The 58,221-nt window shown below is 38.2% G+C and overlaps 9 protein-coding genes and 1 long non-coding RNA gene across 12 annotated transcripts; 6 read left to right on the top strand and 4 right to left on the bottom strand.

Annotated features, from left to right (window-relative positions):
• Window positions 1-2,357: 2,357 nt before the first annotated feature.
• LOC116192994 (protein yippee-like At5g53940) lies at window positions 2,358-4,850 on the top strand. Its single transcript, XM_031521712.1, has 5 exons — window positions 2,358-2,635; window positions 3,359-3,402; window positions 3,943-4,051; window positions 4,348-4,403; window positions 4,506-4,850. Exons 1-5 carry the CDS (start codon window positions 2,540-2,542, stop codon window positions 4,588-4,590), a joined length of 390 nt encoding a protein of 129 aa, XP_031377572.1. The 5' UTR covers window positions 2,358-2,539; the 3' UTR covers window positions 4,591-4,850.
• Window positions 4,851-15,643: 10,793 nt separating this feature from the next.
• Window positions 15,644-18,664, top strand: LOC116192956 (protein RICE SALT SENSITIVE 3-like). 2 transcript variants are annotated; one of them, XM_031521669.1, is made up of 7 exons: window positions 15,644-16,055; window positions 16,404-16,454; window positions 16,721-16,852; window positions 17,025-17,130; window positions 17,410-17,451; window positions 17,538-17,594; window positions 17,720-18,664. In XM_031521669.1, exons 1-7 carry the CDS (start codon window positions 15,925-15,927, stop codon window positions 18,428-18,430), a joined length of 1,230 nt encoding a protein of 409 aa, XP_031377529.1. In that variant the 5' UTR covers window positions 15,644-15,924; the 3' UTR covers window positions 18,431-18,664. The 2 variants fall into 2 exon arrangements, with proteins under 2 accessions (XP_031377529.1, XP_031377530.1); XM_031521670.1 differs by having other exon boundaries at window positions 15,911-16,193.
• A 1,106-nt stretch (window positions 18,665-19,770) lies between these two features.
• LOC116192764 lies at window positions 19,771-20,740 on the bottom strand. The gene has a single exon (XM_031521399.1). The coding sequence runs from the start codon at window positions 20,688-20,690 to the stop codon at window positions 19,908-19,910; it is 783 nt and encodes a 260-aa protein (XP_031377259.1). The 5' UTR covers window positions 20,691-20,740; the 3' UTR covers window positions 19,771-19,907.
• Window positions 20,741-27,131: 6,391 nt separating this feature from the next.
• LOC116189475 (probable protein phosphatase 2C 39) lies at window positions 27,132-29,928 on the top strand. The gene is made up of 5 exons (XM_031519154.1): window positions 27,132-27,346; window positions 28,281-28,529; window positions 28,945-29,221; window positions 29,327-29,481; window positions 29,580-29,928. Exons 1-5 carry the CDS (start codon window positions 27,314-27,316, stop codon window positions 29,715-29,717), a joined length of 852 nt encoding a protein of 283 aa, XP_031375014.1. The 5' UTR covers window positions 27,132-27,313; the 3' UTR covers window positions 29,718-29,928.
• A 55-nt stretch (window positions 29,929-29,983) lies between these two features.
• Window positions 29,984-31,066, bottom strand: LOC116189483 (squamosa promoter-binding protein 1). The gene is made up of 2 exons (XM_031519167.1): window positions 30,665-31,066; window positions 29,984-30,504 (listed from the first exon to the last, which is right to left on the bottom strand). The coding sequence occupies exons 1-2, from the start codon at window positions 31,009-31,011 to the stop codon at window positions 30,261-30,263; spliced, it is 591 nt and encodes a 196-aa protein (XP_031375027.1). The 5' UTR covers window positions 31,012-31,066; the 3' UTR covers window positions 29,984-30,260.
• A 151-nt stretch (window positions 31,067-31,217) lies between these two features.
• On the top strand, window positions 31,218-32,930 carry LOC116189492. The gene is made up of 2 exons (XR_004152407.1): window positions 31,218-31,531; window positions 31,690-32,930. It is a non-coding gene; the product is annotated as an uncharacterized LOC116189492 (long non-coding RNA).
• Window positions 32,931-34,268: 1,338 nt separating this feature from the next.
• Window positions 34,269-36,654, top strand: LOC116189466 (3-hydroxybutyryl-CoA dehydrogenase). The gene is made up of 4 exons (XM_031519142.1): window positions 34,269-34,580; window positions 35,019-35,240; window positions 35,737-35,849; window positions 36,023-36,654. Exons 1-4 carry the CDS (start codon window positions 34,392-34,394, stop codon window positions 36,390-36,392), a joined length of 894 nt encoding a protein of 297 aa, XP_031375002.1. The 5' UTR covers window positions 34,269-34,391; the 3' UTR covers window positions 36,393-36,654.
• Window positions 36,655-36,817: 163 nt separating this feature from the next.
• Window positions 36,818-40,842, top strand: LOC116189452 (early nodulin-like protein 2). Of its 2 annotated transcripts, XM_031519132.1 has the most exons (3): window positions 36,818-37,643; window positions 37,741-39,796; window positions 39,910-40,842. In XM_031519132.1, exons 2-3 carry the CDS (start codon window positions 39,619-39,621, stop codon window positions 40,722-40,724), a joined length of 993 nt encoding a protein of 330 aa, XP_031374992.1. In that variant the 5' UTR covers window positions 36,818-37,643; window positions 37,741-39,618; the 3' UTR covers window positions 40,725-40,842. The 2 variants fall into 2 exon arrangements, with proteins under 2 accessions (XP_031374992.1, XP_031374983.1); XM_031519123.1 differs by having other exon boundaries at window positions 36,818-39,796.
• Window positions 40,843-41,663: 821 nt separating this feature from the next.
• LOC116189498 (dynamin-related protein 5A) lies at window positions 41,664-45,268 on the bottom strand. The gene is made up of 7 exons (XM_031519187.1): window positions 44,664-45,268; window positions 44,364-44,570; window positions 43,737-44,165; window positions 43,412-43,639; window positions 43,137-43,332; window positions 42,281-42,971; window positions 41,664-42,137 (listed from the first exon to the last, which is right to left on the bottom strand). The coding sequence occupies exons 1-7, from the start codon at window positions 45,192-45,194 to the stop codon at window positions 41,951-41,953; spliced, it is 2,469 nt and encodes an 822-aa protein (XP_031375047.1). The 5' UTR covers window positions 45,195-45,268; the 3' UTR covers window positions 41,664-41,950.
• A 5,301-nt stretch (window positions 45,269-50,569) lies between these two features.
• Window positions 50,570-55,063, bottom strand: LOC116189508 (proton pump-interactor 2-like). Its single transcript, XM_031519196.1, has 8 exons — window positions 54,789-55,063; window positions 53,880-54,261; window positions 53,025-53,165; window positions 52,750-52,914; window positions 52,396-52,590; window positions 52,114-52,212; window positions 51,159-52,022; window positions 50,570-51,059 (listed from the first exon to the last, which is right to left on the bottom strand). Exons 2-8 carry the CDS (start codon window positions 54,231-54,233, stop codon window positions 50,769-50,771), a joined length of 2,109 nt encoding a protein of 702 aa, XP_031375056.1. The 5' UTR covers window positions 54,234-54,261; window positions 54,789-55,063; the 3' UTR covers window positions 50,570-50,768.
• Between the last annotated feature and the right edge of the window lie 3,158 nt (window positions 55,064-58,221).

Raw genomic sequence — 58,221 nt, forward strand, 5'->3', positions numbered from 1 at the left:
AAATAAAAATATGGGTTAATAATATAAAAAAGTATGACATTTACTCTCTTTTTTTTCTAATATAGCATGACTTTTAGATAATAACACAAATAGATACGACTTTTGCATTTTTTCTAAGTATAATATTTTTTTCAGGATAATATATAAATGCACAACCTTTGAGCTTTTTTCCTAAATAAATCATGATATTTAAAAAAATATAAAATGCAATACCTTTAGGTTGAGCTACGATTTTAGCACGACATTAATTATTCCATTAAATGTAAAGATAATAGCTGGCGGGAGTTAGCGATGTAATGTGACACAACATGATTAAACTAGTGGCACTTGGCACCGTTATCTCTATGTTAGTCGTTATCGTTCAATCATGTGTGGTCTATTTGTCTAATCTTATTTTTTCATATGGCAACGTTAGCTCTATGTTAGCTGTTACCATTACAATATGACTGAATAATTTACATTATATTAAATGCGCAACTAAACTTAAATATTGTATTATATTTAGGAAAAAGTGTAAAAGGTCGTGCATTTATATGATACTCTCAAAAGATCATGCTACATTGAGGAAAAAAAATATAAAAGTCAGGCCTTCGCTATTTTTTAAAATTATATTATATTTAAGAAAAAAATAAAAATAGTACATTTTTAGGTAATTAAGTAAAACAATTTAGAAAACAATGTTTCTTGCGGGACAGCGGCAGGAGATGGTCCACGTGTGAACACCTCCACGAAACGGGTGGAGGCGCGGCGGCCGCTTTTCTCTAGCCGGGCCCACACAGAGACTTCAACTATCCGCCGTGGACCCCACACGCTCGATATCGTCCGCTCTTGCTTTTTCAAATGCCCCCTCGCGGTTAATTGACTGTCACCCACTGAGGAGGCGACACGTATGGTGATGTCACGTGGAATCACCTACGGCACCTCAGTCGCTGCGACGTGTGGGGTAGGGTTTGGGGTGGGGCTCGTGACGTTGTTTGAAGAGGACAGGCAGCGGCCGGCGCCCCGCTACGGTGGTCGTGGGTTTGGATAAGGTGACACGCGGGTTTCCGGAGGGGCAAGACCTTCTGGTGCCTTGCCACGTGGGGCTTTTGGATAACATTATTGCTGTTTCTTTTTCTGCTCGAGGCACCGCATGGGACTTTAACAAAATACATAGATCTTCCGCGGATTTGCATTTCATATTTTAATCTTTCAACAAGCATATTGTGGGCTGCAGACATTTAAATAATCACATCAGACGAAGTATCATTATGTCCGAAGATTCTAAAGATAAGGGCGTCGTTTATTCATGTCATGCAGCTTCCAAATCAAGAGATTTGGATTCAATTTCTCGCCAATTTCATTTTCGAATTGTCTTCGCTCTTTACTAAATTTATTAACTTTCTTGAAATCCTCTTTTTTTTTTTTTTTTTTTTTTTGCCCAGAAGATTGACTTTCTTGAAATAACATGAAAAGAGAATCCCCTCTTGAATTTCTTAATTTCGATCTGCATGGTCTATAACTCGACACTACGACATTTTTATGTGTCAAAGATATTTCTTCTAAATAATCATATCCATCCTCCTAGACCACATGTGTGAGTACTTAATATGACTTCGTATTACGAAGGAGTTATTACACCATATATTTAAGGTTTTGTCATTTTTTCAAATCTATCACATGTTTTAAAAATTATCAAAAGACCCCATGATTTACATATTGTTTCAAATATATATCGCCGTCAATTTATCCGTTAATAAAACGTAAGTAGGTTCCAAACTTATCCCATGATTTTAATTTTTTCTCAAATCTATCATCGGTAAAGGGCCGCATTGGCAAGAATGCGCTCACTTGCATTCCACGTCAACAACATCGTTAAATATTGACGGATAAATTAACGTCCGGATAGATTTGGAACTTATGTCAACCATTTGCCTTTTTCGGTAATTCTTAAATTAAGGGATATATTTGATAAACGAATGATATCATGAGATATCTGGTGTATTAACCTCCATGAGGAAGTCTTTGATTAGAATATTCGGTCAAATATCATTCTAAAGACATCTTCTCACGAATTGAATGCAGAAAACTGTTGCTTAATAGTGTCAATTGCATCATATGAGAACGCATAAGTACTTTTCGATTCAACATTAATCGGAATGGAAGGTGCATTTGTTTTTTCCGTCATGTTTTATCGACATAGCTTCCTATTATTGTCCCCGTCGGTCCGGGGTCATTACTTTGCTGGCCCAGTGAGCACAAAGTAGTTTGGGCCTAGATGCCCAGACTGAAGCAGATAATGGCTTTTTCGGCCCAATGATCAATTTACCTTTTTTTTAAAAAAAATTTAATTGTCCACGTGCCACTCCCGTCCATGAAGCTGATGGGCTGAGAGCTGCAGCTCGCTGTCGCACTCCGAGCTCTTATCTTCTCTGTCGTGGCTACCGTGCGAAGGTCGGTGGGGGAAATTCTCTGCTTGACCTTTTTGCAGCTCCGTTTCTGCCATTAGAGAGCGCTCTGAGCTTCCGGTGAAGCTCGTGGGGAGGGAAGTGAAGTGGAGATGGGAAGGATATTCGTGGTGGAGCTGGAGGGCCGATCTTACCGGTGCAAGTTCTGCAAAACCCACTTAGCCCTCGCCGACGACGTCGTCTCGCGTGTAATTTTCTGCCTTTTCTCCGTACCTCGTCATTTTCACTCGCTATGTTCGGTTTCTCGGACCGTTAATTCGTCAGCTTTGGTCGTAATTCAGCGGATGTAACGAAATTGTCCTTGCCCTGTAGGTTTTTATCATGAATTTGATTGCTGGAAATGTTCTTGGTTAAGCCCTATGTAATCTGATCTGTGCAAAGAGCAGGTCTTGTAATGTGAACAGCTCTTTGGCGAAGCCGAAGGCGCAGTCTTCACCCATAACCCATATCTTTACATTGATGTGCTTGAAAAGTATTTCAATATTTCAATACTACTACTTGTAGTGGTCGGTGTGTGTTCGTCTATGAGCTTGCTGTACCAATGGATTTGTTATCCACAACCATAGTTGTCGGTGTTGATGGCCATTTTTGGAGGAAATTGCCCCCGACTGCACAGTTAAGGTCTGGGGAGGAATTTTTTTGTGTGTATATAATATATATAGGTATATATATATATATATATATATATATATATATGTCCATGAAGCTTAACACAAACAGGTTCGGTAGGTATCAGTGAGTGGAGATGTCCTAATTGCGGCCCTCGCCCTTGGACACCAAGGACTGTGACCGCCTTAATGGAATACATTTCGTGTCGTCTTGATAAGCTTGGTGAAACTATGAGATATGGTCTTCGCAGGGAATCATGTGTATGCTTCTGATGCAATTTGTCTTCTTCGTGATCTGGCCAGGCATTTCACTGTCGCCGAGGGAAAGCATACCTCTTCAATAAGGCGTAAGTGTACTAACTGTTTACTATTTTTGTAAGTTTGGTTGATGATTCGGTGATTTGCTACTCAAGCCACTAGATATAATGTAGCTCGTTGAAGGACGATTGTCATACTATGATCAGCTTCAAAGGGTTTTGCTATTAGAGAGCTGCATTCAACCCAGAAAATAGACTCCTTGTAGTTAAAACTAATCTGAAGGACGTAATGTGTATGCATCCATTAATCAGAGAAGGTGTTAATATTTTGCATTTAATCTTCTTTATACAGTTTTCAGTTTGCAAGAGTTTAATTGAGTGAACCAAAGCTCTTGTTATATCCAGAGTTCTGAGCGCATGATCACACACTGAATATTCCGTCGGAGCATTTGGCCTATTTCGCGTGTGATCAGGAAAAGAGAAAAGGAGAGGGGGAGAGAGAATCACTTTCAATGAAATATTCAAGTTCTGCTTGAGAAGCGCATCATACCTGGTCCTTAATAACGGCCTGAAGTTTGTTTAAATTAGCAGAACTGATTTATGTTTAATAAGATTTGAAATCTGCTGTAGGGTGAATATTACATTAGGAACTTTGGAAGAGAGGGTGATGCTATCCGGGCTTCATACTGTTGGGGATGTCTTCTGTTGCTGTTGCGGACAAATCCTGGGCTGGAAATATGTAATCTCTCCATCTCTCCCTTGCATATATTCGAGATTTGAGTTTGAAACTATACATACAAAATATTTCTCCCATGTTCTAATACTTCATTGAAAATTTATTTCTCTATGATGTTGCTGATGGGGTGATAGATGTTTGACCCAAGTACCTGGCCATATGAACATAGTTAGGAGACCTGTTTTCGCTAGTTTGAACAGTTTATTTAAATTAAATGGAGACCAAGTTGTGAGAGATTTGCAGCAATTTATCTTGCTCTTCTTACAAAGGTGTATGCGACTGCCTGTTGTTGTTTTCAGGAGGCAGCGCATGAAAAGAACCAGAAGTACAAGGAAGGGAAGTTTGTTCTAGAAAGGTATTCATTTTTTTCTTGTTCTCCGCCAATTCTGATCCGTGTTGGGTTCTGTTTGTTTTTCTTTGACAAAGGACAAAGCCCTGTTTTGTTCGTTAAAAGCAGGGGCCGAATTGTCGACGAAGCTGACTTCTACACAGAGTTCTATATCGATACTCACCCGAGCATCAGCGATGCAGAAGATGCGTAGATTCAATTAAACCTGTATGAGGAAAATGAGGTAATTATCAAGAAGGCGGGAGGAATAAGAAACGGGAAAGAACGTATGTTCATGGATTTGCCATGTTGTTTGAAATGTAGGATGATTCCCAGACTTTACTATTGTGTAGTATGAATGTAAATATGGGAGAGATATCCTATTTCAACGTCTGAAAGTAATCCGTAACCTGGAAATGGAAGAAATGCCCGGCTCGATTCTTCTCGAAGTGCAATTTAAGACTCTTCTGTGAATAGTAGGTTTGTAACTTAATTGTTGTTTCAAAACCTTATGTGCGTGTCAAAAGTATTGTTACTACTAGCTGGTACTTGAACCGATAAGAACACACATGCGGTTTATCTTAATCGAAATTAAGCCGAGAAAGTACACAACTCATGTTTTAGGATAGGTTCAAGGCTCTTCCTTTTTCACTTTTTCAATTCGAATTTCAGAATCCCGAGCGTCACTATGAAATTTAGGCTTAGGATTCTTCATCGAGCATTCTGCTCTGCTGAAATTTACAATTCCACGAATTTGGAGGTGTTCAATCATCTTGAGATTGGCCTCTGTGTTTCGTAAAGTTTGAGATCGATTTCGATGTTGGAAGATGTGATGTATCTAATTAATCAAATCAGTATATGCGATGTCCGTGAAAATCACGATAGACATTTTATATACGATATATATATATATATATATAGATATATATTACATAAGTCGAGACGAAACTTAGGAATGTATCACATTGTAGGATTAAAAAGACCTCTTATTGAATTTTGTTGCTTATCCCAAAAAAAAAAAAGGACCTCTTATTACATTTTTATTCGAGTCCTTACGAATAAAAATGTAATAAATGTTTCCTCATTATATTGACATCTTGCTTATAGAAATTGGAAATACATACTTTAACTGAAGAGTGTAAGACAGATATGTATAATGTTCACTAATGGATGAAATAGAAGCTACGACCTTTGAACTTCTAGAGAAGTATTTCACTTGGAAAACGACCTATTTTCGATAGCTACCCTAAAAACTTTTAAAAAAGGATCGAAAATTATTTTTAAAAAAAATTGACTACGACGAGAGAGAGAAGCAATGGAAAATTGTGAAGTTTCGTTATATAAACCCGGCCTTTCATCTGATCCACCAAAGACAATGCATCTTAGACTTTCTTAGAGAACGAGGAAGTCAAGACAGACGAGTGAGAGGTAGAAGACCTCAGGAACTTGGAGAAACAGTGAAATTCTCACTGTTGGGCTAAATTTTGTTGCACTTTGAAATTCATATTGTTTTCGATTGGGTTTGTTTGAATCGTTGAATAGTTAAAATTAGGTTGATTGGTCTCACGCACATTGCTTTCCTCCTGTTAGGGACCGGGTTTTCGACCCGACAGTTGATGGCCATGAGGACCTCTAGAGCCCACTAAAGGGCAAAGCTTCACCGGGCTCAGTGGAGCCCGGCGAGGACCCGCCGAAGCACACGGCTTGCCTGGATCAGTGTGGAGCCCGAGTATCTTTCCTAATTTAAGAAGATACAGTATCCGTGCGATATATCGAGAATCCTATTGAATAAGGTAACGAATATTTTTATGATAATGTATAAATATCAACGTACGTCCATTGTCTATGAAGGACGTATTATTGCTCTCGTGAGTACCCCGGTTCACTAAAATTCGAATTCGATATCTTATTTTTAAGGAGAACAAATGTCGAATCATTGAATCGATTGAGATGGGTTGCTTTCCTCCAAATTATTAGGTAAATAAAAGTGGAACTCTCTCTCTCTCTCTCTCTCTCTCTCTCAATGTTAGTCATTTTAATACAGTAAAGTCTAATCGTGAATATCTTGTGCATAACAACAATCGACTGTTGTCCATGAAAACTTGCCATCAACAACTGCTGTGCGTATTTCAGATTTGCTCGAGCTGTACTGCATTTCAAACTACAGAAGGGTCGAATCATGTAGGTCATTTCCATACCCACCTCGCCGGATATGTTGTTTGGAAATATTTCCATTCCCACGCTACGCGTGGTCTAACATAAGATACGTTCAGTTTAGAATATATATTTTATACGTGATCAGGACATAATCTATGAACACAAATGCAAAATCTTTGTGAGACCCATCAATTTTCCCATGCAAAGATTTCTCTCTATGTTTTCCATCATGACCAACCACTTATTGAAAACGCATTTAATGCGAAACAGTAACATGCCATTGACGAAGCAACTTCTACAGATTGACTTAATTAAAATTTGATCGGTCCATAGAAATGGATGTTTCTCCAACTTCAATTCAAATAACATAACGACGGATGTAGGAGAAAAAGCCAAAATATTGCCTCATCGAAAATACTTGATCGAGGTAAAAGTGTACTGGCCAAATCGAACTCGGAGAGTGCAAAAGGTCGCGTTGTTGTTGAAGAGAAGTTTCGTTTTATGATAAGGCTTTGACGTACGATCTCATATACACGAAAATTCTCAACGGATTGGTGCATATAACAAGGAAATTTCTTGTATAGATTCGGCAAGTGAATGTTAATCGATCGACTCATAACTCTTGAGCCTCGTGGCACGTAGCGTGTAGGTTGTACGTCAACTTCAACATGTCAAGGAAACATCTCGGAGAGTGAGGAGCTTTTGTTTAAAATGAGTTCCTTGGTCAGCTCCGAAACCCCATAATTGTGAAACAAATTCAAAGGTTCTGCTTCTTGGAAGGGGAGAAGAAAGAAATTTAACTTAGTGATTGATGAGACAAAGAACGGAAAAAAGAAGAAAGAAGAAAAATAAAGTGACTTTTGGAGGTGGAGAAAATTATTGAATTTCTATTGGGTTTATGTAAATTTGGATTTATATTCAGTTAAAAGTTTAAATTTATAAGTGTTGATATCCAAATTTCATATAAATTCATGGTTATTTTTTTATTTTTTTTATGTGAGATTATAATTCCTAACAAAGGTGAAATTGTTCTTCCACGTTTGGGTACATATTAGATTCCAGCACTAAATTGAGAATATTTCCTCGTGTTGCAGAAAAAAAAATTAAGATATAAATAATTCAACAGAAAAAAGAAGAAAAAATCATCGATCAAATAATTTATTGGTTTACTCTTCACATTTGATGATTAATATTAATATAATTTAGTCCACTGAATAATCTACTGGCTAATAATCTAAGGTAACTGTGCTTACAAGTAAAAGAATTCGATATTCTGTCGAAATTTGAAAAAATACAATCAATGAGAAAAATGAAAGTGATTAATAGCCTCCTTAATTATCCATCTGTTATTAGTACTTATCCAGAATATTCATCTGGTTTTCTTCATTAAAAAAAATGCTTGTCCATTGAAGTTTTTTTTTCTTGGCCATCCTTATCCACTGAAGTTTGAAGGTATAAATTTTATTAATTAAACATTTGTATAAATATAAATATATTAATAATTAAAATAATTATGGAGTTATTTAATCAGAGGCTGTGCATACCATATTTAAATACTATCGAAGAAATTAATTAAATGGAGGAGTTAATGATGTATAGAATGCGGAAATCAAAACGTCATCCTTTCCAATGCGACACAAATTAATTAGTCCCACGCTTGCAACATTTAATCCACAGAAAATTTGATAATTTTTATTCTTAAAAAAAGAAATTGGAATAATCAGGTAATTAACTAACACATACAAACAAAATAATCTTCCACGCCAACTCTTGTGATGTTTACGTATTAGTTATTTTGTTATCCAAAATACATAATAATGCAACTTGCTATATATTTTTTGTAGAATAAGAATAACAAATAAGAGTGTTTTTCCCTCTCGAAAAATAACGAGGATTATGTATAAGATACTCGACATAAATAATAGAAAGAAGCATTCAAGGGATCCTTCGGAGCATATCACGTCGTAAATAAACGACCGTCATTTCCACTAATAATCAAAGGAAAATTAGTTCTCTTAATTATCAGCTGCATTTAACATGTCAGATCCTCTAGAACTAGATACGTACGTTATATATATGACATCTCATATTATTATATGATCGCATTTTTTGCTCGAATTATTATTATATGATCACATCACGATGTTGTAAGTTTTGAGATGATATTACGTATTTATCTCTTTAGGGGAGCTGCGTCTCGGGGTAGATTAAAGAAAATCAAGGGGCTGCAATTTTCTAGGCTTTTCTTCCATTTTTTTTTCCCAATGCATTTTATAGTGGTTTCATTGGAAAATGAAGTTTGAAATTGCTATTGTTAATATTGTATGTGGCATTAATTAATCTTATTTCGCAATAGGACAGACCGTCTCGCAATAGGCTCATTTAAAAAGGGTTGGGACTATCGATCTCATAATTCAAAAAAAATAAAAAAATAAAAAAATAAAAGTAAAGAAAGAAAGAGTTAGGAGTCAAGATCTGATCACAAAATTTTAATTGATAAGAGCATGACTATGAGCGTCCAAACATACAACGCACATTTATCATGTTACCAGGTGTATATTTTAATTTTAATGATATGTATACAAGCGATTTAAGCTTTCTTTTAACTCTATTGTATAATCATGTGATTTAATAAATCTTATGATCATATATCACTCGTTTGATGGGGACTGTGGAAAACGTTTCTGGCGGAAAGTGTGAAAAGACTGCTCACAGCGAGCTGAAAGAGAAAATCAAATTTCATTTCAAAATCCATGCACAGAACCAACGGAAATCTTCGTTGAAAAATAATGTTATTCTTTTGTCCCATTTATAGAAATGGACAAGCCAAATAGATTCATTCCCCCTACATGACCAAAGAAAAAATAGACCCTATTAGCGAAATAATATTATGTAATAGTATAATAAATACTAATGTGTCAATTGATTGATGATATATTTCTGCCGGACCAACTAAAAAGCGGCAAATATTTCTGCTAGGGAGGCATCCGCGTAAGGAATGAAGAACTTCGTAAAAACTAGTTTAGTTTTTGGAGGTAAATTCATTCTAATATCATATTCCTCGGCAAAGTATTGGAATTGGTAGTGTATGCGAGTTTCGAGGGCCTTATTCTTCTTCGACCTGTCACCTCCGCTCTCACGTGTTGCGTCTCATACGTACGAGGACGCACTGACTGCCGATTACTATAGGACAATCATTTTCTCATAGAATGTATATTAATCTAAGATGAGAGAAGTTATCTCGAGAATGACTCATGTCTAAATCCTTAGTGTGATGATCGGAGAATACTCGAGGTTATCATCGACTTAATAAGTAAAGGCGATGGGTTAGCACGAGCGAGTTGATGCCGAGAAAAGTTTCGTAATGCGGTGAGAGTGTCTCTGATTGTCCAACCGAGTCAGGAGAGTTAGGAGGCGGGTAGGAGGAGGGGCGATGACTGTTCTTAAGTAAGAGTGTGAGGGGAAGGGAGGTGTGGATTTGGGAGTGGGTCCCACAAAAGATACGGTCGTGGAGTTGGAGCGAGGCCTGGGGCGGTCAATGCGGAGGGAAGCCCAGGTAAGTCTAATTTAGATTAGATGCTTCCCCACATTTCTGCTCCCATCTCCACCACCCTCGCCCTCTCCCGTGTGCCTCACGCGCCAATTGGTGCTCGCGGCTCTTGCCGCGGGGCCCGCCACTGTCCCTCTTCGCCAGAGATGCGCGTGGGTGAAACGGCGAGACGTCGAATGTAGGGGGAGACATAGCGCCCCGCAATTCGTGCGCTTCGGCATTTTTATGATGAGGAACGATGCACCGACTCACTGCCATGTCACGTGCGCACGTGACACCATAATCTCCTTCCTCCCTTAGTTTTAATTTTTAAACCTGTTTTTATTTATTTATTTATTTGCCTGAAGGATTAATCGGTTAATTAACTTATTTTTTTTTGTTATTTTTTTTCTGGCTGCTTTTAGTGGGTGTTATGTTAAAAAGACAACTGTGGACATGTCGGTAAATAGGATGACTTCAGCTTGGGAAATTTTTTCGTGTGCCACCTTCTGTTGTTTGCTGTATATATATATATATATATATATATTTTTTTTTAAAAAAAACGCATTGTTTAAAACAAATTTCCATTACAGTCTTAGATGAAATTTAATTCCCTCAAGGAACGAGAACATATTATTGTACAGAATAAGAATTACTGATTCCATCGTGATCTAAGACATGTTTGGGTGATCCCTCGTGAATGATTAAAAGTAAACGGTTTGCAATTTGGTACTAAACCAGTTGTGTATCATCGCAGACGCAAATTGAGCTACATAGTTCTCAAAATTGGATCATGACAGCTGTTTATCGGAGTGTGCATGGATACCGGAAAATACCCGGAATCGGTAACCTACTTGTTATGGTAGAGTTTGGAAAACTCCAATTGAAAATAGGGTAGGGTCCCGGTAATAATTTAAGGAACCGGTGAAAATAGGTGTCCAGATTTGATTCCAACATACAATGTACCCACTAAACCAGTACTCGGGACCTATATTTTTTCAAAAAAAATAATTTATATTTACATAATTTTCTATGTGCGATGTAGTAGTTACAAAATTTTAAGGATAGCTTATTTGATTTGTCTACTAAGAAGAGTTCGGAAAACTCCAATTGAAAATATGGTAGGATCCCGGTAATAATTTAAGGAACCGGTGAAAATATGTTTCAGTTTCTATTTCAACATACAATGCACCCACTGAACCGGTACTCGAGACCTATATTTTTTCAAAAAAAATATTTTACATTTACATAATTCTCTATGTACGATGTAGTAGCTACAAAATTTTAAGGAGAGTTTATTTGTCTACTAAGAAGAGCTACATCATCATTTTTTTACTAAATAGTTACATAACTTTTTAGTTTGCATATTTTCTTTGTTTATTATATAATCCTAATGAGAGTTACATAATCATTTAGTTTTGTGTGGATGGATGCGATCTAATTAATTTATCATTTATTTGTTTTGCGCAATTGTAAATGAGATCTTTTCGGTTTTAGTTATTTATTTCATTTATTGCGCTTAAAGAGAAAAAAAAATTACAGGTCCAACAAGGTACCCGAAACCTGTAGTATAATTCAAGTTCCCGAGAAGTTCTGGTTTCAGATTTCAACATGGTACGATCCGGTTCCAATATTTTGGAACCTATCTCCTACAAAATAGGGTCTGAATATCGTGAGAAAAAAAAAATACACCCGGACTCACACACCCCTAGTTGCTTGAACTTAAGTTTGAATTATTTACGAGTGCACTCAAGTAAAAGATAAGATCTACCTCTCAAGCTACTCCGTTTGGCAAATTAGTAATTTTTTTAACTCGACTCCGTTTTAACTTCATTTATCTTTAATTCAACAACACAATTATTATTTTTTCTTTTTTCTTACCATTCAATTCAATTTTTAATACTAAATTATCAATTATTAATTTTTTTCACAATTCAACAACACAATCATTATTTTTTCTTAATTATTCATTATTTTTTTTTCATAATTCAACAACACAATCATTATAATTTCCACTTATTATCACAACCCAATTAAAAATATATATATGTAGTTGGAATGGACCAAACAAGGTTTAAGCTTCTGCTCAGAAGCAATTGTTTTAATCAAGGTCCCAATAGAGCGAAACAATTTTGTTTTATCTAAGTTTATTGTCTTAAAATTATTTCGTAAAATTCAATAAATCTCTTAATATGTACTTTCAAGTGGTGGTTTTATTGCAATTAGAAATCCCAATGAATCCACCAAATGTTTGATCTAAACTCCTAACCCGTCAAATTCGATGTCAACCAAAGCTACGAGAACTATTCTTCGGACCATTCAAATTGGAGGGACAAATTAGATGAAGAGTGAAGATGTTGGGCCATGAGAAGAAAGAGTATTTCTTGATTCGACCATGTTAAAGGGCAATCTCGACATTTTATTATGCCACATAGGCCATACAATACATAATCAAAAGCATAAAAATTTGATTGCACCTAATTATTCCTGATGGTGTCCTCTTTATTGTCATTTTTATTTTTAACACATTGGACCCGCACAATGTAAAGGGGACAATAAAATAAAATTTACCATATTAACTACTCAAAGCTTGTCCTTACAACTGACACGAGAACATTATCATATGGCTTTAAAATATTTACTCAAATCTAATCCTCAGAGTCCCCTTATCACTTTTGACCAGTAAAGATTCTTTTTGCCAACCCAATTCTCTCAGTTATTCCCATCGATTTGTGTTTATATAATGCTCGATATGGTCACCCCGAATGCAGACTGAGAAGTCGGACAACTCTGATTAGTTGTTTAATAGTATTGATATATTTATATTGAAAGTTATTTATATTGTTAAGTGTTTACGATAGATAGTCTGACATTACCGTATATAAATATCACGAGAAAACTTGTCTAGTTTTCGGTGAAGGAGAGGGGATATCGAAGTTCCTTACGCTTCGTTTGGTTTCGGAGTCGCGATTTAAAATTTTAACTTTAACTTTAACTCAATACACTACACAACAAAACATATTTTTCTAAAGTCAAATTGGTGGGTCCCATATATTATTCAATGTACAATCTCATACACTACCCAATATACTACACAACAAAATTAGTGGGGTCCACAGTCCCTACATTTTTTTGTCTTTTTCCACAATCAAAATCAAAATTACAAATTCAAAACTTTAACTCTGAAATCAAACGCAATGTTATAGTTTAAGGTTTCCTTCATTCAAAAATCAAACTTCCTAGTTACATCTCCAATGTTCATGTTTTCTTTCTTCTTCTTTTTTTTTTTATAACATTTTTTCTTCTCGCTATATTAAATTTTTACAAGAATTCGTGCGTAAAATGAGATAGCAAAATCATAATCAAAGATGAACTTGACAATACAATTTTTGCTTGATCTAGCACAATAATTTTCTAACATTCTCCTGTTCAACGTGCTCACCTTCTTGATCTAAATTCTGAATTCATCCATGTACACGTAATATGTTTAGAGTAAATTGCACTGGTGGTCCAAAAATTTTACAAATATTTCAATATGGTACAAAATTTTTTTTTGCTACTTGATGGTACAAAATGTTTCAAAATTGTTTTAGTATAGTACAAACTGTCATCTCGCCATTGAAGCCGTCAATCTGACGCTGATAGTGCAAAATCGATTTTTGTGGGACGTTACATGATGATGCAAAATGTTTTGAAGTTGTAACTTAATAATACAAAATGTTTTACGTAAGTTACATGATGGTGCAAAATTTACAGTATTGTAACGGACGGCTTGACGACGTTAATGGCGAGATTACGGTTTGTACTATACTAAAATAATTTTGAAACATTTTGTATAATTAAATAGCAAAAAAAACTTTTTGTATCATATTAAAATATTTATAAAACTTTTTGGACCACCGATGTAATTTATCAAATATGTTTATGCTAGTATGGAAATTGTGGTGGTAAATGTATAATTAAAAGATCCCTTTTTTTTGAGAAATAAAGAATTACATTTCATTTTGGTGAGGGACCACGGGACTATTAGACAAGGAATGCCAAATAAGCCTTTCATTTTTTACCGTACAAAAGTTTCCATAATTTTCTCTATACTCCTATCCTTTTTTAAAGGGAAAGGAAGTGGTTGATGACTCTTTGTTACATTCAATAAGTAGTTTCCCCTTTTAATATCGATAAAAATGTAACAATCAATCGAAAAAAATCCACGCGGTAAAATATTTACTTTATGAGATTGATCCGATTCAAATTGAATTAGTCGGATTCATTAGACTTTTAAATACGGTACATGCAAAAAAATGTAATATTAATTTCATTATTTCAAAGCTAGCAAGTAATTGTGATTAAAAAAATTAAGAAAAAAATCTAGCGAGAGATAAAAATTAATCCTTTTTTTCGGTGACAATTGCTTTCGCCCACCATGTAAGAGGTGATTATCTAGAACCACCGAATATTTTGAAAATCTAAGATCTAATATGCCCTTTGCATATTTTTATCGTGGTCTCAAATCCAATAATTTGTCGTCTCGAATCCAATAATTTGTCATGCTGTTATAGAGGTTGGAGGTCGGACCCACGGCAGCGGACCTCACCTTGTCATGGGGCATGAGTTGAATTACCTTAGATCAACATGTCGTATGTTGTTTCAAAACAGTGATTATACGTTCTGTACACTATTCACAATTAAGTCAATAATTCACGTGCAAACAATCACTTCTTGGGGCCAATCACAAACTGGCACATACCTAATAAAATGCAATTAACCCTGAACCTAGACAATCCAAAAATAATTAATAATATAGAATAAACTTTTTCGATTGCAAAGAAAACTCGTGATACGGTACAAGGAAATATAAATCGTAATAATAAATAAATGGACACATATATCAACAAAAAAATAAAAGAAAAAGACCACGAATAGTTTCACTGAATATTAAATATATAATTTTTTGATTATATGGCGATAACGTGTGTCAGTGCATTACATTTTTTTTATAATAATAATATGGAATAATTGAAATTACAATGTTTCTTGTGATCTTGGGTATGACTTTATATTTGTGGGCTATATCTTCCTCTTTTTTTGGCTTTTCTGCCTCACAGTTCACTGTTGTAATTTTTTTGGAAAATAGCAAAAGGTAAAAGGAAAAAAATAAAAAAAAGAAAAGCTGTCCCCACTGGTTTTTCTGGTAAAATATACTCTTGCGAAAAAAAAGAAAATCCCCTCTCTATCCCCGCCCTTTCCTCTGCTCAGCTCTCTCCTCCGGCTCCTTTCTCTCTCTCAAATCCGAGTGGGTCGCGGATTCAAATCAAGTAAATAGATAAAATATTTAATTAGAAAAGAGTATTTATTTGGCATCGAATTAATTTGACACAAACTGAATTAGTCGGGTAAGTTGAGCTTCCGGACGCTAACATATATGGAAAAAAATGAATCACTTTTTTTTTTTCCTTTTTCCTTTTGAGCTCTCAAAAATATTACTTACGGTTACGGCAGGTGCTACTACTACCAGCGGATGCGCCCTGATTACTTGCGACAATTGACAAACCAAAAAGAAACAACAAACAGTAATCGGAAGAGAAAGGACAAAACAAAAAGGGAGGGAGGGAGGAGGAGCTTGCTAGCTTGCGTTTAGATTAGTGAAGCCCCCAGAGGGTCTAAACCCATCTAACCTCATCCTCCGGCGCTCATTTAAGACCCCCATTTGTCGAAGAGAGCAGCAGCGGTGGTGGACCGGTGGTAGAAGGGACGGCGGAAGGGCAGTGAAACAGAGCAAGAAAGGGGGGAGAAAAGGGAAAAGGGTGGGAGCTTAGTTAGAGAGAGAAGGGAAGGGAAGGGAAGGGAAGGGAAGAGAGAGAGAGGATGGTGGGCTCAGGAGGAACAGATAGGAGCAAAGAAGCAGTTGGGATGATGGCCCTTCATGAGGCCCTCAGAAGCGTCTGTCTCAACTCTGACTGGACTTACTCTGTTTTCTGGACCATCCGTCCTCGCCCGTATCATTCCTTCCTTCCTTCCTTCCTTCCTTCATTCTTCTTGTTCTGTCTCCCTCCCCCTCTGTCTCATTCCTTCAGTTGATTTCCTGCTACAGTTCATACTTTTCTTGCCCCACTGTATGATTTTTCAACGTTCATGTATGTATAGCTGAGCTGTTTTATTAGCGGTGTCGCTCACACTGCGACTCCCTTTTTCGTGATTTATACCTTGCTCTTTTCTTTGCATTGTAAAAACCAAGATGCGGTTCTGCTGTAAATTTGTGATGTTCTGCTCCGAGGTCCGTCTTGTTTCTTTTCGTTTCTTCGGGGGGATGTTTCCTCAAATGGGTGATGGTCCATTTATTGCAGGAGGGTTAGAGGCGGCAATGGCTGCAAGGTCGGGGACGACAACGGAAGCTTGTGAGTATTTATTACGCACACAAACTGAATATACAGCTGAACACGAAATTAATAATTGCGGCTCGCTGCATTTGCTTCCCAGTAAATTACTGCCAAAAAAAAAAAGAGGGTTTTTGCACCCGATGAATACAAAAAAAGTTTAGGCCTTTATCTCTGCAAGTAATTTAGGATTGAGGGTTTTAATCATTTCAATCCGGGTTGTTGATTTTCTTTTTTGTGGGTAATTGATTGATATGTCTTCCATTTTTCATGATTTCTGTGGGAAGGATGTTGATGTGGGAAGATGGGTTTTGCCGAGGAAGAGTTGCAGACTGTTTGGAGGAGATTGATGGGGGAGAGGATCCCGTCAGGAAAGCCTTCAGCAAGATGTCCATTCAGTTGTATAATTATGGAGAAGGGTGGGTACTGGGTAGGTGTTTTTCGTTGGGTCGGTCTTTTGGTTTCTTCTCTATCCCTGTGGAAAATTTCTCTACAATGCGTCGGAAAACTTATTGATAGGAGTTTGGAATGGAGGAAACTTTCGATTCTATTTTTGTCAACTTGACATGATCTTTTGATCTCCTGGGACAGGTTGATGGGGAAGGTGGCCTCGGATAAGTGCCACAAGTGGGTCTTCAAGGAACCTTCTGAGTGTGAGCCGAACATCTCCAACTACTGGCAGAGTTCTTTCGATGCTGTACGTATTGTCTGAGCTGATCTCATATTATCTTCGATGAGATCTTTTGTGACGATTTTCCCGGTTCATTTTGTGAAAGTGAAATGAACATGATAGGCTAATTTAGTTTTAGGAAAGAGGTAGGTTGTGGCATTACATTCTACTTCTGCGGTTCTGCCCTTCTTGCTCATCTAACTGTCAATTTTATTTGGGACATTTTCTGGTCAAAAAATATGATTTGATTCCTGAGGACTCCCGCTATACTTATGAGGCTATTTTGCATTGTCTAATCGATTGCAGCTTCCTCCTGAATGGACTGATCAGTTTGAGTCAGGAATTCAGGTTAGAACATTCTACAGCCGACTTTCTTGCTCTGGTATTAAGTTTTTACCCTTTCTGGTATGAACATCGTTGTCTCTTTCGACCAGACTATTGCCGTAATTCAAGCTGGGCATGGACTTCTCCAGTTAGGCTCCTGCAAGATTGTGAGTTATCCTTTCCGATTATTTGATCTTTCTTCGTCATTTATGACTACATTGTCAACTCATCTAAAAACATCTGAAAATCTGAAGCTGCTTTATTTGCTTCATCACCAATTCTTTGTAACCAGATCCCGGAGGACCTCCATTTCGTGCTTAGGATGAGGCACACCTTTGAGTCTCTCGGTTACCAGTCGGGATTCTACCTCTCTCAGCTCTTCTCCTCTAACAGAAATACTTCATCCTCTTCAATTCCCATGAAAACCCCCACCATCCCGAGCCGCCCGCCTCCTGCAGCCCTGTTCAATTGGGCGCAGAGGCCACTCCCTGGACCCCCAGCTTCCATGCTCTCGAACCCCAACTTTCAGAATCGTCTCGCATACTCTCAATCAAAGGACGAACCCCACATGTTCATTCTACCCCACCACTCGAACGAAGCCCGGATGGAAGAAATGATGGGAGAGCAGCACGAGAACGACATCAAGTGGCCCAACGGTCTTTCCTTCTTCAATGCCTTGACAGGCCGAGCCGACGAGGCCAAGCTCCTATTCAACCCCGAGGGTCTAGGGAACAAGCCCGAGCATCATCCAAACCACCCACACCCTCTCTTCCTCGATGGGAAGAGCCCAAATGACGTGGGCCCTGCTAACCCGAACGAGTTCCTGAGCCTGGACAGCCACTCAGAGAGTGCCAGGAAGATGGAGAACAAGTTCAAGAGGAGCTTCACATTACCTGCAAGGATGACCAATTCGTCTTCCTCGGCCTCAGTGGATCAGCAGCCGGTGGAATACCGAGGCTCAGAGCCCGGGGTTTACTCCGATATGGAGCCTTTCTTGGAGTGAGAACTCTCCATGCAATCGAAACGAACAACTAGAGAAGCTTGTTAGATGCTTTAGGAACCGTAAAAGGTGATAGTTTGTATGTAGGGAAAAAAAAAATGTCGCTACTGTCGTTTTTTCTTTCTTCTGTGTCTGTTTTTCTCGTTGTTTTCGTTATCCTTCTCTTCTGTACCATCAACTCATCGAACTTAAGGATTGATCATCTAATTAGTTTCTTCCCGTGTTATTTTCTCAGAATTTCCAAGCCAAGAAAATACTAAGTAGTTGGTTAATCCTGTTCTTTTAGACTACAAGATGTTAACAGCTTATTATCCGAAATTAATTCCAGTTCGTGCCTCAGTTTAGTTTCAATCAGATGTTTTCTGTAGGTTTAGTTGATTGATTGTGCTTTAGAGAAAAAGAAAAAGGAGGTAAAATGCATGCAAATTGATTGCTTTTCAATGGATCTAAATCAGGTCATTAGGTCATAATTGTGTTCATAATTATTGTGATTAACATTAACTTTACCTCTGTAAGTCACTCAAAATTTATTGAACTTTTTGTCATCATAATGGGTAATCTTAAATAGAGTTAAAGTAACTTTGATTTTGATTGTGAAAAAGGACAAATGAGTTGGGATTAAAAATTTGACTTGGGAAACGTGTATTTTTGTTGTGTAGTGTGTTGAAATAAAGTTAAAGTTAAAATTTTTGACTTGAGAAATGTATATTTTTATTGTGTAGTGTGTTGAGTTAAAGTTAACTTTCAAACCAAAATAGGCCCTTAGATTGCGGCCTAAATTATTGTTTAACTGCAGCTTATATATGGGTATCATTAGCTTATTTTTAAGAAGTATATATATTTCATTGGTAATAATGAACTTTATTTGTTCTTACGTACTAAATTTATTACTGTTTTTGGCTGCATGACTAAATTTATTACTTTTCAATCCTAGTAATTCAAGATTTTACTTGAGATTCTCAGAAGTTCATGTTTGTAAAAACTTAAAACAGTATACGTTTCTTCCCAAAATTCTTTTTAAATTATTGCTACCAACTAATAAATCTCTACGCACGTCATGGTCATGAGTCTGATTTTCGGCACCCATCTTGTCGTTGCACTTGGTCCCGGAAGGATGAGTGGACTCAAGGACACATTTCCGGGAAGGTCTAAGTAGCGATTGCACCATATATACAAGTAAGTTACCCGCAGTAAATTAACTTAATATTAAGTAAGTTATATGTTATTAAGAGTAAGCGACACATATTTTTAGATTTTTTTTTCGGTGTATCATGTTTTTAGAAATATATTGAGGTAAAAAACTTAAAATTTTAGTAGATAAAAAGATAAAAAAAAAAAAAAAAGAAAAATTCACGATCTTGCAAGTTACAAAACCGGATATATCCAAATGAAAACAAAAGACAAAATGGGAAAATTTATGATGATGATTAATTAGCTAAAGAGTCATGATGAATTAATTAATCATGTATATATCATTCTTTCATGTGCCCTCATAAGCCATCGTCGTCTCATCTTTCACTTGAGCTTCCATGGCATGGCACCGCCTGCACGTCGACAAGAACGACTCGAAAAATTTCCTGCAAAACCTTCGATGCGGAGCTCTGCTCTTCTCCTTCTTCGGTTTACTCGACTCTTCTTTTATGATCATTTCCTCAGACTTCTTTCTTCTCGTGGAAGTCTCGCGACTTAGAACCGGCATTGGGGCCATGAACTGCCACCTCTGTGACCCGTAAAGCTGGGCCACGGTATCCTTATTGCAGCAACCCTTACTACGCCTCTCTCTCGTGCTTTGAGTCCTCGTCGAGGCTAGCTTGTTCTGGAACGACAGCTTCCTCTCGGAACTGTCGCTCGAGTAGCTGGTCCTCGCACTGCTGCAGTTGCTGCTCCGACTACTATTCCCGCTGTTGCTTCGGGAAGACATAAGTGACGATGAATAAGAGTCCTTGCTGCTAACACTGCTTGTTCGACTCGGCATTGGTCGGGAACTTCCGATCATCAGCAATGTGTTTGGTGTTTGGCAAGGGAAGTAATGAGGCAAGAGCCTCCCGTTATAGAACAGATGATCAGCCGGGGAGTTCTTGCTCATGTCGCTTAAGGGAGAATCGGGTGTGAGAGAGCCAAACTCGAACTCGGCCTCGGAGTCGCGTTCCTTTACCGGGGTGCTTGGGAATGAGAACCCATAACTGGAACTGTACTTCCTCCGGAGGATTTCCATTTGGAAGTAACTCCTCTGGCTTCTTTGAGGTTGCTTTGCATGGGGCATATATGAAGCTTAAATTTGTACTCTGAAGTTGTTCAAGTAATGATGGGGTCAAAGGGGAAGCAGGGACCGATATGAATTGGTATAGATAATTCGTGCCTCCCCTTCGGAAATAAGGTTTCACATTCAAATTTCGTTAAGAAAGAATTGTGATTGGTCCTTTTTAAATTTGAATTAAGTGGGACATATAAAATGCGTTTGGTTTCAAAGTTAAAAATAACTTTAATTTTGATTGTGGAAAAGGACAAATGATTATGTAATGTGTTGAATTAAATTTAAAATTAAATTTTTTGTGATTTTATCGGGGAAGAATAAAATTTTTAATTAAGTGATAGTTATTGGATTTTAAAATATTAGGGTTAAGAAAATAGAAAAAGTTGAGCATGTTTGTTTAGTAGGGTGACACGTGGAATGATCTGGAGGGATTGTCGGGTGATCTTTGATGACTTTCGTGGTTTGAATGATGAGGTTTCCTACTTAGTTCATCAAACATTTGGCGGAGTTCGGAATACTATTATTCCTAGCTAGCTAGTTGAGGATCTTACAAGAAAGTGTGTGTCCAATGATGTTTCTTATAAGCTTTGGATCAATCCCAAATTTATGTAAGCATCCTAGTTTTAAGCTAAAAGCTTCCCTTGGCCTCAACAAACAAATATCCTATGCGAAACGAAGTCCCTAATGGATATGGTTGTATTCGATCCCGAGAATTCAAGTACCATAATGTACATATATGCATAAAACAGCTTGTGAGTATGTTTTCAATCGAGTATTCCAGATTTACGTAAAGAAAGTAATACCATCAAACACTTCGCACAGTTAAATATGACAATGCATGATAAATGATTTTTTTTCTTCACATATACGTAGTTTTAACTTTCACCTTTTGAATATTATCGACTTTTAAATTCATAAATGCCAGGTGATTATTATTGCATATCAGTTCTTATTGAATGTTTGCGTCATATGATGCATTTGCCGAACCTAAGGTTTAACTTTAACCTAGCTGAGTGGGGTTAGCCCACAAATTAGATTCCTCAAGTGTCAAGTGAGCGGATATATATATATAAATACGAAAACCTTATTTATGTTTCTAAAGGTTTCTCAATTCTACCATGGCGTTGCGTTCAGCAATTAATATCTTAAAATGCTTATATAATTACAGGCTCTTTTTTTCCTTATGAGTATTCGTTTATAACTAGGCTACGTGCCCGCACTTTGCCGTGGGTATAAAAGTTCCCTAAAATAATTGTTAGGCATATGTAATATTAAGAAATTAATATTTATTATACTTGCATTTTCTTATATGATTATGATACCTCAAACCAATAGATAATGTTTATGGGTTTTTTCATATGGATAAAGGAAAAAAATATTGCTTATAATTTAAAAAGTATTATACTTCCTTATGAACGATACAATATAGAAGAAGAAGTTTGTATTTATGAATGAAAATTTGTAAAAAAAGAAAAGAAAGTATAGGGTATAAGTATAACTCCTTAGAAAAATGTAAAATAGATAGAGAAAAATAAAATAAAATGCATAGTGTAAAATGATATAATGATGAAGGAAAAATATAGAAAAGCTTGTGGCCATCATATTTATTTGTGAACATGATGTGATATTAGAACGTTAAATGTTCGCTTCCATCTGTGAATTATTTTTATATATAGTACTCGTAACAAAAAATGGAAGAACTTGCATGTAATAAGGATAATTATATCTAGATAAAAAAGACAAAAATTAATTTTTTAGAAATAATTGTTCTTATCATGATGATCAAATCTTTTGACTTGATGGGTTAATCGGGCTACATTGCTACATTGTTGGGCCAAATTTAAAAATTCTAGATAAAAAAGGAAATTAAAGCAAAAGGCAAAGACGTCTAGGAGATGGAAATAATTTTTCACTCATGATCTAAAATTTGAAAAAAAAAACCATATGTCCTAATTTGTATATCTAGTATGGAATTTTTTTGAATTTTCTAAACAAAAGTTTAGGATTTTTTTTTCTTGGAAATAATTGGTCCGACTATACGATATGATTATTTGGTATAAAGGGTCTATCGAATTACCTAATACCTTATTTGCATTGGAAAAAAAATATGAGAAAAGCTTGTATAACATATGGGTGAAAAATATGACGTTATATTTACTTATGAATGCTAGAGGTTTGCGTCCATAAGTTTGCTTCTAATCATAGTGATCAAATCATTTGACGTAACCGGTCAACCATATTACACCATCACCATTTAAGACACATGACAAAAGAAGAAAATTAAAACAAGAAAAGGACACATGGGAGAAGGAGAATGTTCCATACTTTCTACCTACAATTTGCAAAAAATATTGCGAGTATATATAGTAATTTTAATATGATTTTTTTCAAAATAAAAATGGGGGAAAAATATATTTTTGAAAATAGGTGCTCTTATTATAACAATCATTTTGTTTAACAAGTCGACCATATTGCCTGATATCTTACTCGGGTCGCATTTGAAAAAAAAAATGAAGAAATTTTAGAAAGACTCAGAAGTTTAAAATATATATTTTTTTAAAAAACATATATTTTTCTATAGATATAAGTGATGGAACTATAATGATTGAATCATATGTCCTAACAAATCCATCGGATTATGTGATATCGCATTTGGGTCGGATTTAAGAACATAGATAGGAAATTTAAAAAGGTAAAAATTCTAAAAAACATATATTTTTTCTATAGAAATAAGCGATCCAACTATAAATGATTGAATCATATGTCATAACAAATCAATTGGTAAGTATCGGTCTAATTTAAAAATATAAACATAAAAAAAAGATTCGACGTAACGCTTGAATCATATGTCAGAACAAATCAACCGGATTACGAATATTCGGATAGGCTATGAAAACTTTTAAAAAAAGAGAGAAAAATTGAAAAAGAAAGTGAAAAATAATTTTTTTTAAATGGAGGGAGGCGAGCGGGTAAAAATCCCCCACACGCTACAAGTCCTGTAATGGGACCTGGAATAATTTCTCTACTAGCGCTCGAAGTTTGCGCGCTGCTTCCGATCGAGAAAATTTTTCATCATTTTTTGTCTATCATAGTAGTATGTGTAATAATAATTTATATATTGATTATTATTAAAGTTATTGTAAAAAACTATCTATGTTTGAAAATTATACACTTTTGATGACAGTAAAGCATCACAATTTTCAATAAATATTTCATAAGGTGCAAAATCTAACATTACTTCCCACTAATGGTAATTTAAATCATCAATAGTTCTAATTAGAAAATGATGACCAAAATATAAAAAGTCTTACATGGTTCATTACTTTTGATTAGACAAATTTATTCATTGAAAGCATTTCGTTGTCACAATTATTGTCAATAGTCATGTGAGAATTTGTCTCAATTAACAACATGGTATGATCATGCGTTCATTGAAAAAATAAGAACATTTTAACCAACGTGAGTTGATTTTATGCATTATGATGCTTTTTCTCTAGACATGATCTCAAGTGCAAATTTTGTAATTAGCGAAAATTTACTATTGAAATATCTTCATCCTTTGGTGAGTTAACCTCATTTGAACTTAAATAAGCCTAGCCAATTGAATTTGTTAGATAGTAGATGACATACATAAAAAAAAAAGTAAATCAAAATAAAAAGGTGTTTATATTAAATTAGATAATAGATTTGGGAAATATCATAAAAGAAAAAATATTTAAGGTTAGATTAATAAGGCCCATTGAACTTCAAGATAGTAAGCGATGTACACCGAGAAAAAGTTTTGTATATGCAATTAAAACTATATCTAAATTAAATTAAGAATTTTTAAATTTAAAAGTTAATTATTAAAAAAAGGTATAGATACTTCATTATATTATGGAAGAGAATACTCTTTGGTAGGCTACATGCACGATATGTACGTGGCCAAACTTATCTTTATTGTATCTTGCAATATGGTCACTGGGCCATTGGAATAGTGGGACAAAACTCTTATAACATGATTATTTTAAAAGACGTGTAAAAACCTAAAATTAAAAAAAATTTAGAAAAAGGGATGTGAGAGTATAAAAGGTGTGCTACTCTACTTACTATGCATATGGACTCATTTTAATTTTTATACAATTAAAAATATATCTAAATTAAATTAAAAAGAATTTTAATTATTAAATATATATATATATATATAATATTTCATTATATTATGGAAGAGAATACTCTTTGTAGGGCTACATGCACGATATGTACATGATCAAACTTATCTTTCTCGTGTATTGTAGGGTGGTCACCAGGGCAATTGGAATAGTCGGGTTAAACTCTTATACCATTATTATTTTAAAAGATGTGTAAAAAACTAAAAATTTAAAAATTTTAAAAGAAGCATGTGAGAGTATAAAAAAGCATGTTACTCCCTCTACTATGCATATGGATTTGTTCTAATTTTTTACTATAATAATATAATATAATACGATACAATATATAGTTAATCACTTAAAAAAACACGACCTTTAAACTTTTTCCTAAATATAGCACGACTTTTAGAAAATAGCATAAAAATGCATGACTTTGCATTTTTCCTAAATATAGTACGAATTTTGAAAAATAGCACAAAAATGCACGACTTTTGCATTTTTTCCTAAATATAACACAGCCTTTAAAAAATAGTACAGAAAAACACGACTTTCTAGTTTAATTGCGATTCTAGCGTGTTAAAAAAAAGGATCGTGCTAGAAGGCTGTGTCTTTTGTGCTATTTTTTAAAGGTCGTGTTATATTTAAAAAAAAATACAAATATCGTACTTTTCTGTGCTACTCCGTAAAGGTCGTGTTATATTTTAAAATAATACAAAGATTGTAACTTTCTGTCTTATTTTTTAAAAGTCATGTTATATTTAGAGAAAAGTAAAAATGTCGTGATTTTTTAGGTGATTAATCTAATAATATAATATAATTTGTGCCCACTTGCTTTTGCTCCCTTTAAAACACAGTCTCCCAAATGTACTCTTCTGCATAAAGCAAACGGGAGCCTTGGACAGATAAAAAAAAATTAAATCTGCAAAGGAGTTTGTATAAATATAGGCTCTCATAATCTTTATAATTAATAATGATTGTGATCAAAGTTCAAGTGGGACTTCTCTCTTGACATAGAGCTCTCCATTTCAGAAATTATTCATATTTAAATGATCTTTCTAATTAGATTATGCATATGCCGATCGGACATTCAACTTTAGCCATAGACATGTAAATGAATTACTTTTTAGTCAGAACGAGATTTATTCAAAGCAGGGATATGTATCCGTAATTAATTAACATAGCAAAAGCTTCTTTGTGTAGGATTAAACAAAGTAGAAGTTATTATATTTCATTGATCCAACACTTTTTAAATTAAAAGGAAAAAAAAAGATGGTTGGAGGATCCTTAAATTGGGTACAAAGGGAGCTCTTCAAAAGCTTCTTGTCTCCCATTTGGGCTTTTCTTTCTTAGGACTCGTGGGCCCATTAGAGATCATGATGCTTTTGGGACCACCAAAAACCAGCACACCTCCTTTAATTACCATTACCATGGCCATTCATTTTCCTAATCTTCCTTTTGTTGATGCCTTAATCATGCCGTCTACATGGGTCCGCAATGATAAGTGCAACATCGACTAAGGGGGACTCAACAGAGGATTAAACTTTCCGTCTACTCGGAGACCGTACCGAATCATTAGCCGCTTAATTCCAGGCAGGCATGATAATCTCGAAAATGATAAAAGTAGGATTCTAGAAGGGCCTCCCTTAACCCTATGAAGGGCATAGATTGATATTGATGGGCCGAATATATCTATTGCATAATGGGCTTAAAGCGAGGTATCATGGGCAGGGTCACGGCCACGACTTAAACATGGTCGGACAGTCGACTGATTTTCTCGACTTACGTCTCACATGATGCAGCAAGCTTTCGATGATCTAACATTAATAAATAATTTTCCAAAGCAAGTTGAGTCCATAGAAATGTTAGAGCGGTGATGCGACTTTGTTTGTTATTGAAATAATAATTTTACTTAATTTTATTGTTTCACAAATTCAACAATATAATTATTACTATTTTATCTTTTCTGTCATTTAATAATAATTTCTCACTCGTATTTTTTCATAATCATTTTTTATAATCAAATTTTTAATAATAAATTATCTATCCACTTTTATATACACCCATTTATATATATATATATATATATTTTCACACATCAACATATTTATCAACATTTATAAACATTTTAGAATTTGAGCACTTATCCAACTGGAAATCCAACTTAATATCTCTTCGTGGTACTAGACCGAATCTTGTTAGGAGATCGCGGGGAAAATGGTTCACCATTGGGTTTTCTTGAGGCCAGACATGTCCATGGGCTATGGTCAAAGCAAACTTGGAGTAAGGACAGGGGACGGACGCGTCACGGGCGGAACGCAAATAACGCGGCAAGAGGTGTCGTTTCAATGGTTATTTTGCTCATCCTCGTCACCGTAGCTGATCTTCCTCTACCCTCACACTTGTCCGCCCCTAACGCGCTCTCGGTGTCCACCTCCTCTGTGCTGACCCCCAAATCTGATCACCCCGTTTATATACAGGCTCTTCCCCGCCGTTGCAGAAGCCATGACCGGCAGAGAAATCTTCCACAAGATGAAGGTACAGTGCACTGACTGACCCCATTTTACATTCTCCTCCGCTGTTGCCTTCTATCTGTAGTATTGTGATGCTTGTGTGTTGACAAAAATGTTGGATCTTGGGTTTTGATTATCGGGTGTTCTGTTCTTATGAGCTGTGATACCGTAGCTTACGACCCAAGAAGCAATATGAATGAGATGGCTTTCTGAGAACATGTAGATTTCATAGTGGGTTCCTAGTTGGGCAACTCTTGATGCATTTCTTGGGCATTTTTTCATGTCAATGCAAGTGGAAGAAGCTTCGTTTTTTAGCAATAGAGTTGCCTGATGCCTTACCGTCTCCTGCTTTGGATATAATGTGAACCAAACACCTCGCTACTGACAAGGTGGTCTCTTGAGGGGAAACTTGTATATGTCTGATCAGATCGTCTCGTATTAGGATGATACGTTGGCTTCTGTCCATAATATGAATTGTGTATTAGTTGATCAGTTCATATCACAAACTTGTGTGAAACTCTTGAATGATGCAAAGTACCTGTTTACACATGTGGTGTCTGAATCTGTGCCATTTCATTTGAGAATGGGAAAATCTTGGGCCCAGCTCCCTGGATTTCCTTAACTATGTGTTCATGCTGGTTTCCCTCCATCCTAATCTTTCTTCTAACTCATCAGTCATCACTGTATTCAGCCATTTGCTTCTTTAGCTCTTATGCTTAGAAATGTTAATGTAGTACTTCTACGTTGAGATACTCACTTAGGATCCCCAGTAAGATTCTTTGTCTCATTGTATAGCGAATTTTATGAAGACATAAGCTAAGGAAAATATACCACAAGTAAAGGCAAAGGCTTGTTCGAGATTAGGAGTTGGGGCTGCTGCTTCCATAAAGCTTTTGCTGCTTATATACTATAGGAAAGAACAACGCATGGTGGTGACTGGTTTAAGATAATTGTTGCAGGAAAAATTTGGGTTAGGTTCAGCTGCATCTGACTCTGGAAAAGGGAAGAGTAAGATGTCCAAGCACATAACGCATGGATTTTACTTGGTTAAGGGGAAAGCATTTCATGCTATGGAAGATTATGTGGTTGCACAGTTCAAGCAAGTCGACGACAATGAACTCGGTTTATTTGCTATATTTGATGGCCATCTAAGTCACGAGGTTCCCAATTATCTCTGCTCGCATCTGTTTGACAATATTATAAAAGAGGTTAGATTCCATGCACACTATACACCTACCCATCTGATGATAGACAATTGATTTATATGTATAAACTTTTCTGCAACAAGAAAGTTTTTCTATCTTTTTCCTTCATAGATAATCTGGTAAAACATGGACTAGTTTGCAGTTTGCATCTTTTGAAGATTTCTTTGGTGGAAGTACGAAAGCTTGTTTTGAATTCCTTTGAGATTTGGAAGTAGTGGATGCACTGGAGCATCTCTTGTATATGAAAATAGAAAATTGGGCGTTTTCGCCATGACAAAATAGCATGCAATTTCTATGTTTTCATTGTCATCTATCAAAGTTACGAGAATTTGCATTTTGAGATCTTATTCTGGAAGTTTAAATTCATTTACTTTCATGATGGAAGTCCATTTTTTGTGGGTTTTCTTTTTGCAAGCAGCCAGGCTTTTGGTTGGAACCCGAGAAGGCAATTCATAGAGCATATCGTATAACTGACACTAACATCCTCGAGAAGGCAGCTGATTTGGGTAAAGGAGGTTCAACTGCAGTAACAGCAATACTAATTAATTGCCATAAGTTAATAGTAGCAAATGTTGGAGATTCCCGTGCTGTTATTAGCAAAAGGGGGGCTGCGAAACAGTTATCAATAGATCACGACCCCAATGTGGAGAGGCAGAGTATTGAGAACAGAGGCGGTTTTGTATCAAACTTCCCTGGTATTAAGAGACGCACAAAAAAACTTATTGGGTCATTTCTACTCAAGTTCTTAACACGCACATATTTCAAATTTTAAGATGGACTGTTATTCTAAATAATGTCAGGAGACGTTCCACGTGTTGATGGGCAGCTGGCAGTGGCAAGGGCATTTGGTGACAAGAGTTTGAAGGAGCACTTGAGCTCGGAACCTGATGTGGCAGTGGAAGAGATAGATGATGATACAGAGCTCATCATATTAGCAAGTGATGGATTATGGAAGGTGAGAAAATCCGTGTTTTAGTCAATTCTTCGGTTTCTATCACTGAATAAAACCTGCAGAGGGGGATCGGAACTAATTCTTTGTAGAAATATTGACAGGTCATGTCAAATCAGGAAGCCATCGACTTGGTCAAGAACATAAAGGATGCTAAGTCAGCCGCAAAGCACTTAGCAGAAGAGGCACTTAGTAGGGAGAGCAAAGATGATATATCCTGCATAGTCGTGAGATTTCACTAACTCTTTGAAATCTTGCTCAGCCTCTGTATGATAGAAATGTGATTATGCGATGCTTTAAGTTTGTTGCACTATAGCTCAGTTCTCTTCCTTGTGCAGTATTAGAACCTGATTTTACTTGTCCACGAGCAAACCTGCTTGTTTGTGTTGATCTCCTCAAGAAGAAGCAGTGGTGTGATTATATGATACTACATTTCCTTATGATCGATATATACTTTAATAGTCTAGTCAGTTGGTTTTAGAAAAGAATATGAATCTCAGATCAGAACTTCAATGCAAACTGCTTTACAATAACATTTCATTCTCATACACCCTCGACTCGATGGCCTAGAGGCTTTATTTTGCATTACATTCCTGAGGCAGAGAATTTTCTAGCTAGATCAGGATCACACAAGATGGAGTAGCTCTGTCTCAGTAGATTATTTATGCAACTTAAAGAGTCTTGTAATCAGCACCGGCTATGAAAGATCATTAGACAGGGGGCAAGTAGATCGAGATGGGATGGTGACAGAAGAGAGAGAGCATGCTAGCCAGATACTCAGTCATTTATCTTATCTGGAAGTGCTTAAAAGATGTAGAATTTCCTTGGGGAAGGATTTGAACTCTGCCCCTCTCGTCGGCATCCCTGCACTGACTGTCAGGCTTCAACTTTGAAGCTGGGCTGGCAGTTCTGCATCCCGAGCTTTCTCCATAGAACTCTGCAGAGCTCTTCCTCCTCCTCTCATTGTGTCCTGCCAGCCTTCTGCGGCAACTCCTCTTTGCTTCGTCAAACTCCGTCAGCTCGTGAAACCTGTGGTAGAGGTAGAGAAAGTTGTAGCATTCGATTGAATTTTAAAATGCACGTTATATTGATAGAGAATCATAGGCTAGTTTGTACTTGCGATGCGTGTATATTCATAAAAATATGCAGTGTGGGATAAGTTTGGGGGATCGAAGCTTAGACATGAGACCTGCTGCATTGCTGACAGAACCTCTGCCTCAGCCCAGCAACTATCACCGATGGCGCCTTTGCATGGACTTCACACACCTTATGGCGGCGGTGGTACCGCTTTGCCTCACTCAAGTTGGCCCCACACTTCTCGGCCTGACAGCTCGGTGGTGAAGTCTCTCTTGCGCCACTTGGCCCTCTTTTTCCGGCCACAGATTTCTTCTTCCTTCCATCATCTGTAAAACCAGAGTCTCCTTCATTCTCGCCCACCACTTCCTCTTCTTCTATGTCGTCTTCCATCTCTTCTTCGACTATGTTTCCCTTATCTCTCGGGGTGCTCTTCCCTCCGAGCCTTTTATTGGCATTCATCTCGGGCCGGGCAAAGCGGAGAGGGTGTGAGTTCAGTAGTAGTGGAGGTGTGTGGGAGAGTTTGAAGGAAAGGTGCTGAGAAATAGGTGGAAATTGAAGACAGTGAGGACCACAGGAGGTCCCATGCCATCTCTATCACTGAAGGGTGTTAGATACAGTGAAGGTTAATGTTTCAGAAAGTTCACTAAAGAAGATTGCAATTTTTGTCCCTGAAATTTTGCCTTTCTGCTGACAGGTCTTTAGCCTAATTCTTGCTTTCTCGGTGCTTAGTGCTAACCTTTTCCGGTATTTGTCGGGTAATCCAACCCTCGGGGCCCTTATCGAAGCAAATGCTTGTTACTCGTGGAAGTTGGTGCGGTTATGCTTTCTTAAGATTGTTTTTTGTGCTGTTCCATTTAGAGCTGATGATGAAGAAAGCATTCATGTTAGTGCTGACGAAGGGACTGAGAGGGACAGCTCAGAATTTTAAAGACTGAACCTCTCCGAAGGGCAAGGGCACTAAAAATTTCGCCTCTTTCAGGTAGACATGCTGGGACCTTAGTACCTCGTGACTTCGTCCCTGTTAACTTTTGGTCTACTGCACAATTTAAAAGATTCCTGTCCTAGATGTATTGGTACACCATGTGACTGACCCATTATCTCCCCATGTTATCGTCTGGCTTGTCCTTCCATTACCAGGTGATAGCTTGCGTCTGGAGGAGGTCGGGTCAATCATTCAGGCCTGATAGTTAAGAGGTCTACGTCTTGGTTACTGACCATAATCTTAGTGGACTCTATCCGGGTTTGAGAGAATGCTCAGCTGCAGGATCTCATCGAGGTATATAATCAAAAGCTAAAGTCTCATCTTTTGGATCTATGCATATATGTGCGTAAGACACATAAAAGGTTATATAGCTAGCATGCATAAAAGCATATAGGACTAAAGATCGATGGATCAAAATTGTAAGGGTCTTTCGAAACCCCCCAATCTCTCTTTTCCGCGTCTTACCACCTTTCCCATGGCTTGATTTGATCGTTTCACTTGTCACACTCTCTTTTCCGCGTCTTGCCACCTTTCCCACGGCTTGATTTGATCGTTTTACTTCTCATGCTACGGATTATTCACCCGCCACCACACTCAAGTAGTGCTGGTCGCTTTCGGTTTTAGGATGGGTCTCGGTATAGTCTTCTTCACAGATTCTCTCGTGTCTTCTTCTGTCTTTAAAACCAGACCTCTATTTGAATGATGGGAAACACGACTCATGGGTGCTGAAGGTGACTGCCGCACCGTGTCTGAGATTAGCACGTCATAATTCGTGGGCGATCCGGGGTTCGTGCTTTTTCTCTGGAAATCAAGATGAGTATCAATGCTAAATGAAACGAGAATATTGACTTTTTGGGGTCTTCCATTTCATCGGTCGATTGGCTTCTCGGAACTTCCCTTTTGTTCATCTTGTTCTTTTCTTGGTCTTCCCTGCAAAATATCCGAGACAAAGCACCAATTGGCTTTCATATTCTCTTCTTCTTTTCTCGTCTTCCATTTAAAGTAAAATCCATGAACTAAGTCGTTTTCCGGGCTGCCCGTGAGAAGGACTAAGGGCGGTTCGATCTCCTTCCCGAGTGCTTTTTGTATATCGAAGTAACTTTGATTTGCCTGTTGAGTTAGAAAGAGATCCACAAACAACATTGGTACGTCCACCGTGACATGGAATACTGATTGGAACACAGACAGATATGGGTCCTGTGGTCCTCTTAAGCATACATGCGAGGTGGAGACCAGTACTTGTTCTGCCGAACCGCATGCTTCGAATAGGCTTCACTTTCAGTGGGATTGTTGTTGTATTATATTATGCCCTTCGTCTCTTTCTATCCAGACTTTTTAGTCCTTTTTTATCGTCTCATGCGAAACCGTGAATCGAATCGATTGGCGCTTTCACCTCTGTGTCGTGTTGCTCGATAGCTTGCGCTCGGGCTCACTCGTGTCCTTTTAAGAACGAGAAGTGGAGAATGTATCTGATTCCACATGAACTCTGCGCTGGACTGTATTCAACATGCAACATTGGCGAATGAAGTGTAATTTAGACTCTAGTGGGGGTGATATCGAGCCGAGTCGACCTCGAGTGTAGCCAAGCTCGACTCGATTCGACTAAAAAATGTTAAGCTCGAGCTCGGTCGAGTTTTGGAATCCTAGCTCGACCTTGGCTCGAAATGCAATCGAGTAACTTGAGTTCGGTTCTTTTGGCTTCATTAAGTTCACGAGAAAAAGCCCTGCCCAATTTTTATATAAAGTATGGACTCGGGCCATTAATAAAATGATATATATGTAATTTTTACATAAAAGATTGATAAATTTTCATTAAGCTCCCAAGCTCGACTAGTCAAATGCTACTGAGCTTGAACTCGACCCGCTCAAAATAGAAACCTGGACTTGAGCTCGCACGAGGTTGACAAGGCCGAGTCGAGTCCATGCTATAATTGTTATCGATTCTGAGTAGCCCGTCGAACTTACATCCCTAGACACTAGGGATCATAATAAAGACAATTTAGATGTAGGGTGCACTGAAGCCAGGTCCAAATTACGGGGGGCGAATTGAAATTTCCCTGATGAACGCCAGAACGGAGCCTGGGCCTGGTCTTAGGCCTGGGCCTTCCAAGATAGGCCTAGGGGCCCTGACCACAGCAAAAACCCGAAGCCCAATCCAGTTCAATGACGTTTTGATCCCGAGCATCGATGTATTAAGGAAGCCATCTTCATAATTCATTTTTCTGAATTTATATATATATATATATATATATATAAACTCAGGACAGGTCTGCGCGTACACAATATATAAGAAAACTTAATGAATTATAATATATTTGATTTTCTATCAAGGTGTTTTTTGATTTATCAAGAGAGTTTTTAATAAAATTTATACATTTTATTCACTATTTCAAAACAATGTCATAATTTTTCTAAGATTACAATAAAAAAGTGAGAGAGAGAATTAGGACTATTAAAATGGTGCTTTCGTTTCCCATTCAGAGGATACACAAACACACACACACACACACACACACTACGAAATGAGTTGGTAAAAGGTTGTAAAAGATAATTTATTCAATGTTAATAAAAAAATTTTATTTAATTATCAAGAAAATCATTCAGTGTTTACATATTTACAAATGGAGAAAAAAATTAATTTTCAGGATAATATATTTAATTTATTGGCACTTTTCGATATAAAATCTATGTTATAATTTCACTGAAATTATAAAATTTTAAAAAATAGAAAAATGGACTGTGATTGCCAAAATGGAAATTCCACCTCTCGATTTTCACGTTTATCTTCACATCCTGTCTTTGTCTATGATCGGAGAAAGCTGCAGACGCTGTGAGGTGAGGAGAGTTGGGAGTGAAGATGGCGGCAGAGTGTGAAGCCATAGGGGTGGTTGGCGGCGGCCAAATGGGCTCTGGAATAGCTCAACTCGGCCTCGTCCACGGCCTCCACGTCTACCTCTCAGATTCCGACCCGGAGGCCCTCGCCAGAGCCTCCAAGTCCATTTCCTCTTCAATTCAACGATTGATCTCCAAAGGCAACCTCTCCGAGGTATCAAAGCTCGTGTCTTTTGCTCTCCCAATGAGCGACTGCAACACAAAGCTTAAGACTTTGAATTTGGGAATTTAGATCTTTTACTCCTCCTTGATTTGTAGCATAGTTGTGCTTGTCCTGTCGCTTTATAGTCATCACTCATAGTTAGACTTATCCGGTGACTGGAAGTTTTCCAAGCTTCTCGGAGCACCCAACTAGAGAAATTTTGAGATTTTATGGACCAGATTGATAAGGGTGTGCGGTATAAAAAGCAAAGAAGATGCACATGATCTGTTGTTAAGCTCCAAAAAGTCGAATAAATAGGCGTAGGAGAACAATTTGCAAGCTTTTGACACGATAGGGGTGGCTCGTGATCGAGATTATATAGGGGGTGATCCACTGCTACTCATCTGGCTTTAAAGTTAATTGAATTCCTTCGTCTTCCTGCAAGGAAAGGCAGAAGGTAGCGCTGCCCTGCAGCGTCTTCACTGTACCTCATCGCTGGAAGAGATGAATGGGTGCGATGTCATCATTGAAGCGATCGTGGAATCTGAAGAGGTCAAGAAGAAGCTGTTCGTTGAGCTAGACAGGATCGCGAAGGCTCCTGCGATTCTAGCATCGAACACGAGCTCCATCTCCATCACTCGTCTAGCCTCTGCTACTAAGCGACCTGCCCAGGTTGTGTTCCGAGTAGTTTATGCTCATTTAAGTGTCATATTGTGATAGAAAATTTTTGATTTTCCAAATTTAAAGGACGAAGACAATGAAATCCTCCTGTTCCCCGCAGAAACTCAATCATGATTTTGTTAAAAGCTTTTGAAAATTTTACTCCTGAGTTGTTGGTCTTGATCCGGCTTATCTTATGTGATAGTTCCTTGCTCCAGTAGGAACACCTTGGTTTTGAATTGTATTGAATGCTGTTCATGGTGAACACAATAGTGGGATGCCCTTTGATTCTGCTTCCATCCTTGATTATACTTCTTGGAGCCTATCTGGTTCGTATAGTTGTTCAGGAATGTTTTAATCATAGTGTGACGATACTGCGAAGTTTGGTATGGATGAATAGAATCAGTTTGGAAAGGGATTTATTTTGTATATGGATTCCGTAGTGTGAAGTCATATATCTTACTAATATTCGTGTTCTCACAGATGAAAGAACTTTTGTCACCTGTAGGTTATTGGGATGCACTTCATGAATCCTCCGCCTGTAATGAAACTTGTTGAGATCATACGAGGTGTGAACACATCAGATGAAACATTTCTCGCCACGAAAGCATTGGCTGAAAGGTGAATCTTCTGGAGCACTCATCAAAAGAAGTTGGTTATGATTGATGACTGAATAGTTGAACGTTCTCCAACTTAATATGCAGGTTTGGAAAGACGGTTATATGCTCACTGGACTATTAAGTTGGTTATGATTGATGGTTGAATAGTTGAACGTTCTCCAACTCAATATGCAGGTTTGGAAAGACGGTTATATGCTCACAGGACTATTCGGGATTCATCGTGAACCGGATTCTGATGCCAATGATAAACGAAGCATTCTATGCCCTCTTCACCGGGGTCGCAACCAAAGAAGACATTGATACAGGGATGAAGCTGGGGACGAACCACCCGATGGGCCCACTTGAGCTCGCAGACTTTATTGGGCTCGACGTCTGCCTCTCGATAATGAGAGTTCTCCACTCAGGCCTAGGAGGCAGCAAATACGTCCCCTGCCCTCTTCTGGTTCAATACGTTGACGCAGGCCAGCTTGGGAGGAAACAAGGCCTCGGAGTTTACGATTATCGAAAATCGCCTGGACCAACCAAACCAAATTCTCGACTTTAGAGCTTTACATGTTACAGTACCTAAAACAACAATGCTTTTGCAGATATTTATTAATACTTGTAGCGATGGAGGATTTGTCTGCTCGTCTATGTACGTGAGAGGCAGCCATTGTGGAAGTCCTGGTAAGCTGTCCCTTTCTGGGTGATCATTTTTCTGCATATATATATATATATGTATGTATGTATGTATGTATGTATTTATAAAGAGATGCTGTATATGAATAATGAGGGGACATGAGAGCGGCCCCATGGATTGAAAATCACATGGCCTGATCTTTTTTTTCCCTTACCTTTTCTCTGTAAGAGGGGGGATTGATTGGGACAATAAGATGCAAAAAGGTCAAAAAGTGGATGGGACAATTGTGTTAATCCGAATCTACTTGCATATTCAAGAAAGGACATTAACAGTATGGCTCTTCCATAATCTTCAATCACCGAGTGGTCAGTGGCTGCATACATTTCTGCCCCTAATGCTTGCCAGCTGCTGCAGAATCTGTTTTGTGAGATAAATTCATATGGGTCCCCGATTTACGGGATCTGTTCGACCGATGGGGCGTTTACGACAAGTAACTCGTCCCGCAACGAAATGAGTTGCACAATATTACATTCGTCAGATCCGTAGCTACTACATAGGTACAACCGACGTGATACCGTATGATCCATAATACGCAAAGTATGATGAGACTGAAGTAGGAAGCAAGGTCTGATTATCAATAGGACTAGCGAAGTTCGAAGATGATCATGAGGGGCAGGGCAGCCCCACAGCCATTGCTTCCCAGAGGCCCCATCCCCAAATTCTTCGAACCTGTCATTATTTGAAAGCGACTGAAATGGAATCCAACGCCCAAAAGCCAAACAAAGAAACGCTCCCATCCCATTATTAGGCCAGAAAGTAAGAAGGCGATAGAGAGAGAGAGAGAGAGAGAGGAGAGCCTCATTGCAGCAGCGAGCAGAGGCATTGATAACAGTTGTAGGAGCTGAGGAAGAAGGAGGAAGGAGGAGGAGGAGGGGGGGCAATGAAGTTCTTGTTCCAGTGTCCATGCTGCTCTTGCTTCTGCTTCCTGAAGCCCAAGAAAGGGAAGGCTAAGGTGAAGGAAGCTGCCCAGCAAGTGCAGAAGAAGGAGGAAGCTGGGAAGAAAGCTGAAGCTGCAGATAAGAAGCCCGAGGAAAAGAAGAAGGATCAATGATTTCCCTCTCCTTTCTTCGTGATGAGCCCGGCGTTGTCATGTTCCGACTACAATCTAGACGTGTGGTAGAATCTCCGCGCTTTTTTCATTTTCAATTACGACAACTCTCCCCTTATTCTCCTCTGTGTTTCCTCATCTAAGTCATCTGCCATTTTTATGCAGACTTGTATTGTAAGCATGCATGCATCAACAATTTGCAGTAAAGCTAAAGCAATGGTATGACCAAATTGTACTATTTCGGGTGTTTTATGGAAATAAAAAGTTTCTTGAATTCATGAGAATATGATGTAGCATTATTCGTACCGCTACTTAATGTATTGAATCATCATCGACCCGATGTGGAATGTCCAGTAGACTGCATAAATAAATTTAACACTCTTGACACAAACTATCAATATCGGATTCAGAGAAAAAGAGATGACTCCGTGAACATAATCGTGCCGGATAATTTGGGGCAAATTTCAGGAGTCTGCAAAAATTGATGAATCTTTACTTTCAGTATGGGATTTAATCAGAATCCATAAGCATAACAGACGAGATTTACACATTCTGAATTGATTGCATGAGCAAAGGGAAGATAAATGGGTGAAGATTATTAGTCCAAAATTGAGGCCCACTTATTACTTCATAACCTGGTGAGGTGACCAAGAGATTTTAAATTTGATACTCATGTGGAATTATCTGTATCCTTTTATTAAATATTTAAAATTTTTATTTCACTATATTAGGTGATCCACAAACCTCCATTATAATCGAAAAATTGAGGTCCATTTGAATTTGAAACTGGTCCTGAGATCCATTGACCAGCCCTTTTGTCATAATGGCTTGGAAACAGGCCCAGAAGTATAGGAGCTATTGTGGCAGACAGGCCCAAATCATTAAAATGTTATGTTGTACTCAAACCTCATGATAATGATGATTCAAACCTTTAAGATAAAGCATTTCACGCTATGAAAACTTCGAACACTCATATGAAAGTCGTGTGATCTGACGCGGAATGGGTGGTATATGATTATGATTTGGTCTTACTGATTGTGTTTGCCGAACGCTGTCTTGATGGGTTTGTTGATAATTAAAAGATGTCATCAGTATGGATAACATAAAGAGTGAAACAAAGAAGATGATCAACATCCATCTAAACTTGAACTAACCGTAGATCAATCGCAATTGCGAGGATCTGCATTACTTTAACGAATCGTGACGAGAACGGAATGCGGCACATGCGGTAGGCTCCTACTCATCATGTTAAAGCACTTTTGCCATATGCAGTAAAATTAGCTGGGATTGTCCTTTGGGAGCCTTTAATAACTTCATAATATCTTCCTACTTTAGGAGAAAAATAACGAAATTTCATTAATAATAATCTACTCCCTCCACAAACCCCAGTTTATTGCCCTTACCAAATAATCCCACGATGAAAACAAACAACACTCTTTGACCCACAGTTCCTCCTCCCCTCTAAAGTTTCATTACTAACAACAATATACACAAAAGAAAAATGAAAAATATTTTCACCTTGTATGATTTTTCTTTTTTAATTTTTGGATCATCAACAAGGTTAATGGACCTAGTAAAAGAAAAATAAATGAAAATAAAGGTTACGAGAAGTCTCATGAGTAAGAATCGAATATAAGTCTTACGATTTCAGACGAGAACGGATATAATTATTTTGTTGGGTCATGAGGGATATTCATAGTCTAATACAAAGATTGGAAATAAAATAAAGGGGTGCATAAATATCACAGATGAAGATTGAAGGCAAGACCTCTTGATTCTTAGTTGGCGTTTTGTGTTACTGCAATAAAATCCCTCCCTCGTAATGGCAAGTAATTATGTTGGGCTCCTTTCTAAGCTTACACTAAATTATTTGGACACGACTCCCCAAAATATTTAATACCTCTTGCAAGCCCCTCCATTCCCAGTTATTATCCTCTCCTTTGGACATTGAAGCTTGATGAAATGAAATGATGTATATATAATATCTACGTACATTCACTAAGCATCCTCGTACCACCAGAGCTCTCATATGACATCTCAACTATGGAGCTTCGCATGAGTATCTCCATCGTGCTGGGTCTGATCATCGGACTCAATGTGGTTTGTTTGTCGGAGTCTTACAGGTTCGATGTCGGAGGAAGAGAAGGGTGGGTCGAAAACCCAAAGGAGGGATACAATCAGTGGGCTGGGAAGACCAGATTTTCCGTCAATGATAATCTCTGTAAATGCTCATATTGCACGACCATTTTGATATTATATGATTAGGAGACTCTGCTGTTTACTGCAATATTTTCTCATAATTATTTTTTGATATGATGTTCTTTTGTTGGGAAGATTTCAAGTATAAGAAGGGAGACAGTGTTTTGCTGGTCAGTAAAGATGACTACTACAGCTGCAACACCTACAACCCTATCAAGAAATGGGACGACGGGGCCTCCGAGTTCACCCTCGGTCGATCTGGCCCGTTCTTCTTTATCGGCGGGACTGAAGAAAGCTGCAAGAAGGGCCAGCAGCTGATTGTCGTTGTATTGGCGGTCCAGCACCGCTTGCCTCCTCAGGTTCTGGTGCCAGCCCCGTCACCTTTGCCAACTCGAGGGCTCAGCCCCATCTTTCCCGCTCCATTGGCCACGCAACCACAGGGGTCAAGCCCTGCCTCCCCATCTCCACTGACTTTGCGGTCCCACGGGTTGATCCCCGTCTTCTCCGCTCCACTAGCCACGCAACCTCATGGACCAAGCCCCAGCCCCACCTCCTCCTATCCGCTAGCCCCACAACCTAGAGGGCCGAGCCCCGCTTCTCCCTCTCTTTTGCTGCCACCACCCTCAACCACGCCTTTGCCATGGCCAGTCTCACCACCACATCCCACATCACCAAGCTCTGCCCCGTCCCCTGTGGGCATGCCTACGCCTTCGGCAAGAGCTCCGTCGCCGAGAACGTTACCCAGCACTCCACGTGCTCCAACCCCAGCATCGCCGGCGCCATATGCATCATTGCCTGAACCACCGCCTACTCCCTCCCCGGACCAGTCCCCAGCTGTCTTTGCACCAGCACCGGCACCGGCGCGTTCATCTGCATGGGTTATGACTCCATTAAGGGTGTGGGAGTTGGCTGTTGTTGCTCTTCTTTTCAGTGGCGTCGTCGCATGTTGATGTTATATTTCATGAAGAAACGTCATTCGGAACTTTGTCTTTTGAATTTCGCATGTATTGAAGGTGATCGGGTCATTTGTTCAGTAATCGAGTAATGTAATTTAGTAATTACAACTAACTTGAAAGAAGATACGTGCATAAATATTTGGTACACTCGAGAGGCCAAGCAAGCAAAAAATTCTCACAATTATAGTAAAAGGATTTATGATGGCTGGTGAATGAAAAATATTTGCTCTAGGAAATACTCGACGAGTGAACTTCTGACTGCATTAAGACCATCCACAGTACAAGTCTCTCTTCGGGTCTCCGTTGAGGGCCCACACGGTGCTATATAGGCTTCACATCATCCGAAGAGGGATCGAAAAAAAAGAGAGACTCAAAACTCTAGCGGTCAGTCTTTGATCGGATCTCCATTGTGATCTCACAGCTTTTACTTTAAAAGAAAAAAAAAAGTTGACTTAAATTTAAATGTGTCGCCCCCTGTTCCAAGCCCGTTGCCCGCCACATGGCCTGAAACAACTGGCCACACAAAACGGCTCTTTTGCCAATCGTTTAAAAAAAAAAAAATAGGCCTTGCATGGGTAGCAGCAATAGGGGTCCCATGTGGCAACCCTTGATTGGTCAAGCAGGCAGAGGGTGGAGTGCGGTCTCGTACGCCACATGGAAAGATGCCAGAGCCAAGAGAGGGCCGCTGCAAATAGTCTAATCATAGATCCAATGATTAGATGGGACAAAATAAAATAAATTTTCTCACCCAAAATAAATATATACAATTTTTCATTTTGGGTTATTGATAAATAGCAAATTATTAGAAATTTCAATTTTATTTCGAGCTTGTTATGAGATTAAGCCAATATGATTCTATATTGGGCCAGCCTAGATCGGGCCCAAATATTGGCCACACCAAAAATTGCTGCAACAAGAAAGTGGAGAATTACATGATGGAAAGCACCAAACTGTAGATGTGCTTGTATGATTCTCATGTTGGACTTACAATTTGTCATTGAGTCAGAACGAACAATGCACGAGATACGAGTGATCAATCATAGCTGATAAGTCCGCTCGGTCGAAATGTGCACGTGGACGTCAGGGACAAAGCAAACAATCAACAATTATATAACCAACTTTTCACAAGCGAAGCCATTATATCTAGCGGTTTCGACCCCCTCGCTGTGCAGAGCTCCGGCACAGCTCTGATCTGATTCTTGTTATTTATGTTGGAGACATCAGAGTGTCCGAGCGACGGTCTTAAACTCGTTCAGGCAAGATTGGAGTATCTTCTGCCGCTTCTGCAGGGACTGCTTCTCGCTCTGCAGCACATCAATTGCACCCGGGGCCACAAACATGTCCATGAACTTCTCATCATTAACCGCGAACAATTCCAAACCCAATGCGACCACGAGCCTCTCCCGACTGCAAAGTCAAGACCAAGAAAAGTTGATGCAGTTAATTCCTCATCATTTGATGATGTATCTCGGCACCGAATAATGAATCTTAAAGCTTGAGATAAAAATGTGGGGATGTATTTTTGGTAAAAAGGGGGTCACACTACTTACCAAGGGGTCAAGAACCCGGAGTTAAGAGTTGAAGTCACACTTCGCTCGACGAGGACCTCACGGATCCTGGCAAAGTGCTGTGAAGCCGATGAGCAGATTTCGGAGTAAGCCGAACCTGATCTGGAAGCACAATCCCCGTTCCCAAAGAGGCTGCTTCCATTCTGAACTCTCAGATACTCCGCTTGCCTGCCATTATTCCCAGCTATTCTTGAGATACGTTTTCTAGGTCCCACATCAACACCATTGCCATTCTCCTTCTTGACCCCCTTATAATTCATATCACATGGCTGATCGGGTGAAGGTGTTTCAGGAATAGTAATTTGGCTTTCTCGTAGAGTCTCTCCATCTTTTCCGGGGGTGATTTGCTGGTTGTTCTTTTCTGGAGGAACATTCTCCTGATCAGTCATTGGGTCATCAGATGGTGCTGCTCGAGTTTCAGAAAGCTCAAGAAATAGTGAGCTGCTCCCTGAAGTTTGGTTCAATCCGCTGAATGAAGCCATGGGGCCAAAGCCGCCAACATGGAATTCATTCTCATAACAGACTTCTGAGTACGCGCTCGTGACTGAATCGAGATGGTGTTGGACAAGTTTCTTGCATTGTTTGGAGATATCAGTAATGAACCGAGTGTAAGCGTGCCTCAGGGATGCATGGAAACCAACGTACCCATCCATATTCCCACTTTTTCTTCCATCTGTGCAACAAAAGAACAACTAAGATTATGAAGATCGGACAGGCGACAGATTTAGTTACCCTGGGAACATATTGTGAAATGAGAACTTGTTGGATTCAACCTCACACTGGATAATGCTACATAATGCTAATAAGTAATGAGTGGGAATAAGGAAAGTCTTCTTACATTCTGAGTCACGATTGTGGTTTCTCTCAAGAGCAAGATCGAACAGATTCAGCAGAACAAAAGCCAGCCGGTCACAGGCAGTTTCAAGCAGAGGAGCAAGCCATGACCGAGCAGCAGCCCTTGCAATCTCGGCAGCTGCTTCTGTCAATCCTCTTCCCCTGCCTCGCCCAGAATGGGCCAGTAATATATTTGCCACCTGCATAGATTGATTCTATCAGATAAATCAAGCAAAATTCTCCCTTTTATTGTATTGTCTGTGAGTTCAATTCATATACCTTCTCCCTAGAGAGCCGAGGGCATTCAATAGAATATGCGGCACATCGGAACTCATGCATCACCCTCTCAAAGGCAGCTCCTCCATAAAGCCGAAGAGTGGCATTTGCAGGCTTTACATCTGAAGTCACACCGGGCCAGTTCTCAACACCGCTCTGAGACTGTTCTTCTGCAGTTGTTTTACCCCACTGCTCAGGGGCAGGATCTGCTGCTCCATCAATGAGGGCTCCCTTGAACAAATTAAGAAAACATATTTGTTTCTGATCAAGTGAACGTCTGGACAAATAAAGAATCAAATTTCAAAGTGCTTTCATACGACATACTTACCACATGATTGCTGATAGAAGCAGCATATAACATAGCAGATTTCCTCAGATAGGTCACGTCGGAAGTGGCTTGTATCTTAGAATCCAATCTCGTGAGCTCATTGTTAACTTCGCCGCAGCGCTGCTCAAGCAGAGCTAGAGTTGCTGGTGCAGCCTCCTTGTACCTCTTCTGAAGCTCGGACTCTAAGAACTCTCTCAGAGAACTAAAACCGATGCGGGCCTTGAACTTCTCCTCATCGAATCCTCCCTTGATGCCCTCACGCAGATGGCGCAGAACATCTGTGTCCACCTGAGATATCTGCCGACGGAATTCATCGTTCGAGATGGTGTTCCTATCCTTTGGCAGGGCTACAAAAAATGGGCGAGTATTCTCACCAAGGTACCCACTGGCGCTCAAATATCGGTCCACTTCCCACTTGTCACTAAACTCCTGAATTGAATAAAATTCTCCTCGTCAAATCATCAATGGACCAAACAATAGAACATGAAGAAATTCCTAGTTAGACAACCTAGTCCTTTACAGTTAAGAAAGCTGATCATCCCAGTTTGTACACTATAAGGTCTACTAAAAAATCAACATTCAAATTCGTCTATGCCAATAAATTGAAAAGGAGCTTGACGCTTGCACCTTTAGCCGATTATCGAACTTGGAGACAACGATTATTGTTCTCCTGAATGATGGATCGATATCACGGATTGCATCCAGCCACAATGAGGAGCACCACTCAACGCTACTTTGCTGAAGGAATAGCAGAATGCGATGAGGAGGAGAGGCTAAGGATTTCACCATTGAAAGAATCTCGTCAGGAGTGTTCTCGGGCTCTCCCTTCTTAGCCTGCGTCAGAATCATCAAAACCATCATCAGGGAACGAATTATCGCAATCCATCCACAAATTTCAAACCCCATTTGCACGATCCCCAGACTCACCTTGAGAACAAAACCCGGGGTGTCGATAATCGTGAGATTGGGACAGTGAGCGTACTCAGCTCTCATCACTATCGGCTTTGAAGAGACAGCAGTCTTGGTCTTCTTGAGGAGCGATTCCGTCCGAGACCTGATTATGTCAGCAATCGCAGAAGAGGAAACCACAGGGCTTCCATATTCCTCAGAGTCCTCATCCTGAAATCTGCACCGGGGCTCGAGGGCGGAGGGATCGTGAACCATCTGGAGGATGAGGGGCCTCCGAGTCCCCATTTCGACGTCGCGGACATTGAACCGGAACCCCAGGAGGGCTTCGAGGAGGGAGCTCTTGCCATCGGACTGGCCACCCAGGGCAACGATCTCTGGGATCGGTAGCTTCTCTCCGAACGCCACCGCCGCCGCCTGGAGGCGGTTGTAGGCTTCGAAGCGGGAGCGGAGGTCGGATGAGGAAGGGTTTGGGAGGGGACGCTTGGAGGCATTGGGCTGGGAGGAGGGGGTCTTGGTGGGGGTGGTAAGGAAGCCATTAGTGGTCGCCATTGCAGAATCTCGACGGAGAGCCGGGCAGAGAGAGGGAGTTTGCTTTGATTGTGATTTGAATTTTGAAAATGTGCATCGGAGACTCGTAGCGTGAGGAAGGAGAGCCGTTGAATAGAAGCGTGGGCTGGGCCACTGACAAGCCCAAGGCCCATAACATGGAATTTGAGCCATCAATATATCACGAGGTGTTTTCAATCTATCGATTGAGACTAATGATGTTGGCTCATTTCTGACTATAAGGTGCTTCTAAAAAGTTATTGAATTCCTACATTACCGATAAAGTCCAGCCATTTGGGTACCCCTTTTCTACAACACCTTGTTTCCTCTTATTTTTTTTAATACACCTCATGGTTGTATGGCTTGTCTTTTCGGTGAAAAGTCTATTAAACTTTATCCTTGAAATAATGCAATATGTTATACGGTTGTAGCCGGAACATTCAGGAGGAAATAACTTCACGGGCATTGTTCAAGATGATCTCAAAAGTCAATTCTGACCATAAAATTGATATTATTTCGTTAATGATATAGTTAAGACTTTAGGTGGCAAACATTTTGTCCAATACAACAAGGCAATTATAATGTTAGATTATGGTTATTTATTATAAAACCATAATATTTCATGAACATCTTGTAAACCTTAGATAGTCCAAAAACAAGTCTTGTGAGCAAGAGAGAAGAACAAAAAATGGCTCCTGGTTTATCTTGCCTTGCTCTTCCTCTACTCCTACTACTTGTCTCAGGTCCCCGACCGGTGCTCTCAGAGGAAGACACCAGCAACAACATACACCGACAACAACGAATACGCTCTCGACCTATCGACTAAGAGCCGCTTCCTGGCCAGAGTGATGTAGAAGGGCATGAGTGCCACCAGGATGGCAACAACATTTGCAATGGTGCAACCACGAACAGTGGTTCGGTCCTGCTGTACTGCTGGAAGATGCACTGTTGGAGAAAATTGGGGAGTGTGAGAGAACAAAATGTCCCACATCAGTTGAAAGGAAAAAATGAGAAAAGTTTATAAAAGGCAAAGTCTCAATAACCTATTGACTTAAACTTTTGAGTTGCATATTGATCCAAGTCTGAATTATACTTGGTATCGGAGCTCATGTTGCAGAAAATTGGGGAGTGTGAGAGGACAAAATATCCTACACCGGTTGAAAGGAAAAAATGGGAAAAGTTTATAAAAGATGAAGTTTCAATAATCTATTGACTTAAGTTTTTGGATTGCATATAGGCTCATGTCCGAATTAGGCTCATTTTATTTAAAAATTTATCTAGCATGCACTGCAGGGGCGTGCTTGGGGACCGTAACAACTGCGGGCGGAAGTGCAGCCTTAGGGAGCTCTGCTGCAGCGGGGATTGCATGCGTTGCCGTCGCCTCCAATGAGGACCACCGTGGCAAGTGCAATAAGAAGTGCATGCGCCCTGGCCGGGACACAAATATGACAGTGGGTTATGGGGTTATGCTTAGGGTTTGGAGGCTTGTAAGGAAATTGATCATTTGTTTATGTCCGATAAACTTCTTGCTTGTCTTTCATTACCCAAAGTTGTTCCGATAATTACAAGTGTTTTTGTCTAAATAATATATTTAAAAAAAAAAGGACAGCACACAGATATACTGCAAAATATCAAGTTTTAGGCTATGGAAAAACTATACATATCAATGTCCAGCTCCATTTTGTCATTTATTTGTTTAAGAGGAGGTGAATCTTGCTCGTAAACTCCTCGATCTATATTCTCTGGGCAGGCTCGGCAGTCTTGAAGCTGCTGCAGGGGGAAGCCAGTAGCCAAGGCAAGTAGCGTGAAAACTGGCCGTAAGAGGGCAATAATAACTTCCTGGAACCAGTAGTTTGCTGAACCTTCTCCGCTTCAAGATTGCCTTCAGCACGGAGTCCATGCCCTTCGGGCGGTGCCAATGCCTCCTCCAGAACTTGTCCCTACTATTGTAAAGTCCCTCCTAAGAAGACTTCGTCGTCGAACAGCATACATGGAGTCACATTGCAGATTCGTGAAACTTGAACTTTGAAACTTAAACCCCAACCCAACCCCCCAACCCCCCCCCCCCCCCCCCCCCCCCCCCCCCCCCCCCCCCCCCCCCCCCATTTTTAAAAATTAATTCTGTGCTTCTGTGCTTCAATCGGTTGTGACTGGTCCATGTGGTTGTGAATTTTGTCCTTCAATCGGGCGTACGCCTTCTTGGTTATGTATTTTGAAAAACATCAATTATAGGAATGAGATTATGTATTTATATTCTTTATCTTTTTAAGTAATATCAATATTACAATCTTATTACGATATTCATTTTGTTAAATATACACTAGACGCATCAAGCTATATCATTTAAATATTTTTATCAAGTAAATGAAATTAAGTCATTTTCTCTCGGTGAAATTACGATCTCCCAAGCAGGCGCTTTTAGAAGCTCTATTTTCTACTGTTTTCGCTCATTGACCTGAAGTTGGGCTAGATTTCTCTTACTTTGCAATTGATAATTTGCAAAATTGCAGAGCGGTGGAGAGGCCTTATGTCACAAATAGTAGACGTGCAGAACTCAAGCTCGGCAACGGGCTAGTCGGGAGAGACATGTAGGCTCGTTGTTTGGTTTGGGCTTATCTACTGTTGCTCTTGTAGGATACACAAATGTTGTAGGTTATTGACGGATTTAATATTTATGACGTTATGTTATGATTACATAAGTTATAATATATTACGGGTTCTTTTGAACACGATTCATCATTTCTCCATATTCATGAAATTCTTATTTTGTACTATCGTAATTGTGTAAGGGGATGTAGCATCGTCTTGGGAGGAGAAAATGTGAAGGCGTGTCTATGTGGTGAGGAATGTGGATCCGAGGTGAAGGGGAAGATTGGAGGCCGGCGGCGAGGTACTCAAGAATTGGTGTAATGGTTTGGAGAGTGGGGGACCAATGAGTGTATTTCGGCCGGAAAAGTGATCGGAAATAAGGTGGACAATGCTCATTATTAATTAAGTTAGAGGGCATGGTGCAACTTTTTTTTTTAGGTTGGATGGTAAAGTGCGATTAGGTTCAAAGGTCGGGAGATAAACTGCATTTTACCCTAATAATGATTAGTACTAATTGTCACTATTGTTGTTGTTGTATCGTTCTTATCATTAAAGAAATGTTACGTAACAATTAAGATTGACATGATTCACAATTACGGTATGAGAAAAAATAGACAGCATGATGCCTGGCTGAATTGATTGCTAATTAAGCTTGAGATTACGAGCCTAAACCCATTTATGAATTTGCTTTGTTTGGTTTGTTGGTGTGATTTTAAAATCACACTTTAATTTAATTCTACCCACAATAAAACAAAATAACTCATACAAAGTTAAAGGGCGGGTCCTGTTTATACTACTTTTTTTTCCACAACAAAACAAAATAATTCATACAAAGTCAAAGGGTTTGCCTCATATATAACCATTTATATAATTCTTTTTCAAAATCAAAATCTAATTTTAAAATATTATTTACAAACCAAACGCAGCATTAATTACGTTTCACTCAAGAAGAAAGAACTATTTACGATTAATTAAGGAGGTTACCTTTTGAAGTTGATTCAGCCAATTCATATATATATATATGTGTGTGTGTAAAACATATATCATTTCAATTATTAACATAATTTCTAAAAAATATTAAGGTACTAAAAATAAAAATTATTAATTTTATTTGAAGATAAAATAATGACCATAGAGACATTAAAATTTTTAAACTTTAGTGTTCCTTTCTGCATTATTTTTTACTTATATTTTATATATTAATTATTTTTGAATTTGGATAATTTTAGATGAAGTGGTTCAACTAGCTACTTCGATGAGAAACTCAAGTAATTGAATTTTGTGAAATTAGCTATCATTTTAAAAAGTTATCAGTGGAAAATTTTAAATTATTAATACTCAATACATTTTATCTCTTAATATTTTCCTGAATGAAGAATAGTTTTTTTCTAAACGATCACTACCCACTCTCCAAATGGATCCATAATGTGACTAACTTTCATATCGTTTTTTTTTAATTATAATTTTGAAGTGTTATCTTTATTTTGAAAAGAAACGCAACCATTTCTTCATAATGATGAATTAAATATTGATACTGCACTATACAAATAATATTCAATTTTCTTAAATTTATAAGTACTTATTCAATAAAATGGAAATAAGTGGTTGAAAATTTTTCGTTCTTTAAATGTTTCAATCATATATTATTATTATTATTTATCATTTTATTTCTTTAAAATATATTAACTGCTAGACTAGTAAAACATTTACTTTCTATATTGTTAATACTAAAAATTTGAAGGGAAATTCTACTGAAATTTTATTGATTACCACTCGGTAGTTATTGTTTTAAAAAGATTTCTATGATTATTGAGTTTTCTTGTTCGAACTAAGTAATATAAATTCACTCTGAACTACTGCTATTTTATCTACAAATGTTCGTACTATATTATTAATGGTGGGAATCTATATTTCAATGGAAAACAATAAATTGATATATATCTTAAAAAATTCTTAAAAAACTATAAAATATAAGAGGTTGAAGTGACGATATGAGGGGTTTAAAGTTCTGATAATGGGACAGTGTAATTTTGATGAGATAATGACTTCAGACGCCGGCTCAAGAGGTTATTATTATATATTTATATGTACAAATGTGGATTTAGAGAGAGATTTCACAATTTCACTTATTTTCAATTTAACACAATTATTATTTTTTCATTTATCGTCAATTTTTTAACAATTCAATTTAATTTTTAATATTAAATTCTCTCAACTATTCATTACTTTTTCCACAATTTAACACACAACAACACAATTATTATTTTCTATTAACTATTCATGACTTTTTTATATTTTTTCTCATAATTCAAAAACATAATTATTACAGATCAATTAAAATAAAAAATTAAACTCTACTCAACTCAACTTTAAAACCAAACACAAAAACCTCCCGCATAACTCAATTTGGAGAAAGAATACTTTTGAAAACCGATTCTCCTCTTTATTTTGAGGTAGTACAGATAATGTCTTAATACTGTTTACAATTTTTTTCCAAAATAAAATAAATCGTATATAGAAGCGCTTAGTCCTTTTTTTATTACTAATGTAGATATATTATTGAAAAAAAATCACTGTTATTGATTTTTCTGTTTGAATTAAATAATAACTCAATACAAACTATTGCTCTTATGATCTTATCTCATGTACACAATTTGTAATACATAAACATTATTGAACGCCAAAAACATCGTTCAAGATGACATTTTAGCTATTTGTTTCTATCATCTCATTAGGTTTTGTCAGATAAACTTGTTACTTGTCTTTCGTTACCCAAAAAGTTATTCCGATAATTATAATCTATAAGTGCTTTTTTAAATAAAATAAAAAGGACGCTACATAGGTATATATATTACAAAATCTCAAGTTTTAAGTTATGGAAAAACGATAAATATATATATATATATTTCCCAACTCTAATTTGCCAATTATTTATTTGAGGAGGTGAATTTTGATTTAACCTCCATATTCTCTCCCGGGTGGGCAGTCTCACAGCTGCTGGAGGACGCAGTAGCCAAACACTGTGAAAACTGCCAAGAAGAGGGCAATAGAGACAGCCCAGAACCAATAGTTCGCCGACCTCCTCCGCTTCAGGATCGCTTTCAGCACCGGGTCCGTCCCCTTCGGGCAGTGCCTCCTCCAGAACTTGTCCCTCCTGTTATATATTCCCTGCTTCACTCGGGCGAATGCTCCCGCATTTTCCACGGCCTTCTCTTCCTGGGTCTGCTCCGACGAGGTCGTCACAGCTGCAGCTTTCTTCCTCGCCTTCTTCTCCTGCTCCTGCAGATAAGGCAATGAAACGGATTTTTCGTCAATATCAAGACTTGTTTTCAATGCGAATTCGGAACAAATACTAAAATGGTTTAAGAATGTAGTTTCCTTGAGCTTCTTCTCAGCCTCCTTATGGGCTATGATAGCGGCTTTGGCAGCATTCTTCTCGGCCAACTTCTTCTTTCTCTCCATGGCCTTCTTGGCTTTGGTAATCTCCTCCTCTCTTCTCATCTCTTTCAGTTTCTGCTCCGCATCATCAACCCCCTCACAGTCTCCTGGCACAATGCTTGGCACAGTCCCGAAGCTACTGTTCTTTCCGCCGGCCAAGTCATCACCGTCCTCCGATATAATAATCTCTGCACTCTGCACAGACCCAAAGCTAGGCGCAGACTCGTACCTACTGTTCTTTCTACTTGCCAAGTCATAACCATTCTCCGATATAGTCTCCGGACTTGTCACAGACCCGAAGCTAGGCACAGATATAGTCTCTGGACTAGTCATGGACCCGAAGCTAGGCACAGGCTCAGAGCTAGGCACAGATCCAAAGCTACTGCTCTTCCCACTCGCAAAGTCATAACCACTATCTGATGTAATCTCTGGACTTGTCACAACCCCAAAGCTACTGTTCTTCAGACTCGCCAAGTCATCACCATTCTCCGATATAATCTCTGGACTCGTCGCAGACTTGAAGCTGCTTTTCTTCCCATCTGCCAAACCATCACCACTCTCCGAGATAATCTCTGGACTCGATAGGTTGTTAGTTATGACAACTCCATCTTCATCTTCCACTGCTCTGCTTTCATCAGTTCCCAAGTTTGCCAGGCTCTCTTTGGCAACTGAAGGCCTGTACCCTGACCCTCTCCTTCTCCCATCATGGGCCAAATGCCGGAGGTCCAGCGATGACTGGATCCTCCTCTGGTAATTTTCCCGGAAGCTCCTCTCAGAATTCCAAAGGGAGAAGAAATTCTCAACCTGTTAATTCAAGAGGGAGAAATCAGAACTCCGAACTATGCTGTTTCTCAGCTTTGCAGACACAGGGTAAAGGCAATAATAATTAACAGACCTCAGTATGCAAAAGTTCCTCAAGGGTTGTAACATTGTTGATCGCAACAAGCACCCTTGCATCCTTCAACACTGCTCGATGGCGGTAATAGTACGCATTCTGAAACTCAATACACAGCAATATATTTATTAAATTTACAATTCCGACAACAGAAAATCGAGTGCAATAAATTCCATTGTTTCCAAGTATGTGATCATAATTTCTGCAACACTTTAATATAGTCTGAAGCTGGTAACCCAGGAGAAATGGCGTAAAGAAACATTGAAAAGAAATGGGCCATACACGGTCATCACGCTGTTTACGGAACTCCTGAATTCTTGTATATGCCTTGTCCCTCTTCACAATCACGTCTGCCAGCTCATCCTCGAGAGCCTTGATCTCACCCTCCACCATCTGCAGTTCTATCTTGTGATGCTCAATCTTCTCTCTCACAGCCTCCTGCTTCTTCCTGACTTCCTCTAAGGCTTCACCGATAACCTGATTAAACCGATTTCAACATTTAATAGAACCATGATTAAGTACAGTGTCAAGCAGCCCTTTTTCCCCCCCCGGGAAGCTTAGCTTCTAAATGGGTCTGACTCAATATTTGTATGTTTGATGTAGTCCAGTGAAACATATAAGCCTTCTTACACTGACCTCGCCTTGAGTGGCACATTCGGGACTCATTTCTAGAATCCATGCCCTCATGGCAGCGTTGGATCTAACTCTCCCCCTGGTCATCTCGAGCCGCTTGATTTCACAGGTAAGTCTTCTTTCCTCTGCCTTGGAGCAATTGCTTATGCGGTAGTGAAGGCTTGAGATCTGTATTAATTTTTGTAAGAAAAAAAAATTAAAAGTCCATATCAACAGATTTGATAAGTGATAAGATATATATTATAAAAAGGCAAAGGCTTGAAAGGAAAGAGATATACGAGATCATCAAGTTCTTCCTCAGATGAGCATAAACCAGATTCTCGAGCATCAATTGGCTCCTTTTTCTCAAGGACCCTCCCGAGCTGCTTGTCCTCATCGTCCAAGGTTTTCAACTGAGATAGAACGCATGCCTTCTCCGACTGCAAACGGATAACAACAACAATAACTAGATATATCAGTACTTGTTCAACCATTAACACATTTGTTACGAAATTCCGTCAGTGATGATTTATAGCAACTCTCAATGATAACTTTCAATCAGTCGATGTTTAAATCTTTAATGCAAGTTGGTATTGGATCTTTCATTAATAACTAGAGTCCCTGGAAGATCCTATTCTTTTAGGCGTTATCACACGTAAGTATAATTTAAGCATGACGTCAGACTTAACAAGAAGATTTATATGGATAATGTAAGTATAATTTAAGCATGACATCAGCCGTAACGACAAGATCTTTATGAAAAATGCAAAACACGTCTAACCGTTTTCTTATCTGCTATGTCAATAATTCAATACAATGAGACAGATTTCATTAATGCAGAGATTGGTACTTAAAGCTCAACAATCAAGAGAAAATGAAAGATTCGGATAAACAGAGAAGAAAATCCTGAGGATATTCAAGTATTCATTCAATTTTGTACATAATTTTATATTCCAAATGGCATTTTTCTCAAAAACAATGTTCAATCATCCTTCTACACGATTCTGTTTCGTGTAAGAGCTACTAATATAATTAAATACACGGCAAAACAAAGATAATTTCTGCTATTCATCAAGCAAAGTGAGCCATACCCTCCATTCTTGCAATCTTATTGGTTCTTGTAATATAAGTACATATATAAACCGCTGACTTACTCTTTTCTCCCTCAACGCCTCGGTGATACGGAACTGATCTCGATTCCTCCGGTAGATCTCTTGATCAGCTTTCTCGATCTTCTCTCGTACCTTTGGGTCATCACACAACCTCCATTTCACAAGGTAGAATGTGCGGACCTGCTGAGCCACAGGCCACTCAACAAGCGCATCCCTTAGGAAGCCTGGCTCGGAATAACTGTAGTTCCCATCAGCAAGACCACCGAAAATACTGTCACAGGGAGCGAATCCAGCGGGGACCACACAAGACTTGACAACCTCGCCGAGAATGCCGTTGTTAGCCTCGGACAAAGCCTCCACGGGTATGGTCTCGTATCCCATTATCTTGAAGCTCATGCTGGCCCTCCCAACGGAGTCGATCACCCTGTTTAGTGAAATTTCAACAATCAGGTTGGTTCTGAGTAATAAACGACAGCTAAATTTTGTACTGATAGCCTGAGATCTTTGCTCAGTATTATCCGAGGATTAGTTGGATCGGATCGTATGACTAGCATGCATGGGCTGTTTTACTAGCTAGAAAATGAGAGTCAATCCGTCATGCAGCAGCAGGACAACAAAAAATCTAATGGGCCCCACTAGCTGCCTCGGACGAGAAATCTCCATTACTAAGAACAACACCTGCGAGCAGAGGGCTCGACTGGAAATGGTCAAATCCGCAACAGATTGCATGCAAATCGTCGAACAATTTGATACCTCGTGTATCATAATCATGAAAAGCATCGACAAGCAACGACTTTTTACCTCCTACGATGAACTCCGGCGTCCAACAAAACCAGAAAACGCGAAATTGAAAATCTGGGGAAAACAAAAAGGAAAATGACAGAGACCAGCACGGAGGAAAAGATGAGTTCTTTATGTTCGTACGGTGAAATTGATTGATCCGAGACTAACCAAGTACAGCCAGATGAAGACGACCAGATCCCTGTCTGCCTCTCTGTCTGTGTGCCCGTCTGTTTCTTCTTCCCCGATTTATCGGCAGTTTCGGTTTCTTGATATCTACGAGCAGAGCAGAGCAGAGCAGAGCAGACTGCAGAGGAGGAGAAGAAAGAAGAAGGTGGGGATTGACACAGAGAGTGACAGTCCAATGGAGTCGCGCCACTGAACTTTACGATTCGATTTCCCGCACGTTGTTTTTGTCTATTACAAGTACAACCATAGAAGAAGCCTTGGCTTTATGAAGAAGTCCTCGGGCTTAATTGCTCTTAGGACCCGAGTCCTCGAACTTGGCGCTTGCACTAGCTGAGAGCTCCCGCCGACCGGCCTCGCCGGAGCCCGATTGTCTAATGCCAATAGATCCAGTGGTATGTAAGAAAGATTTACATATGACGCGACAAAAAAGACAATCTGCGTGCTAATAATTTAGTTGCACAATTGAATATTTACCATTAGTTCAGTGCATATTACGTGAAGGAAACCTATAGATGACAAAAACATGGGACGAAAGTGATCAAAGGATAATGCAAAATGAAAGGAATGTATGGGAAACGAAGATCCAAGAGATTTGAGAATAATTAATGCTTTGTTCATTTTTAAATTTATACTTTACTTACCTTAATTTCACTTTACTTTTTTTTCAATTCAGCAACACAATCCTTACTTGTTTATCTTTTTTATTAAATTCAATAATAAATTCTCTCGCACGTTTTTTTTAACTATTATTACAAATAATCTTCTAATACTAAATTCTCTTAGTTATTCATTACTTTTCCTTAAATTCAACGATATAATTATTTTTATTTTTATCTTCTTATTCAATCTAATAATAAATTCCTTCACATGCTTTTTTTAACCATAATTACAACTAATTTTTTAATAATAAATTTTATCAACTACTTTTATCTTTATCCCATAAAATTAAATATAATTATACTTTATTCTGTTACCAAATGCTACCTAAACCATTTAATAGATTACGCGGCAATTTAAGTTGTGATGGGGCTAATTACCAAGGGGGATAGTGAAATCTATCCAAAAGGGGCTTACCTTTTTCAGAAATGGTAATATCTAATGGGATGAAATGAAATCTAATTTAATTCTGCTGAGCTGGACATACTGACATCTTGTAGTCCGGTGATGCTTACGTGTCAATCATGCACAGTGGACATAGGTGGGAAACAAGTCCTAAAGTACTGAAAATGCCCCTCATTCTGCCAAGGCTCTGACTCTGATAGGTGGGGAAGGTCAACTTTCAAGCCAAGAGCTTTGACTTAAGATTCACAGACCCGAAGTCAACTCTTATGCTCCACGTGGACCAAAGTTTAACCCTTGACTGTTTTACTTTATATTTAAAAAAAAAACCGAAAAATTGCACTCTCTAAATAGAAAATTAAAATTTTACTTCGAAGCTAGAAAGAAAATTTGAGATATATACATTACTCTGGCGTCCGTGGTGCAATACAATATCTGTTGGCACTATTTATTAGTTAATTTATTTATTGAGATACGTAAGCATTAATAAATGCTCAAATTAATGAGAGGGAAATTTGAACATTCGTTAAGGAGTTTCTTTGAGATCAAAATGTGACTTTGTAATAATCCATGTTCCTTGAGTGTAGAGTTGTAACAAGTGTACATCCTAAAACAATAAGTCAGCATCACCAGGTCCAAATTTCCAATTATCGTATATATATATCATACAATCACTTGTTTGCCATAAATTGAAATTGGATAATTTTCTTGATGCAATACTGGAATATTTAACGTTGTTTGTTAAGACGATGTCCATTAAAATTTATGGCATGCGCATATTTTTTCGAATCAATCTAATTAATTAACTCATAAAGGCATAAAAAAATACATTGAAGTAAATACAGTATATCTATTTTAATTTTGGATGTCACAATGAAGTCACGACCCATGTTAGTGGATTAGTTAGGACAGTTTTTCGGAGAATAATGAGGAGGATTTGGTGAAATTAGACTATAGGGAAATTTGGTACGAACACAGTCGAATCATGGTATAAAAAATTATAAAAATATTAATATGATTAAAAACACAAAGATAATGTATTTATTTTACTTTAGAAATATAGAATTGACAAATTTAACTCTAAGAAACATATATACAGAAAAATATGATTGCATTATATATATAAATAAAAAATAATCTACTTAATTAAAATATAAATTAATTTCAAGAAAATAAATCGTATTGCATCTAACAGCATATATAAAAAGAATAGTACAACTAAACATTTAACATATATATACATATATATGTATAATTATAGATCCATATGCGCTTTGATAATGACGTATTGAGAGAAATGGGAAGGTGGACAATCTTTTATGGGAATAAAGATGACGACAAACTTAATTTTAATGCATTTGACTCGTGAATGATGACTATGCTTATAAGATATTTCATGTGTAAATAATTAGATTATATATTTTTAAAAAAATCTTAAAATAATTATCGAGTTAATTTTTTATTTATTAAGAAGGAATTTCAATAATTAATTAATATGTGTAAATAATGTGGACTAACATAGACTAATTAAAAATGAAAAAGTACAAAAACTACTTTTGTGATTTGGAGAGGGGACAAATTACATCATGTATTTTTGTTAAGGACAATTAGCTCTCATGTGGTGTATTCCGTTAGACATAGGGGGTTACGGAGTTAATTTTTTTTTCATTTTCAGTCCTGAATCTTTGGCCTTTTAATCATTTTAGTTCTACATCCTTTTCTTTTATCATTATTATCCTAAACTTTCCATTTATTTTATTTTACTTCTACAAAGAAAATCGAAAGGAAAGGAGGGGTCGGGGCCACCCATCGGTATCCTCCATGGGTACCGGCGACCTTGATAGAGGGGTCGGGGTCGCCGATTGGCGGCCCGACCCCTCATTCGCTTTCGATTTTCTTTGTAGGACTAAAATGAAACAAAATAAAATGTTGAGGGTAGAAATGATAAAAGAAAAGGATTTAGAACCAAAATTATTATAAGGCTAAAAATTAAGGACTGAAAATGAAAAAAAAATAATGCCGTAATCCCCTATGTCTAACGTAATACACCTCAGGGAGGCTAATTATCCCCAATAAAAATACATTGTGCAATTTGTCCCAATCCCAAATGACAATGTGAGTTTTTATACTTTTTCCCAATTAAAAAAGATTCATTGAACTTGATCTAACTAAGAATATGGCAAAACTTGTTTAATGAGTCTTAAGGACACTCAATGTGGCGTGAAGGATTTGCTAACCATAGATCACGCATCCACACTGTACATTTCGACTTTCGTATATTATAATTGGTTGATTACTACTTTAATTTTGAGTGATATCTACTGAAAAGAAAAATCTATGATATTTGTTGTGAATG

This window comes from Punica granatum, chromosome 1 (genome assembly GCF_007655135.1).
Source record: "Punica granatum isolate Tunisia-2019 chromosome 1, ASM765513v2, whole genome shotgun sequence".
Taxonomy (NCBI): Eukaryota; Viridiplantae; Streptophyta; class Magnoliopsida; order Myrtales; family Lythraceae; genus Punica; species Punica granatum.

Bases quoted from the DNA above. Each gene is read 5' to 3' on its own strand.
- LOC116192994 (XM_031521712.1), top strand. From the start codon at position 2,540: ATGGGAAGGATATTCGTGGTGGAGCTGGAGGGCCGATCTTACCGGTGC. The intron at 2,636-3,358 runs GTAATTTTCTGC...TGATCTGGCCAG, and splicing joins CCGACGACGTCGTCTCGCGT to GCATTTCACTGTCGCCGAGG. The intron at 4,404-4,505 runs GTATTCATTTTT...CGTTAAAAGCAG, and splicing joins GGGAAGTTTGTTCTAGAAAG to GGGCCGAATTGTCGACGAAG.
- LOC116192956 (XM_031521669.1), top strand. From the start codon at position 15,925: ATGGTGGGCTCAGGAGGAACAGATAGGAGCAAAGAAGCAGTTGGGATG. The intron at 16,056-16,403 runs GTATCATTCCTT...CATTTATTGCAG, and splicing joins TGGACCATCCGTCCTCGCCC to GAGGGTTAGAGGCGGCAATG. The intron at 17,131-17,409 runs GTACGTATTGTC...AATCGATTGCAG, and splicing joins GGCAGAGTTCTTTCGATGCT to CTTCCTCCTGAATGGACTGA.
- LOC116192764 (XM_031521399.1), bottom strand. From the start codon at position 20,690: ATGCCCCATGCAAAGCAACCTCAAAGAAGCCAGAGGAGTTACTTCCAA.
- LOC116189475 (XM_031519154.1), top strand. From the start codon at position 27,314: ATGACCGGCAGAGAAATCTTCCACAAGATGAAG. The intron at 27,347-28,280 runs GTACAGTGCACT...TAATTGTTGCAG, and splicing joins AAATCTTCCACAAGATGAAG to GAAAAATTTGGGTTAGGTTC. The intron at 29,482-29,579 runs GTGAGAAAATCC...AAATATTGACAG, and splicing joins CAAGTGATGGATTATGGAAG to GTCATGTCAAATCAGGAAGC.
- LOC116189483 (XM_031519167.1), bottom strand. From the start codon at position 31,011: ATGAATGCCAATAAAAGGCTCGGAGGGAAGAGCACCCCGAGAGATAAG. The intron at 30,505-30,664 runs GTCTCATGTCTA...CCTCTACCACAG, and splicing joins TTCTGTCAGCAATGCAGCAG to GTTTCACGAGCTGACGGAGT.
- LOC116189466 (XM_031519142.1), top strand. From the start codon at position 34,392: ATGGCGGCAGAGTGTGAAGCCATAGGGGTGGTTGGCGGCGGCCAAATG. The intron at 35,241-35,736 runs GTTGTGTTCCGA...TGTCACCTGTAG, and splicing joins CTACTAAGCGACCTGCCCAG to GTTATTGGGATGCACTTCAT. The intron at 35,850-36,022 runs GTGAATCTTCTG...CTCAATATGCAG, and splicing joins ACGAAAGCATTGGCTGAAAG to GTTTGGAAAGACGGTTATAT.
- LOC116189452 (XM_031519123.1), top strand. From the start codon at position 39,619: ATGGAGCTTCGCATGAGTATCTCCATCGTGCTGGGTCTGATCATCGGA. The intron at 39,797-39,909 runs GTAAATGCTCAT...TTTGTTGGGAAG, and splicing joins TTCCGTCAATGATAATCTCT to ATTTCAAGTATAAGAAGGGA.
- LOC116189498 (XM_031519187.1), bottom strand. From the start codon at position 45,194: ATGGCGACCACTAATGGCTTCCTTACCACCCCCACCAAGACCCCCTCC. The intron at 43,640-43,736 runs GTAAGTATGTCG...AATTTGTTCAAG, and splicing joins CTTCTATCAGCAATCATGTG to GGAGCCCTCATTGATGGAGC. The intron at 42,972-43,136 runs GTAAGAAGACTT...TTTGTTGCACAG, and splicing joins CCACAATCGTGACTCAGAAT to ATGGAAGAAAAAGTGGGAAT.
- LOC116189508 (XM_031519196.1), bottom strand. From the start codon at position 54,233: ATGAGCTTCAAGATAATGGGATACGAGACCATACCCGTGGAGGCTTTG. The intron at 53,166-53,879 runs GTAAGTCAGCGG...ATCCGTTTGCAG, and splicing joins AGGCGTTGAGGGAGAAAAGA to TCGGAGAAGGCATGCGTTCT. The intron at 52,213-52,395 runs GTATGGCCCATT...ATTGAGTTTCAG, and splicing joins GTAAACAGCGTGATGACCGT to AATGCGTACTATTACCGCCA.